Below are 72,089 nucleotides of genomic sequence, written 5' to 3'. Positions count from 1 at the left end.
TGGCTGAAATGGAGTAGCAAGTGCCAAAAGCCACAATTTCAGTTGTTTCTCAGCTATGTTGTACCCCTTCCTAAATACCTTTCTAAGAGGTACTGCATTACCAAAGTCATTAGCAAGTCATTTTATTTCCATTACATCCACATTTTCATCCAGAAATTGAGGAGAAAAGGTAATCAGATCTCTTGTTCACCTACATACACTGCACGTTAATGCAGCTGGAGGTTTGGTTTTTTCATTTAGTTGCTTTCTTAATGCTAGACAAAACACTCTGGCATTTATTAAACCCATATAAATTGTATGCACACAGAAGTAGAAATCTAACCCTGTCTTATACTAAACTTTCTCCTATGTTTTCAAAAGGCTGTGGGGGAAATCAGTATTGCTGATTAAGATCAAGCAGTCTATCCACCTGCTTACACTGTGTGAATCACAGAATCAGAATGTTAGGGGTTGGAAGGGACCTCCAGAGATTATCAAGTCCAACCTCCCTGCCAAAGCAGGATCACCTAGGGCAGGGCGCACAGGAATGCATCCAGGTGGATCTTAAAACTGGAGAAGGAGACCCCCACAACCTCTCTTGGAAGCCTGTTCCAGTGCCCTCTCACCTTTACAACTAAGAAATTTTTCTTCATGCATCCAGGTGGATCTTAAAACTGGAGAAGGAGACCCCCACAACCTCTCTTGGAAGCCTGTTCCAGTGCCCTCTCACCTTTACAACTAAGAAATTTTTCTTCATGTTAAAGTAGAACTTCCTGTGTCCCAGTTTGTGTCCATTGTCCCTTGTCCTACTATAGGGCACCATTGAAAAGAGGTTGGCCCCTTCTTCTTGGCACCCACCCTTCAGATATTTGTAAATATTAATAAAGTCCCCTCTCAGTCTTCTCTTTTCCAAACTCACCAGCCCCAGGTCTCTCAGCTTTCCTCACCACACAGATGTTCCAGTCCCTTAATGATCCTCATAGCCCTCTGTTGAACATTGTCTAGTACATCCCTGTCCCTTTTGGATTGGGGAGCCCAGAACTGGACGCAGTACTCTGGATGTGGTCTCACCAGGGCAGAGTGAAGAAAACACTCTTGTTATCCCAGAGCCATCACTTGCTTGGCCAGACCAGCTGGCAGCAATGAGAAATGAGGACGTTCACCCAAGGCCAGTTCCCAAAAGGAGGAAGCGGGTAAGTTGCACAAGTTGCTGAAGAGATTTGCTTTCTTAGGGCCAATGCAGTCTGGTGTCAGCTTGTAGTCTGCGGGGTCTACTCAGCTGCAACTGAAACTTTAAATCAAGGTTCCTTTTGCATGTCCTGATAGGTCAACAGGATTCTTGAAACAATATTTTCACATTCTCTCATCCTATTTATTTGTTTTGGCATACAATTTGACTTCAGCCCCATTAACATGCTCTTGGCTACATAATGTGGCTGGCACAGTTTAAACTGGCCAGCCCCTGGGGCAAGAGTGTGTTGAATGAATAATTCTCTCAAAGTGCTCCATGTCTGCTCAGTGCATTATGAACAATCAAGTTCATAACACAAACAAGTCAGGGTGGAGCCACTCCAAGCATTGGTCACCCCAGGCATATTTTGCTCATTCTCTTGATCAGATGCAGACTGTAACAGCTCGAATGCAGAGGTGCCATGAACACACATCACATGAATGCCAAATAGAGCCTCATAACAGCAAGGTAAAAGACATGTAATTAATTAACTTAGTGGTTGATTGACTGGCTCTGCCACACTGACACAAAGGATTAGCCATATGAACACTAATGAAACATCAACAGACAGGAGTAAAAATATTAGTTAAATGAATAGCTTCATCTGATGACAGAAACTAGATACTTACTTCCTCTATGTCTTTTCAGGTCTCTCTTTTTAGGCCCACACTAAGTAAATCCACAGTATCTGTGAAGTACAGTCACTCAGCAGCAGCATAAGAAGGACATCAAACTGCTGGAGTGGGTTCAGAGGAGGGTCATAAAGATGATCAAAGGGCTAGAGAACTTCCCCTGTAAAGATAGGCTGTGAGACTTTTTGCTGTTCAGCACAAAGAAGGGCCTGGTAAGACCTTATAATGGTGTTCCAGTACCTTGAAGGAGCCTACAAGAAAGCCAGGAAGGAACTTTTCACATGGGCATGTAGCGATAGGATTCCAGCATGGTTTCCGCAGGAGGTTGGCACCTTATGCCTTCAACCCCCTCTGTGTGCTGCACCATGAAAATACATCTTGCTAATGAAAGATGTGCCTGACAAACTCACACATTTCTTATCTTACCTAGCCTTCACTCCCCTTTCTAATGGTTTAAACTAATGCTTGAGGAGTCAAGCTGTAACTGAGCTGTAGTCAAATAAAGGTTAGTGTCTTTCTATTAGGAAGGAATAGCAGTACAGAAGTATGAAACATATATCATCACAAGTAGACACTTTTAAGTCTGACATTCTGTAAGGGCTCCTTTCCTAATAGGAATTTGAATGAGGAACATGTAGAAAATCCAAAAGTCACATAGAAAGCTGCCATAATCTGCTAAATGGTTCTAGCAGTGTTAGCACAGAAGTGAGCTGACATGGAGCAAATCAAGCTGTGCATTTGTAGTGCCAGCTAAATACTAACTGCCCTCTATGTGCACCTTCACAATCCACAGAATAAGTTGCTGCAATAACTGATGTTATCTACACTGTGGAGTGTAGCTTCTGACCAGACCCCAGCTCTAGACATCTGCCAGGGTCATTGTGTCGGTGTGAGCTGAAATTCCCCCCCCACCAACAATAACCAGGCTAGCTCAGTCTGGAAGCAAATGAAAAGCTGTATTTACAAGCAGAGTCTAAAATCTACAATGAAATGCAATGAATATATACAAATATACAAAATTCACGACATTCACAAATATATACAATCAACATAAAAAGCACAACCGATCTCCCTTTGCTTCCCCCCAAGGGGACCCTCCCAAAGGGGCCTCTCTCTCCCAGGAGCTTCCCCCCAGACCCCCCTGGACAGAGAAGCAGAGTTTAGTTAGAGCAGAAAGTTGTTAACTTAGCTGCCAAGGTCAGTACGTGTTATCTTCAGCCAGAAGAGAAGAAGAAACAGCAGCCAGACAGCCCAGCAACTGCCCCCACTGCCGAACGCAGAATGTGCCGAATGCCTACTTTGTTTTGGGTAATAGTTCTTAAACATTTCTATCTATCCAATGGAAGTGTTTAGAACAATCGTTATTTTGCTTTCTTACACCCAATAGTGACTTATTTACATTCTTTCACTTTCTCTGTTCTGAACTTTGCAAGGAAAAATTAAAAAGACAGCTTCAAACCATCACAGTCCACCCCTTCTAAACAATTCCATTGGCTGCTACTATTATCTATCTAATCTAAAATAATATCTACAACAATAAGTGAATAAAGACCATAGTCCATTCCGGCTATCTCAGATGTAGATGATTCAAAAGAGTCAAATCACAGGAAAAACAGCAAACAGCTTGTTTCCTCGCAGATGGAGCGAAGAAAGGAACAGGGACTCTCAGGTGACTCAGGGCTCTCAGGGTTCGTGCACCGTAGATCTCATGAACTCTCCTCTTGGGCGCGATGCTGTATCTGCGCAACACTCTGAATTTAACCTCTCTCAGCCAAAGCTAGATTTCTTTGTGGAATACACTGAATTTCACCATTTTCTTGCATCACCCAATAGGTGTGACCAGGACCTTCAGCAGAAACCACCCCTCGGACAGGTTTGGCCTCTCCTGAAGGAGAAAATACCCAAACAGTTTTGCCTAACAGATTCTTTTCTCTGATAACAGGAACTCTATCACCTTCTTCCTTTCGCAACAAATCTGATTGGGCAGGTCCAGCTCGATTCACTGAACCTCTACTATTCACCAACCACGTTGCTTGTGCTAAATGTTTCTCCCAGTTTTTCAAAGATCCACCCCCCATGGCTTTGAGAGTGGTTTTCAGCAAACCGTTGTAGCGTTCGATCTTCCCTGCAGCTGGTGCATAGTAGGGAATGTAGAATATCCACTCGATGCCGTGCTCTTTGGCCCAGTTTTTTACAAGATTGTTCTTGAAATGAGTTCCGTTGTCCGACTCAATCCTCTCTGGAGTTCCGTGTCTCCACAGGATTTGTCTTTCCAGACCAAGAATGGTGTTACGTGCAGTTGCATGAGGAACTGGATAAGTTTCCAGCCATCCAGTGCTTGCCTCTACCATAGTCAGCACATTCTGCTTACCAGATCGAGAACGAGGTAGAGTGATGTAGTCAATCTGCCAGGCTTCACCATACTTGTACTTGGACCATCGGTCACCGTACCACAAGGGCTTGATCCGCTTTGCCTGCTTAATAGCAGCACAAATGTCACAGTCATGGATGACTTGTGTGATAGCATCCATGGAAATGTCAATGGATCTGTCACGAGCCCATCGGTAGGTTGCATCTCTGCCTTGATGTCCTGACGAGTCATGGGCCCACCGAGCTAAGAACAGCTCACCTCGGTGTTTCCAGTCAAGATCAGGATCAGGATCAGAGTTTGTGTCCACCTGGGAAACTCTTGCAGCTAGATCTGCCTGATGGTTGTGTTGTTGTTCCTCTGTAGCTTTGCTCTTAGGAATGTGAGCATCGATGTGTCTCACTTTCACTGGGATTCTCTCAATGCGAGCAGCAATGTCTTTGCACAGATCTGCAGCCCAGATGGGCTTTCCTTTCCTCTGCCAGCCATTCTTCTTCCAGTCTTTCAGCCAACCCCACAAGGCATTGGCTACCATCCACGAGTCGGTGTAGAGATAAAGCTTTGGCCATCTCTCACGTTCAGCTATGTTAAGAGCTAGCTGGACAGCTTTTACCTCTGCGAATTGACTGGATTCTCCTTCTCCATCTCTCGCTTCTGCAACTCTGCGCGTTGGACTCCACACTGCAGATTTCCACCTTCACTTGTTCCCAACAAGACGACAGGAACCGTCTGTGAACAAAGCATATCTCTTGTCATCATCAGACAGATCACTGTAAGGAGGAGCTTCCTCAGCGCGAGTTACTCTCTCCTCTGGAGGTTTTGCACAGCTTGTGCCTTCTGGCCAGTTTGTGATCACCTCCACCAAACCAGGCCTTTCGAGATTTCCCATTCGAGCCCTCTGTGTTATCAGAGCCATCCACTTAGACCAGGTAGCATCTGTTGTATGATGTGGTGAAGAACCTTTGCCTTTGAACATCCAATTCAGAACTGGCAATCTAGGAGCTAGAAGAAGTTGTGACTCAGTTCCGATCACTTCAGAAGCAGCTTTCACTCCTTCATAAGCAGCTAAAATCTCTTTCTCTGTTGGAGTGTAGTTTGCCTCTGAGCCTCTGTAGCCACAACCCCAGAAACCAAGAGGACGTCCTCGTGTCTCCCCTGGAGCTCTTTGCCATAAGCACCAGGTTGGGCCATTGTCACTCGCGGCCGTGTACAGAATGTTCTTAATGTCTGGACCAGTTCGGACAGGTCCCAGACCCATCGCTTGGACTACCTCTCGCTTGATCTGGTCAAAGGCTGCTTGTTGCTCAGGACCCCATTGGAAACTGTTTTTCTTTCGAGTCACATCATAGAGAGGTTTCACAATCTGACTGTATCCAGGAATGTGCAGTCTCCAAAATCCCACTATGCCTAGGAAGCGCAGAGTTTCTTTCTTGTTGATGGGATTTGCCATGGTGGAGACTCTGTTTATCACATCCATTGGGATGTGATGGCGACCATCTTGCCACTGCACTCCCAGAAACTGGATTTCTCTGGCAGGTCCTTTCACCTTGTCTCGCTTGATAGCGAAACCAGCTTGCAAGAGAATGTCAATGATTTTATTACCTTTCTCGAAGACTTCTTCAGCAGTCTCACCCCAGACGATGATGTCATCGATGAACTGAATGTGTTCTGGAGGTCCACCTTTCTCCAAAGCATCATGGATCACTGCATGGCAGATGGTTGAACTGTGAATCCACCCCTGGGGAAACGATTGAATGTGTACTGAATGCCTCTCCAGGTGAAAGCAAACTGAGGCCTGCATTCCTCTGCTATGGGAATAGAGAAGAAAGCATTAGCAATGTCTATGGTAGCATACCATTTGGCCTGCTTGGATTCCAGCTCATATTGGAGTTCCATCATGTCTGGTACAGCTGCACTCATGGGTGGAGTTACTTCATTCAAGGCACGGAAATCAACTGTCAGACGCCACTCTCCATTCTGCTTTCTCACAGGCCAGATTGGACTGTTGAAAGGTGAATGAGTTTTGCTGATGACCTTCTGACTCTCCAACTGACGAATCAAGTTTTGAATGGGCACCAAAGAGTCACGGTTGGTTCTGTATTGTCTGTGATGCACAGTTTGAGAAGCAACCGGCAGCTTTACATCCTCTATCTCATGTTGTCCCACAACTGCAGATTCATCTGAAAGCTCAGGTCTGATAGACAACTTCAATTTTCCTCCATCAATTTCTACAGTTGCTATTCCAAAAGCCCATTTGTAACCCTTAGGGTCTTTAAAACGCCCTTCTCTCAGAAAGTCAATTCCCAAAATACAAGGTGCATTAGGACCTGTTACAATAGTATGTTTCTTCCACTGCTTCCCAGTTAAACTTATATCAACCTCTATCTTAAACAACTCTTGAGATCCACCAGTGACTCCCTGAATAGTTATAGATTCTCCCCCTTGATAATTTGATGGTATTATGGTGCATTGAGCTCCTGTGTCAACCAAGGCCCTGTACTTCTGAAATTTTGAAGTGCCAGGCCACTGGATGTACACATCCCAATAGATTCTGTTATCTCCATTATCCCTTACCTCCCCCTGGCGGAAGGCAGGGCACCCCTAATGGTGGGGATTACCTCCACATGTACAGCTGGCACAATGTCCAGCACCAGAATTAGGATCACTGTTGGAGCTATCAGAGTTGTTCTGGGAAACTGAGGAAGCGACAGCTACCCTCCTGGTATTGCTACCTCGGGATCTGCCCCTCTGCAGCTCCCGTAACCTCTTGAAAAGATCAGAAGTTGGTTGACCATCCCATCTGTTCATGTTCTCACCAAACTGATCACGCAGAGTTATCCAGATACTGCCACGTGATTGCCTCTGCTGTCTGTTTTGGTTTGACCTATTCTGGAATGGCCTTCTTGGAGCACGTCTGTTCCTAACAGCTGAAACTTGTATCCATCTGGAGGAAGAGGAATCAGAATCATCCCCCTTCATCAAGTTGGATATGGAGGTTTTAAGTTCCTCCTTCAGCTCTTTCATGCAATTCTTCATTTCTCCAGACAAAGTTTCAATGGCTGAAACCAAAGAAGTACGTGCAAGACTATCCTCCAACTGCCTCATTTGGTCAGTGAAATGGCCAACAGTGGGAGGCACTCCACCATAATTTCTTGCCACAATCCTGCTTGCCAGAATAGTGGCATAATTAGGAGGAGCAAGCTTAATGAGCTTTTTGGCAAGGCCTGTTCCAACAGGAATTTCATCAGGATTCAGAGTCTTATGATCTCCATACATTACTTCTCTCACAGCAAACTCTCTCAGACGCTTGATTCCCTCAGCTATTGTGGTCCAAGGCTTAGGGTTCCATGGTAAATCATCTCTGCTGGGGTACCTCAGCGAGACTGCCAGTAGGAGGCGTGCCCACAGAGAAACTTTACCAATGCACTTGCCTAGGTGCCTGTCTATGCCGGTATCCTTTGAGAGCATCCCCAACTGAGAGGCCGACTTGTCACCTACCACCAATGCTGGGGCTCCCATATCAAAACACCTGGCTAGCCAAGACAGGACTGGCTCATTATCTCCTCTGATGTAATCCTTCCTCACATGTCTAATTTCCTGTCTGGGTGCATTAGCTGACTGTATGTCATCCTCATCATCATCATCATCATCATCCTGAGGTTGCTGTCCCCATAATCCTATTTTAATCCTCCGTTGAATTTCTTTGAGTTCAGAGGCACTACCAGCAGTTGCTAATCTACTAGGGTCTACATCCTGACCTACATCTCCATCATCCATGTGGGGTCTCAAGAGGTCTACCAGAGTTTTAAGGCTAACCCTCTCTTCCTCATCAGAAGGATCTTTCTTAACAGAGGGACCCTGCGTAGAAGGACCCTCATCTCCATCTGCACCATCTCCTGCAGCATCTGCATCTCCTCCTGCAGCTCCTTTACGCTTTCTGGTTACAGTGGCCACCAAATTTACTGGCTTGGTTTTCACATTCACAGCAGAGTTGGAAGAGCAAGTAGCCTTATGTCTTTCCTGACACAGTGCTATCAGTAGCCATATGATTATTCCAAGAAGCAACAAAATTAAGGCAAGCACAAGATATCTAGGGTACCACTGGTTCCAAAGACCCTCCGTAGTTGTAAGAGGAGTAACAAACTCATATGTGTCTGCTAGCAGATCCATAGTTGAGTTACCATAGCTTCTTAGCCCAATAAGACCACAACAGAATTCACCAACATTCAGTAGCTTATTCTTAACCCAAAGAAACGACTTATATGCCACGTATCTCACAATCTTGCCTATCATGCAGGAAACAGCCCATCTGTAAACAATCACACCGATAATAGATGAAATAAAATTACTCAAAATCCAAAACAGCTTCATTTTGCTTCCTAATCTGAGCAGAAATAAATCACAAGCAATCGAGCCCCAAGTTCGAGCGCCAAAAATAAAAAGTGTGTCGGTGTGAGCTGAAATTCCCCCCCCACCAACAATAACCAGGCTAGCTCAGTCTGGAAGCAAATGAAAAGCTGTATTTACAAGCAGAGTCTAAAATCTACAATGAAATGCAATGAATATATACAAATATACAAAATTCACGACATTCACAAATATATACAATCAACATAAAAAGCACAACCGATCTCCCTTTGCTTCCCCCCAAGGGGACCCTCCCAAAGGGGCCTCTCTCTCCCAGGAGCTTCCCCCCAGACCCCCCTGGACAGAGAAGCAGAGTTTAGTTAGAGCAGAAAGTTGTTAACTTAGCTGCCAAGGTCAGTACGTGTTATCTTCAGCCAGAAGAGAAGAAGAAACAGCAGCCAGACAGCCCAGCAACTGCCCCCACTGCCGAACGCAGAATGTGCCGAATGCCTACTTTGTTTTGGGTAATAGTTCTTAAACATTTCTATCTATCCAATGGAAGTGTTTAGAACAATCGTTATTTTGCTTTCTTACACCCAATAGTGACTTATTTACATTCTTTCACTTTCTCTGTTCTGAACTTTGCAAGGAAAAATTAAAAAGACAGTTTCAAACCATCACAGTCATGTCCAAAGTTCAGTCCAAGATGAGACCCTCTCCCTCTTTCATGCCTTTCTTCCATGATAAGGAAGCTGGACAAATGGGTTGGTGCAAGTGCAGCATGCTCCAGCCTGGCCCCTGAGCATGCTTGTTTGGGAAAGCAGGAGATCACTTTTTGATGTAGCCTGATGAACCAGATTCTGATAGTCTTACTCTTTCCCTGATTCCATGCACTGTGTTCAGACTTCTCTCCCATGTACAAGTCTTTTACTTTGTATAGTAAAAGCTGTCTCAGGAGACTGTGGTAAAATCCCAGGTCCCAAGACAGCTGCAGAAGACCTGTGTTGCACTGTGTGATTTCATTAAAATTTTCAGGATCACAGCACTAGAAATAAAAATATCTGTAAATGTTCAAAGAGATTAACCTTTAGGGGGGTTGCTGCCTTTTATAGGAGGTTGACTAGATTGTGTTTACTTTTCCAGATTTCCCAGTAGAAAACCAGCAGGAGCCAGAAGTAAGCAAAACGCTGCTGTTCAGCTGATTTGTATTGTCTTGTATCAGCATAAGGCTGCAGATCCACAAACTCCCACTGGCCGAGTCTTTTCCCTCAATAACCCCCTAGAAAAGCCAATCAAATGTCACCTTACACTGCCTACAGATCTCGTGGACCTAGTTCCCAGCACTTCACTTGCCTCGCAGATTAAAGCCGTGTCTGCTTTCTGCCACCTCTCGTGAACTGCTGACCCTGCCGCTGTGTATTTGCAGAGTACTCTGTTTCACTGTATTAGTGAGCACTCACATTCCAGATCCCATGAGATTTCCCAACCTTGCTGCCTTCCCGGTCACGGCATAGCACACACATTTACCAACACAGCCCTGCAATAGATGCTTGCTTAATAACACCATCCCAAGGAGCCAGGACCTACAAGGATGACAGTAATTGGGTAGTCTAAACCAGTTGGACACCCTGGTTCTGAGTAACAAGTGAAGTGGGTACAAAACTTCTGGGACTGCTTTTGCTCTCAATCTGTCATTCTTTAAAAATTATTTCTGCTTTTTAAAAAAGTGCAGAATATTCAGGGGAAGCTGAATTCTAGTTCATTACCAAGGCATCAGGCATTCAACTGACAGTGATGCAGGCATGCCTAAATAAATAAAGGAGGTGCTTGGAAGACAAAAAAGTAGAAGACATTTTCCTTACTGCTCTTTACAGACTCCTCACGCAGACCTATTGTGCTCAATGGCATGGATAAAAGTAGAACAGTCCCTGGTTAGGTTTGCTGCAGCACGAAAATGTTCTAAAAAGTCTTCTGGGATAGCCAGAAGTGGCCATTTCTAACTCATTAATGGTCACAGTGCTACTCCAAAGACCACTACAGGCAATTGAAAGACTCTGACTGACTAATGGGAGCTGGAGCAGCCCTGAACACACTCATCCTCACAAAGACTTCTGCTGGGAAGTCAGGATGGATGTAAATGGGAGTATCTAGACAGCTCAGAGTCACTGTAATGAGCAAAGTCCTGCAGCTTAGGAGCTATTTTAGCTTTTATTGAAGGACAGATCCTGAGGTAAAGATAATGTGAGGTTCTTCATCTTTCGTTTGGAAGAAGATTTCAATTATGCTTTTAGTCTCTTTCCTCTCCACACTGTTTTCTTTCCTTATACAATCTGAGATTCTTCTACCACAGGATAGAAGCATACCAAGGATTAGTAGAAAGTAGCACATCGTAAGATTTCTGGTACAAGGTAAGAGCTGAGAAAAGTGCAGCCATCACTGATGAATCCTTGTGGGCATTCTTCGTCTTGCCCATTTGCATGGAGCAGGTACCAATGTCATAATATCCTTAACGTGCTTTACTGCTTGTGATTCCTCTTGAACAGCTGGCATCTGTCTCCTTCAGGCAGCTGGTACAACATAAATCTATGGAGTTAGAGATATTGCTCATTTAGATTTCCTTATTTAGCAGCTGAGTCCCATGCCTCTGTCATTTCTCCTGGCACATCGTATTTTTGAAGAGAGTCCTAATGACTCAGTCATTTAGTTTAACAAAGGAGAGAATAGACATAAACGGTCCATACCTGAGTTACTTCTAGCCCCTACCTCTGTAATTCCCTAGTTAAGTTTCTAATCTGAATTATGTAGATGCTTTCTAGAGCCCAAATTCTGCTGGGCTTTTTTGACAGAACAAAAAAGTCCCTAAACAAGTGAATATTATATTTCAGTACCATATTCAGTGCATGGTTATAAGCATAACTCCTTTAACAGCACTGGCAGTTGCAAATCTTCTGTGACACTTCACAACATTATTTCTCCCCAAATTAGTTTAATTCTGAATTTACAGCTGCAGGCACAAAGATGGGAATGTTTTGTGATGATTTCTTCTGTCCTCAGTTAATTAGCATGTGGGAAGACTGTCATCCCTGGAGCATGGATGGCTGGTGTCTGGAAGGCAATCAGATTTTTCTAAACAAGTCCAGCTGCAGATGGGCCAGATGAATTTTTGTTTAGAGTTCAAATAGGGGGGAAAAATACACAAGTCAAGGAGATGCTGTAGTTACAGATGGTCCAAATCCACAGTGCTCCCAATAAAGCTGGAACACACAGCTCATTTAGGGGTGACAGCATTTATTGCCTTCAAACTGTATGAATATCTACTGGCAGCATTATCAACAGGCATTTATTTGTTAATTCTGTAACAATATTACCAGGTAAGAGCAGAATGCAAATGTTACAGATCCACTTGTCTAGACTCAGGAAAGTAATACAGCAGTGCCCAAGGAGCATGCCTACCACCGCTGCCCTGAGGTCAGAAAATCCTATACTACATCACAGAACAGAAGGAAAGCTATAGCATGGCAAATCTTTCTCTCTATGAATATAAACACCTGAAAGGAAAGGAAAGTATTCCTGGAGAAAGGCTGCCTGGTAAAGGACTGTAAATTGGGCTTTTAGACCCAGGCTTTTGCAGGCCATGGAGATAGCCTTCAGCTTGTCCCGCATCCATTTAAGGTTTCTGTACCAGTGGTTCATACCCCCACTCCTGCCATTCCCTTAGCCGTAGCACCTGAAAGCCTAATCAGCTTACAGCTGACAAACAATTGCTGCTCAGAGAAACAACAACTTGCTGTGTGTCATGCGCCTTGCTGCCCTCTGAGGTGAACATTTTTGATGCACAGTCAGCACTGTTGGAGGCCAGGAACACATTTGAAACCATGTGTGTGTAACTGCATGTATAAACAACAAGGCCAGCCTTGGAAATTACAGATCCCAAACACAGCTGTTCTCAGGCACTTTGTTATATACATTGGAATTAGCTTTTACAGGCAAGGGTGAAGCTGTAGACCCCTGGCAGATATGTGATGTTGATGATGGAATTATCCAAGCTTGGGCTGGAAACTATACACACCTTGCAGTGCCAGGATTGTGCTCAAACCAGCTCAAGCTCCTTGACAGTTGGGTTGGACCTAGAGGGAATCTCAGGTCCCTCTTCTCCCCCCCTTCAAATCCCGCTGTGAAGGATATACCTGCACTATAAATATGAGCAGTACTTCAGTCCTACTACAAAGACTTCAGCAGCAAATTAACAAAAGTCCTAAAAAGTCTGTAACAGTCCACCCAGGATTTTGAACTTAGACACAAGGGCTGTGCTGTGAATTAGGTGCAAAATTCAATCATTGTTTTGCTCATTTAAAAAAATGGTAAAAGGAGGAAAGAATTAGTAACACTATAGCACTGACTCTGGTTTACAACAGTCCTACAGTTCCTTAAGTTCAGCAGAGCTGGTTGTGATTTACATCATTTAAGTGAAAACTACTGAAAATCTGTGTCTCCACAAGCAATGCAGCCATGGTGTTGGATAATCACCTCAGATTTCTACGGCAACAAGAAGGAAATTGTTTGGCCTGCTGGATGGCTGTTTTCACTCCCTGCATAGGAGAGTGTCACATCAGAGACAGGCAAAGAAGAGTATTTAACACATAATCAATTAAATTTCACCTTTGATCCAGTCAGCTGTTTAAAAACATTATCTTGGCATCAGTGAGTGATTTTTCTCAGGGGCTGACAAGGTGGCTGTTTATTTTGTGTAAGGGATGATTAAGTCAGACATTCCTTTTCTTCCCGTGAATGAATGATGACAAAGGGATTCGGTGGTGACCTGGCTCATCTAGCAACGCCCCTGGGTCTCTGTGCCTCTGCTCTTCAAGAACCCTTAGCCTTGGAGAGCATCATCATCATGCCTGACCTAACAAAACCTCTCTGTCGGGTATAACACCACATTTTGCTTGGCCCCCACGTGAGTGCTTAAAGAAGCAGCAGTAGGAGGGGTGTGAGGCTTTCACAGCTTCTAACAGCTCACATGAAGGAAGAAATGCTCTACCATAAGGGCACCAGTGCTGTCTCTTCTTGCCTCCCCTCAGCATCTCAGGAAGAGTCAGCAAATGACTACAGGTATGCAGCAGGTAAACTATTAACCCAGATGCCACTTGTTGTCATATAGAGGGAGCAGCAAACAACTTGCCCAAAGTGCAGCATTAGCACTTGTCTCTTCTGAGATCATACAGGCCTACAGCATGGTCAGAACTATGCCTCAGCTGGAAAGCTCTCTTAAACAGGGTGGATTCTCACCCAGATTACTGACGTGGGTCAAGAACCTCCTGATGAATTCTGTAGGGTTTGTGTCAGGCTCACAATGCTGACTAGGCTCTTACACAGCAGGAGTTTAAGGGCTGATTGACACCAGCCTGGGCTGGTGTGGCTCCAGATTTAATCAGTCTATGCTGAATTTACATACAACATACAGAACTACATCTTCCCGTTGGACAAACAGCAAATTTCATAGCATATGGAATTGAAGTTGTAACTTGTCTGTGTTGACAAGAAAAAAGAAGTGGTAATATCCAGATCTTTTCACAGTTCACAAAATGGAATAATTAAAATTCAAGCCCAGAGTCTTGTCAGCATGATGGAGTATTACTCGCTTACTGGAAAGGGAAAAGACTCTCTTATGATTAGATGCAATCAATAAATATGGCTTAATAGGGCTGCATTTGGTAATATTCCCTTGCAAAACTGCACACTGGTAAAAGCAAAGTCAGTAGTTTACACAGCTACTTTCCAACCTTGGCTTATGCAAAACATAAGATTTGGCATGTCTCTTGCATCTTGTTTTCCCGGGTAGTATCACCTGGACTGTGCAGGATCAGACTCATCAGAAGCAGCAGTGCAGAATTCATAGCCAGTCAGACCCCAAAATGTGTTAAAAACTTTACTTTTAGTGGCCATGCAATCAAGAGTGACAAAGACCCCCAAAAGCTCTAATGCCCCAAGAATAACATTGCAGTGCAATACAATCATGTACTTACCACTGCTAGCATCTATCCTGCCATATACGGTCTTAGGCGTCTTAATTACATGATGTAAATTACGTTCGTGTAAACTTGCAGTGCTTTACTAAGGATTTTCAATAAATACTAATAATGCTGCTGAAAATATTGATAGCCTGATGCTGAGACAGAACAAGCATCTTCCAGCCTTAGTTTTTCTCCTGATAAAGATGAGGTAACACATAGTTTCCCAATTATATATTACTGCCTGCTAAATGAGCTCTGCTTCTGTTAGCCCAGAATGTCCACTGGTCTAAATCAGAGGATTAAGAAACGACTATGAAATGACATCTACACAAGAGCTGCAGCAATGCACCCATTTCCAGGACTTCTCCAAATTATAAATCTTCTGCCCACTAGCAATGCCCTGGAGCAGAAGGAGCTGAGAGATGATTAAAGTGAATAAAGTGAACAAGCCAACATATATTTCATTCTAAATAATAATCAGGCAGCACGGTCTGACGATCTGAGCTGAATATGTGCCTGGAGTTAGAAATTCCCATGATTTAATTGCAGTCTCCTTGAACAGTTTCCTTTACCTTTCTTTGCCTTGGTTTTCAATTTCTCACTTTTATTTACTCACCCTAGTTAGGCCTTGTTTTGTATATTATTTTGAAGGTATAGCAGCAATTCAACACAGTGCCATTACTCTTCTGGAAGCTCTGTAAAGTACTGCCACATATGCACCTGGTTGCTCCTGGTGCAGCTTCCTTCATCTGTGTCTTCCCTCCATGTGCATCTATGCTGCGGTGAAACCTACACACACACAGAGAGTGCTCTGCTTCATGGCTCTGGTGCAGCTGCACTGGTGAGGCCACACCTCAAATACTGGGTTTAGGTTTGGGCCCCTCATTACCAGAAGGACATCGAGATGCTGGAGTATGTCCAAAGAAGGGCAAACAAAGATGGTGAGGCATCTAGAGCACAAGTCTTATGAGGAGCAGCCGAGGGAGCTAAGATTGCTTAGACTGGAGAAGAAGAGGCTCAGAAGAGACTTTATTGCTCTCTACAACTACCTGAAAGAAAGTCATAGAGCGATGTGGGACAGTTTCTTCCCCTAAGTAACAAACAGTAGGACTCAAGTTGCACCAGCAGAGGTTTAGGTTGATAATGGGAACATTTTCTTCACCAAAAGGGTTGCCAAGCACTGGAACAGGCTGCCCGGGGAAGTGGTGGAGTCACCATCCCTGGAGGTATTTAAAAGACATAGAGATGTGGTGCTTAGGGACATGGTTTAGTGGAGACCTAGCAGTGCTGGGTTAACGGTTGGCCTTGATTATCTTGAAGATTTCTTCCTACCAAAGTGATTCTACGGTGTCATGAGTAGCACCTGGACTACGCTGGCACAGTCACTATCAAGGATCAGGTTTTCACCACATGAGGCAATTACACATTCCCAGGCAGTCCACCACTGAGGTCATGTGGTGGAGAAAGGTAAGTAAGCTATGGTAGAAAGGAAAGATCCCTGTTTACAATTTGTTCAGCCAACACCAGCAGCTGGAAGTGGTAAGCACTGGTGCAAATGCAACAGTTTTACAAGAAAGCAATAACTGTGGCAAGTATCAGCACTCACAGAAGTCTGGAAGCTGGCACTGGCTGGTGAGGGAGGAGGAAATGTGGTGTCACCAGCATTTGTCCTACCTCCTACAATGAAAACAGAGAAATCAGAATTGTGCTTTAAAATTCTTCTTGGAGAGTCCCTGAACAGTGCTACCTAGGGGTGCTGAGGGAAAGGAGGCTGCTTACTGATTGCTGCTCTTTTCCTTACCAACTGTACAGAAATTATGAGATCTAACCAGACTGAGATTGCAGGCTGTAATTCAGACACTTGCAGCCTTCATGAAGAGAACTCACTCACTGTGAAGCTGTAACCACAACATCGGAACACATTGAGCTCTGGTGCTGAATGAGGTACACAAAGTGCTACCCACAGTAAGTACATTTTCTTGATTTATTCCAGGACAGATCTCAGGCCAAGATTTTCAAAACTGACCCCTGAACCAGCACCTATTTAACCAATTTCATTTTCAGAATTGTCCAGTATTCAGTACCCCTGACTGATCCCAAGGAATATGAAAATAGTATGGATGCCCAGTAGCTCTGAAAGAATCACAATACTCACTACGGGCTAGACAGAATGTGAATTTATATAACCAGCTTGCAAATATTAATTTTGCAATGTCACAGGCATGTTTAAGGTGCTTCTATTTCAGCTAGTTATTACTACTTCACATGATATCCAACAGCACCATCTTTAAATGCCAAGTGAGAATACATTTCCTCATCCATAAGACAAGAGAAAGATCTTTGAAGAATATCATTATTGTGCTGCACCTTGGATGCTTTCTGAGCACCTGAGCATAATAAGAGCTCAGATTCTAAAAAGCCTTCTCCCTTTATTTTAGAGAGCACAAGAAATGCACAGATTTATTAAAATAAATAAAAGAGAGAAATCTCATCACTTTTTTGTTATTAGCAGCTGAACAAATCCCATGCAAGTGAGTTTAGCACAGTCCACATTGCTTGCACACAGCTGCCTCTCTGCTGACAACGCTCCAACTGTTTCACTCATGTGGTGGCTTGGAATTTACTTGCATTTCAAATTGCTTTTGGACAAATAAGACCCTGGAGCAAGAAGAGATTCTCTGGTGTATGGCTTCGCACTGTCAGTTTGGTACAACAAAGACTGAGCATACTGAGGCTGAGCCTGCAAAGTGCTTGACATAAAAAATGTGTTTTACTTAGCACATCAGAGGGGCAAGCCCCATTTATAGTCACCTTCTGTGGCAGTGACGAGTGCTAGCTCTTACTTACTCTGCAAGAGAGCATTTCCCACTGAAACCAATGCTAGCTCCACTTCCCCCACAGGTACCAGGAGCGGAAGGTCAGGATCGATGAATAGCACAGGCAGTAACATCCTCTTGAGGGCTGAGAATTTCAAATCAGTGGTAGCCTTAATATTTGTGTCTCAGTCTTACAGGCAAAGAGCTTGACCCCAGGAACACGATCACACAAGCAGCCCTATTCACTGTAAATGAGCTTCTGCCTAACTGGGGTACCACCAAGGCAGCTCTAAAGTGCCAGCACAAACACAAAGGGCCCCTACAGCTTTTTTTCCCCATTAGTGAGAAAGTTTATTACAGCATCTAGTACACACTCATGTGAAAGAAAGATCACCCTCTACAGTCCACTCCAGATTTTAATAAGTTCTGTGATTCATTGTTTATTGGGTTTTTTTTCCTACAGTCATCATCTGACTAGCCTTGTTTTCTTTGTGCTGCCACACACTTTGCTTTGGTTGGCAGCATCCTGTGGCCCTGCACTGAGGGCCAGAATGTGGAATAACTCCTCCTGAAAAGAAAGGACCTCACAATCTGCATTTCTAACAAGCCCAGCACATTGATTCACCAGATATCCTGCATGCTAGTTTTCTAGAGTAATTTCTTGGTCCTGTTGCCATTAAAACACCTCCAAAAGCTTTAATCCAGCTGCCAGAAATTAAATACAAGCAACTTTCCTTCCAGTGTAAAGCAAAATTCTTATGAGCTGGTGCTAATATGCATCCATACATCTGCATGAGTCCAAACGTCATCATCAGTATTGTTAGATTCCTTTATATCACAAAGCGTGCTGACTATCCAAATTCTAAAACATTCACTTATATCCTAGCCTTAAGTTGCTGATGCCACTGAGCAGTGTAATTATCCAACAACAAAAACTGACTTGCTTTCTTTGAAAACTGAGTGGGGTGAGAAATCATTGAAAAGAAAAAATCAGTAATTTAAGGCACACAATGCAGGCAAAACAAGACTGTCTGCTTGTAGCATAAACAATTTTTATAGCTGCATTAGTATACTTGGAACAGGAATAAAATATCCTGTTCTTCCTTCTTTCTAGTTTGAATCTTCTCTCTTTTAGTTTAAAGCCATCACAAAAAAGATTGGCCCTATCTCATGGACTTTACTGCAGCTAACCTGACAGTAATGCCATGGTCACGACTGTGGATGCTGCTGCTGCCTCAAGCCCATGGTGCTGAACTGCTGTTCAAAACTGTGCCTTTCTGCAAGAGCCACTTTGTAGCTTAAGCACTCTGCTTTGGCTGGTTCATCACCTAGCCACTTCTCAAGGGTTTAACCCCCCTGCCTGAAGCAATCAGACAAAAATCAAGGGAAAAACAAAGTAAGGTGAATCAGCCCTTGTGGGAAGCAGAAGAGGCAGCCCCAGTGGCCACCTTTGTGTTTGACTTTCGTTAGTGTTTCATTTACTGATTATATTTGCAGAGAAAAAAGGCACTGAATTCATGGTCGTCAGGCTCAGCCTTTTGAGATGCATCCTTTGGCCCATGAGGAGAAACTCACAGGATGAAACAGTTGAGAGGAAATTCTTGTGTCTTCTCAGGGAAAAGGAAGAGGGATACTTTTCAAATCAGAACTGCTTTTATAATTAATTTAGGAGACTTTTCCCCCCCTTCCTCTTCCTCCCAACAGTAGTTAGTTGCTATTTTCACCACCTCCTAATTACTTAGTACTGGTTCGTGGGAGGATTCAGCTTCACATAGCATCCCACACGAGTTGTCATTTTGTCAAGAATTCCTTCATTAACAAGCTGTCAATACCCTGCCAACAGCCACCATTTGGTTTGTTAAGGGAATGGGGGCTCTGGAGTGAAGAGTTGGCTTTCTACCCTTTCCTTTTTAAAAAAAAAGAAATAAATAAATAAGGCAAGAGGCAGATGTCTGCCAGTCTGTTCCTTGTGACACATTGCAGCCTTTTCCCCTCCCCCCTTTTTTTCCCTTCCCTCGTGCTGAAAGAGCAAGGCAGAAGAGGAGGGAGAGAAAAATCACTCAGACTGTGTAGGTTGTAGCTGAAGTCACTCTCTCCCTGTCTCACTGCTTCCTCCTCAAGCCAGGCTGACTGAATGCTCTTTGCCCCAAGCTGCCTCCCAACCTCTGGTATGCCCCAGCTTTAGCACAGCAGTAAGGGAAAGATCTAAAGCACACAGGCACGGGTTTGCCTGCAATCTTTAAAGCTATCATCCTAATGAAATATGAAGAGAGCCTGCCTGCCACACAGGTGCTCCCAGAGGCATTCGTCCTTTCCTGCTAATTATCTGGATTAACACAGATGCTGGCAAGTTTCACCAGGTCCTCCCATCACTACTGTGTTGAAATGCTGATGATTAGGAATCGTTTTGTGCTTCTCTCCTCTTGAAAGCCATACCATATCTGTACAGTCATCCTTTTTTTTCTTCTATTAGCTCCAAGATCAAATCCCAGCTTGATTTCACTGATTAGTTTTTGATTGCACTGTGCCTACCAGGTAGGGTTCTGAGGTTAGGACAGATGCTGAGAGAATTGGGGCAATTGTCCATCATCTAGGGCATTTCTGAGAATCTGCTGTTGCAACTGAGTTTCAGCTATGTCAAGCAGGAATTTAGCTGGCACTGGTGACTGGTAATGAAAAGGCAGACAGGAGGACAGAGAGAAACAGAAATCTATGTTGTATCCAGAAACTACAAAAATAAAGGATTGTTCAGATTGACAGGGGATGAAGCAAGGGATGTCTCTGGAGGTATCTCTGGCATGGTTTTTGTTCTTACCTGCCAGTGAGGCTATCATTATGTCCAGGAGACACTCAAAGGAACTCAGAGAAATATTTTTTTTTCCTTCTTTTTACTCCTGTCGATTCATTATCACTTAAATGTCAGGCAGACCCCCTCTTAGCTGGAATATCATCTGTGTAAGGGGGATATCCGGACACAGAACACTGCTACCAGTCTCATGGGCATACAGCTTCTCACAAACACAGGTTTACAGTGACCCTAGCTACTCCTTGCAGCTTGTGTTAAACATTCAGTTCCAGCCTTTGTTTTGAAGAAGCACAAAAGTGTTTAAGCCCCTATAACTCTCAGTTGCAGACAAAAGGATCTCTGCTGTCAGAATGTAAGGGTGCCTAATTTTCTCCCTAGCACACAGACATCTTCTGCACAAGAGTGGCTGACTGAATGATGAAGGAGGCAGCAAAGACCACTTGAGATTCCAGTATGAAAAGCAGGTTCCAGCTATGTCAGATGCAGCCCTGGAATTGCTTTAACATATTCAAGGGTAATGTAAACACTTCTAGCTGGATACAAAAATGTCTCCCTTTACCAAAGCAAATTGCCACGGAGCTCACATGAGTGGAGTCATGGAATAAGCAGCAATAAACAAACCAAGCTGAAAGGCAGCAAGTGCCAGTTATCCTCTCTGGCAATGTATTGTACCTCACCCTTTCCACCCATCTCCTTGTCTTTCTCTTGTTCTTTGCTTATCTGAAGATCTTCCTTTGGTACATGCAACACTGGACAGTATAGAAGTAGGAGAGGAGAACCAGCAGGAAAATGCTTTGAAAGACAGAGCATATACACCTTGAAAGACACAAGTATGTGTGTGTCTCTATATATATATGTGTGCACATGCACCTCTGTAAACTTTCTGCCCTCCTTGGGCTCCTTTAAGCTGCCACCACTGCCAGCTCACCCCAAAGCTGGGCAGTGGCCATCCCACTGCCCTCCCTGGCCACAGCATTCAGCCAGGGGACTCTACACAGTGACTGCCCCAGAGGCCTCCCGAGGCAGATGTTGCAGGGGCCTCACTAGAGCTCTGCAAACCTGCAGGAAGTATTCACTATGTACTCAATTATCAAAACCCGAGGCTTCCATTCTCCCTGGGCACTTCTTTTGTGCTTGTTCCCACATTTGAGAAAACAGACATAGGATCATCCCCTGACATAAGCAGGTGCAAGAGGCCTTTGCCCTCACACCTCTCATTAGCCTTTCCAAAGCTTTTTAAGTAGTTCTGAAAGAAAAGCTTTAAACAATACACTGTAGTCAGAAACCTAGAGGGAAACCAGGAGGCTTGCATTTCAGAATTCTCAGCGTGCAAATGAGAAAGATTCCTCATCTCTTAAATATTTACCTGCCGCACCTCTTCAAGGGGAGCGTAAATGAATCCAAGAGATCTAATAAATAATATTTAGAACAGAGCCAGGCTACATGTTCCCAATGCCCCAAATGGTAGGTTGTTAGAGCCTCTTCAGAAGACTTGTCTGCACAGTCACTAGTGGGAACAGCAGAGCGGTGGGAAGCAGGATGTGACCCAGAATCCAGCCTCCAGGATGATTCTTTCTCTACAGCTCTTTCCCTGAGTTAAATGAAGAAAATAAAAACCTGAGACAGGCTCAAAAGGAGAAGCACTGAACAGCACTTTCAAAATCCTGTGCTTTGTTACAGACAGAATCACCTACTCTTTCAAAGTGGTACTTGGGGATCTGGCCATATGGTTCCCATATACCTTAATGGGACTCAAACAGCCAAATCTCTTATGCAACTCTTCAACAATGTGAAAAAGTATGCCAGGCTCTATAATCATGCTGCAGAGTATTAAAAAACTTCAGCTGGATTTAAAACGTTCCTATTGTAAAAGTGTTTCCCTACACAAAAGAGAAAATAAGGACCAAGCCAGAGAAATTACTAGCAAGAGTGAAACCCTTGGCAGACCATGATACTGCTGCCCAGCAAGAGTGAAACCCTTGGCAGACCATGATACTGCTGCCCAGCAAGAGTGAAACCCTTGACAGACCATGATACTGCTGCCCAGCAAGAGTGAAACCCTTGACAGACCATGATACTGCTGCCCAGCAAGAGTGAAACCCTTGACAGACCATGATACTGCTGCCCAGCAAGAGTGAAACCCTTGACAGACCATGATACTGCTGCCCAGCAAGAGTGAAACTCTTGACAGACCATGATACTGCTGCCCAGCAAGAGTGAAACCCTTGACAGACCATGATACTGCTGCCCAGCAAGTATTAACATCACCATTAACTCAACATTAAGCATGGGCAGAACTGGAGATAACAAAGTGAAACGAGTTCATAGCTTTCAGTTTAGTCTTAAGAAGGAGTAATGAGCCAATTCTTCTGATAGTGAAAGCTGTAGCATTATTGCTACAGAAAAAAAAAACTGTCATAACATCCTGAATTGTTTCAGTCTGAAATATTATTATTTTCACATAGGATTTCTCTGTCTGGTTATTTATGTCTCAGAACAGGTGTGCTTCTAAAATGTGTGTGTGGACACTGAATGGCAACCTGTCTAGAACACCTCTCCAAAACATTGAGCATCCAGTGCCCATGGACACCTCTGATTTTATGTGCAGAAAAAAAATCCCTAAGTATTAGCACACACACTTGAATTGGGTAAGTGCTTACTTCTCTTGCAGGCACTCAGGTTTAGCCAGCACCAATCCTCCAGTTTTCTGGCTGGGATGCTGAGCATGTTGAATCGCATTCTCAAAATGAGACAAAAGCAAACTCCTCCTCTACTAAGGCAAATCTGCCCCCATGAGCATCAATAAAGCAATGCCAGTCAATGCTGATTTTAATTGCAGAGTCATTTATATTAGTAGAACATCTGTCTGAATAGCAATACAACACAGTCCTCATAGCAAACAGCCCACGACAAAGAAAGTGAATACTCTTTGAAGTTTACACATTTACTGCATTTAAAATGATTTAAAAATAAACGATAGATATGAAATGTTTCAAGGATCAGCCTGATTTCTGGGTGGAACAGTTAAACACTGATCCTGATGAGACCTGAAGCCTACATTGTTGGTTTGTATACATAGCCTGAAGTTATTTTTTTATGCATCATATTGTTTCTGCAGAGTGTTTCATTTTTTATTGGTTAGCTGTGATCTTTTATCTGCACTTTTTTCTTGTTCACACAATAACAAAGCACCTCTGCCTCTGACAAGCAGTTAACATAAGGCCCTGCCATGGCATTGGTTCTGAAGCAACTGTTCCAGACCCACTCACACCTCTCTACTTCCTAACATAAATATGGCCATAACCAAAGAGTATCTTGATTCAAGAAATAAAATTCTTTCCTGGGTCTCTCACACTTGACACAGCTTCTCTTTCTCTGTAAGCATTTGACAAGTCACCCTCTGTCTAGGTCCCTACTATGAATTTGCAGAACCAGTTCAGGTATTGTGACATGGTTTATCCCAAGGAAAATTGGTCAATTGACCAACTATCTTTCAAGGTCCCTTCCAACCCCTAACATTCTTGATTCTGTGATATATTCACCCTCATTATTTTGAACCATAGGTCAGCTGTGGAAGTTAGGTAGAAGAGCAACATAATTTCTAAATCAGCCAAAGTTGTTTCCAGAGGCTAAAAGAAGAGCTAAACCTGATTCCCCTTATCACCATAATCAAAGATATCATGCTGAATTTTTGTGCTAAACTGCTTGGTTCCCATTAAAGGCCATTAAAATCCTAATGGTAAAAAGAAAAAAAAAAAAAAAGCTATTTTTTTTTTTTAATGGATCCTACAGAATATTCTCCAATTATACAATTGAAAGAGGTGAACTTTCAGCACTTATTCCTTTTTTCTACACAATTCTCTACTATTTCTTTTGGAAAATATTCACACACACAATGTACTCTATGCATTTTCAAATACTGTCTTCCATGGACCTCAGAAATTTAACTGTTTTACTCAGTGCACTCCATTTGGTATGAATGGATTTAAAAGAGATAATTCTCAACCAAGTAGAGCATGTCCAATACCTTTTTTGGTTTTTTCTCCTGTGGTCTGTGCTCAGAGTTCCCTCTTTGGCAGCCTCAAGGTTTGCTATTCTGCTGTTGTGTAGAAACAGAAAAATCTATGATGTGTATTTGAAGCCAAGATGGTAAACACAAGTCAATATTCCTAATGATAAAAGCAGATTCTAGTGTCTGTTAAAAGCCAGGGAAACCAACCAATAACAACTGCTCTATGCCAGTGTCTCTGCCATTCAGGCTGGGCTGAAGGTGACCCAGTTTCAGAATGGAATGTAATAGGTACAGTTATCAAAGCAAACATGGGCTAAGGGAAGCCATGATGGCAATTCTTGGATGTAGTTCCATGCAGAGCATCTCTTAAACCAAGACAGCACATTATCAGAAGCAACAACTCAGGCTAAAAATATTGGTTTTTATCTAAATAACACTGCCAATAGCTTTCCTCACGAGCTCCTAGGGCCCCCATGGTATCTCTTACAGTATCTGAAAGATAATCCACGAAGTGCAGAGGAAGATATTTGTGCTCCCTCTGATTTATAAAGACACCTTGAAAAGTTTTATATTTGTTGTTAACAAATACTTCCCTCCATTAGTGGTTTTAATATTCGGATGCAAGTCTTGGATACAAGCCAAACCATCCACAGTACAAATCCTCACAGGTATGTAGGCACTCACATAAGGGTTGGTGTTAGATCATCAAAATATACAAGAACTAAAATGCCCTAAGAGTTTCAGAGAGCGATTTACAAGATCAGCTTCTGCCTGGCAAGGGAAGGAAGGTTTCCTCAGTTCTCTCCAGAGGACAGAGATTGGCTTCATTGGGAGCAGCACAGGTCAGCTAAATCTGTCTCTCAGTTGCCTTAAGTCTTTTAGAGGTTTCAGTATCTAGAACACTATCAAATCTAAGTAGCTTAGGGACAAATTTAGTCTCATATCTTCCAAAAAAAAAAAAAAAAAAAAAAAAAGAGAGAGAGAGAAGTGGCTTAGAAGATTGTTAAATGTCTCTGATCAGGTTAGTGTCTCCCTCCCATCAATCCCTCTCTTAGTGTATTCATGTACCAGACTTTCTTTTCAGTCTTTTTCAGAACAGAAGCTTTATAGTACAACCTGGAGAAATAAATACCTTGGACCACAAGTCATATACCAGGTTTCTTACACTTGAAACAATTAACAGTGAAATAAGAGTTCAATTAAGTTAGGAATTGGAGCGTTAGGTAACTAGCTTTGTACTTCTACAACAAATCTTACTCATGACAAATCTTTGTCTTTACTTTGCATAAATACTTTAAAATACTGACCCTAATGAAAAAAAAAACCACAACTGACAGTGTGTGATACTTAGACTGCAGTATGTAGAAAGCATTATCCAAAGAGAAAACCCAGACAGAGGGAAAACACTTTTTTAGCCTGCCTGCTTTTTGCTGAATTGGTTGGGTTGTTCATGCTGCTATTGCTGCTAACAACTCTTTTGACAGCTGTAGGAAATCCAAATGCTAAAAATTCAGTACTCGAGCAGTGCTTCAACTACTAAACTGAGAGAACAAGACTTGAGATTCCAGATCATTCTTCCTTTGAACTAACAGAAAGAAGACTTTAAAAATTATCATATTTATCTTCCATTCATTTAGTTATTGTACAAAAGCTTAGAGACCCTAAAGCCTACTACTGGGCCACATCTTTCTGACTGCAAGTCAGTTATAACAGTTTGGTTCCCACTTTATCTATCCCCCTCAAATCCTGGTGAGACAGCCACCTGCTCAGCACTCCTCTCTTGAGCCAACACCACCACTGGTGTGCCCACAGAATGATGTGAGATCTCACATGTGGGAAACAGAGGGCGACCACAGCAGTTTCAGACCAGATTTTAGTATCTAGAGGTACAAACCAGTGTGTGGCAGGAATTTTACAAGCCTAGCTTGTGAAACTACATCAAATGCTCACTGGCAATTCAGAATTTAGGGTGATTTTAAATGCCATAAGACGTCCATTAGCCTCTTTAGGCACTTAGGTCTCGTTGTGATGTTAGCTTGCTTTTGAAACAAGAATTTCAGAGATGAACACAGCTTAATCACTATTTATTTAGGTTGCCTGGGCATTAGCATAAATCACACAGAATCCCAGGTTGGAAAGGACCTCAAGGATCATCTGGTCCAACCTTTCTTGGGAAAAGCACAATCTGGATAAGATGGTCCAGTACCCTGACCAGCTGAATCCTAGAAGTGTCCAGTATTGGGGAATTCATTACTTCCCTGGGTACATTATCCCAGTGGCTGATTGTTTTGGTAAAAAACTTCCCTCTTGTGTCCAACCAGAATCTCCCCAGGAGATACTTGTACCCATTATGCCGAGTCCTCTCTGTGTGACCCCTTGTTAAAAGGGAATCTCCACCTTCTTTGTAGCCACCCTTTAACTACACACGGTATTTTATGAACACACATATGGACACATGGGCACACAGAGGCTTGCAAGCCACCAGGCAGCATTTTCAATGGTCCTAAGGCTACAGACACATAAGGGGAAGGGGAGGAGCAGATCACAAGGTGGCAAATATCCACACACCAGCTGCATGGACAGGCTGAGAGAGGAGATGATGGCAGAACACAGAACAGGAGTTTGAACTGTGAGAATTCAGCCCCAGTTCAGCTGAGGAAGGCTCACAGGTTGCAGTGCAGGGCCAGCATGCTGGCAGGAGCTGCATCATTGATCTGCCACTTTCTGAAGCCAGGGTATCTTGGCTTATCAAAGAAATCCATGCCATGTGTAATTTAATGCTTTTGGGCTCACAAAGATGGAATGGAATGTGGAAAGGTTCCCTAGTGAGAAGCTTTTGAATTCCCATGCTTTGTACTGGAAACCTAATCATGACTCTAGGATTATAAACTCCACCAAATTTGGCTGCTACGTACTGAGCCAGTCTCTCTTCAGAAGTCTACAGCTTAGATGGCTTTCATCTCAAGGTTAGTTTTTACCTTCATGATGAAAACCTTTCCCTAGCATTAGCAAATAGATCCCATCCCCTCAGCCACCAAACTGACGGTGCTTTCCTGTTCAGGTAATATTATCGCCGATTAATTATTTAATCCAATCTGATTGTCACGCCCCATGACTGTTTACTAACAAAGGTAGCTTTCATTTCTCTCTTTAGATGGCAGAACACTGCCTGAGAACCTGCAGTCTGCAGACACTGATATGTATATACACGTGGCAATAGAGATTTTGAAACACAACAGACTCCTCTCAGCTCCCTGTTGAATAGCACTAACTGTGACCTGCTGTGGACTGTCCACTTCTTGTACATCACACAAACACCCCGTTAGGTAAACTCAGCAAAAATATGTGCAAAATTGCTGATGGTACAGAACTGTGTAGCCATTTATCCTGTCTGGTAGTATTTTCTACTTAGCCTCCATATTTGCAAATGACTTCAGGAGACTTGAGAATCAAGCCATTTATCATGATGATTAATGTCAGTGAAGAAAAAATGATATTTTAGTCATCTGCTAAAAAAACTCTTCACCCTTGGTTAAGTGGGTGAATGCATTTTTTCAAGGCTACCCCAAGGAAAAGAACAATGGTTTAAAGCTCCTCTGCTCCAATTGTTCTGTCATTCCTACAACTAGAAACTGATGCAGTTGAAAACTGTCATCTGGAAATTTCTCTAAAAAATGAGATTGTGTCAAGACTGAGATTTAGCTAAAAAATGCTATTTTAGGTGCTTTTCTTTTTTGGGAGGAGATGTCTTATATAAAATTGAATAACCAGTCTAGTTTCAGTGGGTTTCAAGGTTCTCAAGACTTTTAGTTCTATTTTCTTCTTTTGTAACTATGAGCATTTGAGTGAACAAAACTATTTTTTCTCATCTTCTGAATCATCAGAGTTCAATAAGACTGGAAAGACAAAGTAACAAAGGGAGAAAGAAATTTTGAAAACCCAGCCAACAATCTAATTTTAAAAGTTGAATCCCATAGCTGAAAAGAGTAAACATTTTTTTTAAAAAGAGAAAAGAGATAAAAAGCAAAAAACCTCAGATGATACTCATATTGTTAGTCTCAGTGACAGGAAAATACCAAAACAAATTCTGAATAATATACTCCAATTACAAATTTTTTAAGGAAGAAAGTATTCTATTCCAAAACCTGAATATGAGACACTTAATAAGCATACAACATCTACATAAATTTAGTCTCCCCATGAACTCTAACATTTACCAATGGCATTAAAACTTGTCCATACTTACCTTACAGTTGTATTGTTCAAGTACTCAGATATGTTAACACTCCAATAAAACAAGGAATAATGGTTTCCTGTCTATCAGCAGGGGAAATGATGGCAGTAACAGCTGTGTGTGAATCAGGACTGCAGAATACGTCTTAAAATTAGAAAAGGATGTATTGTAGCTCAGTTTTCAAAAGAACTATTAGTATGTTTCCTCCTTGGAGAACTATTTATACCTAAGATTTCTTCAGACACTTTGGCACATCAGTTCAATTCTGTTGAGAGCTGATTCTTCCCATACAAGGATAAACACACACTCAAGCATCACATTGTTTGCCTTGTACTCCCAAATCCTTTTACAAACTGGGACTCTGCCCATGGTAGGGGGCTTGGAACTAGATAATCATTAAGGCCCCTTCCAACCCAAGCTATTCCATGATTCTGTGACTCACCACTGTACCATCAGTGATATTTTACTATTCTAGGTAGAGCAAATTCTATTTCTCTGATTACATTTTCCAGTTCTGATAGACTTTGGTCATGTAAGACATTACCACCTTGTTTCTGGTAATGCTAATGGCACACAGAAGTGTTTTGGGTTGTTTTTTGTTTTTTTTTTGTGGTGAAAGTAGCTCTTATCTGTAATCATTTATGAAAACTGTGCAGTTCAACTGCTGACTGTATGACTATAGTGGCTAAACAGAACTGCAGGCTGTTGTATGCTTCCTAAACATACAATGAAAACTGTTTCAGAGACTCTCCTAAGCATCCTACTGCATTTATTGTGGACAGCTGGTCCCATCTGAAAGCTTAAGTCAAAGGGCTTTGTCTAATGTTATCTGCATGGATAACATTAGCTTTGTAGAGAGGAGACTGTCAGATTCACGGAGATAAAGCACTTGATGGAGAGCAAGCAAGAAGACCTTTTTGAACAGTTTGAAGAAGGCAGTCTTTGCTTCTGCCTCTTTTCCCAGTGAATGGCTTCAAGCGAGGAGGATCTAGCTGAATTTTTCTCTTACCTTGCAACCCCATCTTCTTAAATGAAGATTTCATAAAGGCTTGCTTCAGTTTATCTAGGAAATCTGTCTTGTCACCATTAACAAACATCATTTGTTGTCTTAGGAAGGAGAAACATCTCAGAAAGACAAGGGGTCAGGCCCCACTGGTGAGGCTAAGACTGAAGCTTGGGTGCACTAACTGGGCCCCAGTCTGATGCTGGGAGGGTATTGGGGAAAAGAAGAAACACGAGATCTGTGGAAACAGAAAGGAAGGGAAGAAACAATAAAAAATACAGGATATGGATCACCCACTGACTGGAACAAAAGCAGAAGGGTTTGCTCCACTGTGTTCGAGCCAAACCCAGGAACAAACCAAACCAAAACAACAAAACCCCCCAGTCATTTCCTTTGGGAGGGTTGGGGGTTTATTCCCAGCTCATTTAACAAATAGCACACCGCTAAAATTCGTTTAACTCTCAGCTACTCTAAGATTGACGTGAGATATAAATGAGACCTTCACTTCAACAGCCCTGAGAGAGACACCAGCCTCAGCTTCTGGTGACCATTACTCCCGGTCACTTATCACCTCCTTTTCAGCAGGAATTACTGTGGATATAAGGACAGTGAACTATTTCTCCTTGCCTGGAGGGGTTTTGGCATGTTAATATTTCATATCCACTTTTTCCCAAGGAATAAGAAGTTGTAGTTGGAAAAGCTTTTCTCTTGGACTAGGTGCAGTTGGCAATGCCAGACATAGTGAGACTTTGAGATTAACAACATTTTTCAAAGAATGAATCAGATGCCCATTATCTTCATTTAATAACCTCTGTCAGCTACTTCTGCTTGGGAGAGGACACCATTTCCCTCTCTCTCGTTTTATTTCTGGGATGTTGAGCAGTCCAAGGATGGTCCCTTAGGATCACAAAGCAAATTTGGAAGCTAGAGATGCAGGAGGATTTCTTAAAAAGTATGTAATTGTAAGTGCCAGCATTTCTATAAAAAGGAAGCTGAGAAGCAGGCTATGAATGTTCATTTGCAAAGTCTCAAGCTGTGACTGTGGAGCTGTGAATCTCATTCCATTATTGTCAAGGCACCACGTTGGTAATTGGCAAGAGCGGATGGCGAGCCACACACAAAGCAACAAAAGTTACACCAGCAGCAGCAGCTAAATATACTTGCTGCTTCTGCAAAGGGTGGCATCTGCTTTTGTTCTTTTTCCTCTGAGAGCTGCACGATAGGTGATGAAGCATAAAGCTGGGGAATAAGGCAGAAGTGCAATTCCCATGACTGAAGGCTGGGATCCTAGCTCTCTGCTTTGCCCTTCTTTCGGCTCTCTGGCAGCCTGTGGCACAGCAAGAGGGGCAGGAGCGGTGGCAGCAGCCAGCCCACGTTCAGCAGTCTGTCACTCAGCAAACCCTTCTGGGGCCACCATGGGTCCGGGTGTTTTGAATCACACAGTGCTGTCTGCAGCTGATTCTCCCCAGGGGAAGGGCATCACCACCTGGGCAGGGGAACGTGGAAGTTCATTCTCAATAACACCCTGTGGAGCAGTACGGCGTGACGTGATGTGACACTCAAGTGATGGACCACAGCTTGCTGTAACAGCAGCGCTCTGCGGGTAGGGAGTTCACCTCAGCAGCCACCCAGATTGCAAAATGTCTGCTATAAATTCCTACAATGTAGGAAGGATGCTGCAAGGAAAAGATTGTACCTTTTTTACTCTTGCCACATCTGTGAATCATTTGACATTTAGGCAATAGTGTAATAAAAATAATAAATAATAATATACCCAGAGCCTGTTGGATCCTTTAATAAATGCAGCACTTCAGCTGCTGGTGTCTCTTGGGCATTTCTGAAATGTTATCAGAAAACACAGGTAAAAGAAGATCCCACTGGCAGGTCTGAATGTTCTCTAATGATTCCCTATGCAGGTAATTTGCTTAGACTCATCACCTTTACTATCATAAATCAAACCTTGATGTGATTTTAAGTCCCTTAGCTACCCACACAGAAAAGATATTGTATTAGGCTGTTTTATGTTGTGTTTTAGCCCTTCCCATTCCAAGAAGTTCAGCAGAAATCAAAGCAAGTTTTGAAATTAGAGGGAATGTCAAAGTGAGGGTTTGTTTCAGACATTATAAAAGCTCATTTTTTGTCCTTTGTTTTGGTGGAGTGCCTAAGGGGACATTATTGACTGTCTGAGATACAGGTTGTGCCATTCCATCTGTGGTTCTTTAACAGTGAATTGGCTTAGGACTGAAAAGGGGGAAACAACTGGTTGTAGGACTATGACTGAGTGAGAACAAAGGCACAACAAAAAGGAATGCACCAGCATATCTAGGAATCTTCCAGCCTAAAAAAAGGTGCCTCTAGAAGAAGTAAAAAGCAAGAGTACTCAGACTATGAAAGAAGTTTCACTATGCAAGGAAATGAGCATATTTCAAACCCTGTTTAGTTCTGTACATGCCAAAATCAAAACTGGTTTAAGCCACCAGCGAGTGAAAATTACATAAACCAAAAAAGCTTCATTTTGGTTCAAAACCAAAAGCCTGTATCTCAATTTTAACCCTTCTATCTAAACTTTCAGATCTCTCACACAAATGTAGCACAAACCCAAAACACAGTTTTCATGTGATCATTTTTATTTCTGATAAACCCTCAAAATAAAATGCCAGTGCAAATGGCTCAGGCTATAAAGTGCTCCCTTTTAACATCAGAACCTCTTCTCCTAAAGCTTTATTCTCATGTCCAAGACCTCTTGACAAGCAGTATTGGTCTGGCGTTATGGATGGTGATGTGGAAGGAACAAGGACTCAGGAAAGAGGCCAAGAGGTATTTTGAGAGGGATTGCAGGGAACAAGAAGACATGCAGTGATCTGTGCAAAAAACTACAGAGGCCCTAATGACAAGGATTGTCATGGAGAAGAACAGAAATTGATTGCTGTCAGTAGACTGGAAGGGATGTGAAAGAGAAGCAGCAGATGTAAAAGCTGGGAAAGGTGCGGGATTTAAAGAACGGAGGTATGGCATGATCCTGACAGGGGAATATTTGCCACAAAGAGAAATGTCAAGATCAAAACAATTAATTACTAGAGTGGTCTTAAAACTCAGTTCTCATAAGTGCAGTGAATGTCAGAACATGGTGAAATACTTTCATTTTCAAATGGTTTGATTCAACAGCCTGCATTTTTCATAAGGGGAGTGGGTGAAACTCTTGCCTGAGGATGAAAGGCAAGGGGATCTACAAGGGGAAGAGAAGGGGGACATTTACCTTCCCTCATCTCCTCTGGAGATGAATGAATCACATGGAGCTTAGCAGAGAAAGGCATCAAGGAACAGCTTCTTTTAGAAAGTGGAAACGTCTTCATTGAGCATTGCTTTCCAAACGGGACACCTACCCTGGCCAGAGTGGTCCTGTGAGGATACCAGCACACGAGGCAGAGGTATGATGGGTAAGGGAGAGTGAGAGAGACATTGACAGATGTTTTCCAGGTCTGAGAAAGCAAGCGTGAGCAGATGTGCTGCTCTCTTCCCGACAAGGATGCTGCAGGGCAGAGCTCCAACCTTAGAGATGATCTTAAAGATCTTCTCCAGCCTAAATGGTTGTCTGTGATACTCATCCAGCCGACCAAGAAATGCTGGTTTTAGAAAGACTGTCTTGCTTTGCAAAAATGATTGTTGTCTGTCTCTGCTCCCCATGGAGCAGGGTCCTCATTTCAGAGCAGCTGGAGGCAGCTCTGCAAGGGTGAGCAAGGGGGCAAGGAGACAAGGGAGCCCAGAAGCAGTCTGTACTCATGGTTGCTGCCCCTAGACCCCACCCCGAGGAGTTGAGCCAGCCCAGCTCCATCTGAAATACCAGGTATGTTTGAGCGCTCGGGAGTTTGTGCCTCTGACTTGAGGTGTCTTGAGTGTCCAGACCAGGGAGCTGCCTCCTCTCCACTCTGAACACAGAGGCATCCTCCCCAAGGTCAGTCAGGATAGAGATAGATGCAAACCTGTCCCTTACCCTGCACACATCTGGGTATGCAGCTGGGGTGTGCAGCATGATTCAAGCAGTCTGAAGGGCTCCCAATCAATCCTGCTGAAACACATTCCTCTAATTCCATGCAGACTTCTATGTCCCACATGCTCCATACTCATGTAGGTTTGTATATCCTGCATAGAGCAGACAGCCCTCATTCATCCTCTCCAAAAGTCTGTTTTAACCAGCTAATGACCTTCTGGTAGCACTGTCAGTCTTGGCAGTGGCTTTAGAGGAGGCCCTGGGAGTACCACCTACATTGACAACTCAGCCACTACTTCATCATTGGTGTCTGCTTCCTCCTTTCTTCCCCACCAACCAAACATTCTTTCTTCAAGCCTTTCTAGTTTGGTTTTCCAACAATCCTTCCTTCCTTCCTTCCTTATTGCACTGAAGGTATTTGCTCATTACTCTTTTGCATGTGTCTGTGCTAATCAGCATTTGGAACTCTGTTTTGGAAACCGTATTGAGCAGGACAAGGCAGAGGAACTGACAAACAGACAAGGCAGAACTAACAAACTGGTGAGCACACAATAATGCACCCCTCTACCAGCAGCTGCTCTGCCTACCGCAGGCACCTTTGCCAGCACAGCCCCACAGTGACGCTGCACTGTGCACCACACACAGGTTAAGATGGTTGGGCTGACTTACCTCAGACATCGGGCTCCACCAAACCCATGGCAAAACCAACACACATCTTTTAGCCTGGAGAAGAGGAGGCTCAGAGGTGACCTCATTGCTGTCTACAACTACCTGAAGGGAGGTTGTAGCCAGGTGGGGGTTGGTCTCTTCTCCCAGGCAACGAGCAGCAGAACAAGAGGACACAGTCTCAAGCTGTGCCAGGGGAGGTCTAGGCTGGATGTTAGGAGGAAGTTCTTCACAGAGAGGGTGATTGCCCGTTGGAATGGGCTGCCCAGGGAGGTGGTAGAGTCGCCGTCCTCAAGAGAAGCCTGGATGAGGCACTTAGTGCCACGGTCTAGGTGATTGCTTAGGGCCGGATGATCAGTTGGACTGGATGATCTTGGAGGTCTCTTCCAACCTGGTTGATTCTATGATTCTATGATTCCCTCACTTCCTTTCCCTTTACTAAGTATACATACATGCTGTTAAAAATGTTTCCTTGGTCATTTTTCTCTTTCATCTCACCATATTTTTCTACCAAGATTTTGGGTTTTGGGTTTTTTTCTTCCCTTTGAGGAGAGAAAAGAAATACTACTGGAGTTGCTTTGAGTTTCAGAGAAATGAAGCATAGTCCAGAAAGGATAAGCTGTTGGCCTCATGTGGCTGTAACTGCACACACAGAGACAGACCATTTCTCCTGGAAACTGGAACACTTTTACATGTGTTGGGTGGCAAAACACCGTTGGTATATTCCTTATATAGACATGCCATGTCCCACTGTGCTTTAAGCATAATTAGGAAGAAACATTATAACATGAGCTCCAGGAATATGGACTAGGATGAGTGAGCATTGATCATTCCTAAGGAAAGGACTGAGATGAGATTTGGCTTCTATGTTTTGTTCTAGCAGAGACGTAGCAAAGCAGCTTGTTTTGGCTTTGGGAAGCCTGGCACGTTCCACTCCATTGCAGCTGCCTTGCTGGAAACACACAATGCACCCTGCACAGACACCCAGGAACTGGTACTTATTGAAAGCAGGACTGCATGTGCATGCACACAGAAACAAAGGGATGACAACAGAGGCAGGACTGCAACTGCACTTAAAATCAGTCATCAGGTGAATGCTGAGACAAATTACCTGTGCTGTCTGTCTCACTAGAAGCAATCTTCACCCCCTAAATTGACATGTCTAGATCCTCTAACCTAATGGCATAAAAAAGATGTTTCCTGTCTTATAGAGCAGTGGCTGCATATTGCCACTTGACAAGCAGATGCCTTGTGGTCACACACACACTTCTGGTAACCACCACATTCTTTTACAGCTCTGAGACAGAAGACTCAAAGATAGACTTTGAGTGTTTGGCTTGGTGGGTTTATTTTTCTTTTTTCACCTTTGGATCAGCCACAAATAAAGAGTAATATTTCTAGTACCTCTCATTACAATGAAAAGCTAAGTGCATTGGGCTCTTGGGCCCAATCCTGCAAAAGGCTCTTAGAGAGCACCTCAGTTTATCTGCAGAAAGCCTTATCTAAACCCAGGATAACAGCATTACCAAAAGGGAGAGCTGGGCACTAGGCAGGTCAGCAGCTCAAGGAAATTGTGCCAGGAACCTGCCATTTGTAAAGCTTGACCTGCCCTAGCACAGCATCCTGTGTGAAGTGATGAGGCTTGTGAAGGCTGTTAAATCTCTCTTCAAGTAATAGCACTAGTATCAATCCTTCCAGCTCTGCAATAACCAGACATGAAAGACTTAGTAGCTTAATAACTTGCTTATGAGTCAGTCTGGGCTGCTATGCCCTGTACAGGTGGCCTAGAACTAGAGGCCCACAGGGACAAAGAACATTCTTTCTACAGTTTCTTTTCCTGCCCATCACAGAGTCTTCTGGAGAGGCTTCAAAAAATATAGCAGCAGCAGCAACAAGCAGAACAATTTTTGGACTCACCTTTCTAGAAATGCCTTTCCCTGCTACCCATATTCCTGCTTTGAGAGCAAAGCCATTCTGGAACCGCTAATGTATTCTTGGATTCCGGGCATAAAACCCAGGACAGGGATGTGCATCAGGCATTTCCATTTTCATCTCTCCAGCTCTCTGTAGTGCAGAAGCTTCTTTCTTCTTCACTGCTTTAAGTGAAGAGAGAAACTCCTTAGCTATTTCTCTTGACATTTGAGTTTTAAAGGTAGTTTTCTTAAACATCTTTTGCTATACATGCCTTGCTCTTCTATTCTCTCCCCTTTCCCCAGTCATTTTGAAAAGAATTGCCATGACCACAGACATTTAATATTTCTGGTATTTGGGGATGGCAGACTTTAAAATGTAAGTCTCAAATACCAGCATGAGCTTCAGACAAAGAAATCATTAGCCTGAAAGCAAGAGCTTAAGCTGTCCATCAGCAGTAATGTTTGCTACATCACAGAATGCACGGAGCCAGGTACACAGGAAAGAATTGTCTTTTTCAATGCAGATAGTTACCACAATGACATTTAATGCAAAGTTAAGAAAAGGAATAAATAAAATGTACTTGTTGGAGCATTCTGAGCAGAGTGATAGCCTGGTGAAATACTTTCTGACCAAGAATACTAGAATGTGGTCAGGGTGCACAGGTAACCCAGCTCAAGGCGTGTTTGTCCAAGAAAGCATTTTGTTTGGTGGTACTATTTCTGAATGACTGCTTGGTGTTATCACTGCTTCAAGCTTCTAATTCTTTTATAGCTTAAGTGAAATTACTTCTGCAGCAGAATATATTGGTTTCTTCTACATCTGTACCATGGTGTGATTTAAGAACAGGTAGAACTGAGTTCCACATGAAAATTGAACACAATTATTTTACTAAATATGTTCTGATGAATTATTTCCTGCAATGAACATTCATAGCTTTGGTTCTATCAGTAGGACTAGAGAATTTAGGGAGAGTACAGCTTTTTGCAACAGAATCGGACTGATTCTGTTTTCTCTCCTCCTACTATCAGGTCTTTAAAGTCCTGATTCCCAGCAGTATTGAAGCCTAGCTTTGAGTAATTTCATTGTCTCCATTGGCAGCACTGTCTAGACTAGATTCTTCATGCACCCACAACCATACACTGCTATTCCACATCAAAATAGACAATTAATATCACATTAAGAAAAAGGAAAATGTTTGATTTTAATGCAACTAAAGTATGTAAATCTGAAATAATAAAAATACTCCTAAGTCTTCTCTGGATGTGAATCTACACGACTGCTGTGGCATATGGCATATGAGAGCATCTCTATCTGTGTTGCTGTAGCAAAGAGCTCTAGGAGCAATGCTTGACTTTCTTGTTGAAGGTTAGAGACAATTCTCCTTTCACCCAGTTATAATTCTCCTTCAGGAGAAGAAACAAGGAAGGCTGACATACTTGTTCCTCAGCACTGACAGATGTCTCTGCTATTAATACAAGCTTAAGCAGAATTCAGTTGCTTGCAGTATGTTACTGTGTCTTATGCTGGATCTAAGGAAGCTGTAGATACATGCAAAGAAAGCAGGAAAAAATATCAGCTCTGTTTTGCAGATCAGTTGGTGTCAATAAATAGCCAGATTATTTTATATATATGTCTGAGCAGACTTAATTCATGTGCTTGTGAATGCCAGAAGCAGAGGAAGTTCTGAGTGCCAGGTACTGCAGGCTGGCTAAAAAGGCACCTGGTGCCTGGACTGCATGTCTAGTCTCCTCAGACTCCTAGTTATTACCTCTGTGCACCTCGTCACCTTTCCTGAGCCTCTCCCAAGCAGAGATGAGACTACGACAGGAGGTCAGACGTTCTCTTATCACTCTCAGCCTCAACTCACTTGTTTTCAGCTGCAGTGAGTCAGTTTGGGAAGACTGTTTCTTTATGTTTGAAAGCAATCATTAAGGAAAAATTAGGTAGGTTACACAGTTGTGTAGAGTATAATGATCTGGATTAATATAGTAAGGTCTCTTGATAGCTGAGATAGTGAAGTTGCTTTCAGGGTTTGCCTGCTGCAGATTTAAAGCTGCAGCTACAAAGCCTCCGGTGTGGGAGACCAGAGGGTGCCCCACAGGGAGCTAATGATGCTTTGAGAAACAGACTGAGGGGATGCAGCCCCCTCTAAAACACTTTTTCCCAACATATGGTCACACAACAGATGCCATGACCCCACTATTTCGGGCACTACTCTGCAGGGTGGAAAACTCTGCTTTATAGTCATAACACAAAGATACACAAAGACGGCAGGTGGGCTCTGGCTGGCTCAGAGCACTGCCCTCCTTCCTGACCAGCAGTGCCAGCCCTCCTCTACAGTGTGAGTCAATGCAAAGCCTTTCCTTTTCCCTATCTGATGGGAACAGATCCACAGCTGTGGTGCGACCATCCATAGGTCTGACCTGCTGAAATGCTGAAGGGTGGATAAATTATTTCAAGTCAAAAGAGGAAGACATTGCAGATTCCTTGGGAAAAGATGTGACTTGGATGAAGCCACTGGCTTTGCAAACTGCATAAGGTCCACAGGCTGGAGGTTATATCCTCCTGACACTAGACAGTCATGTAGAGAGCCTGAAAGCAGCACAGTGACAACACCCTCTGTCTTTTAAATAAATCTTAAAATTTATCTCAAGCACCTTGTTATTTTGTGCATTAGTAGCCAAAGTGAGTGAAGGTATTGCTACAAATCCTGCCCTTGCCTTTTCTTCCTGCATTCACCTTTTTCTATCCTTTTTTTTTTAAATTTTAACAGGACCACCTCTTCCTGTTAAAATGGGAATGAGATAGCAATTGACAAAGAATTTAGTAGGCACTCAGAAAGGACTTTGGAGCAAGAAGTGAGATTAGGATTTTGAAAGAAGTGCGAACAAATTTAGGCTGGCACATCATTCAAACTGCTTTCCACTGAGAAATGGTCACCTTCCCACAGTCCTACTTGTACTATTCAAGGTAATACATGGGAAGGATAAATGCTAAATTCACCTCAACCTCATAAAGCTCACCTATGTGCCTTGGTACTCCTCCTCACAAAAAGTCTGTGTGATAGCTTTATACTGCCTATGAAAGGAAAAGTCACTTAAGGCAAACTGGGTAGGGAGCAGCAGAATAAACTGCGCATGTGTGGCTCAGCTGTATTTGTTACCACCATCAGCTCTGGTTGCTATGGAGCTTGATGTACATGCCAGCAAAACAGGACCAGGCAGTGTCAAGCTACCAGCCACTGCAGAGATTCAAAGATGAGTGGCAGAAGTTTCACTGCTAAATGAGGGGGTTGGAGGGACACAGGGCATTTATCTCTGTTTGTCAGTTAACTGTTTGCTCAGCCATTTGAAATTGCTGGATCTTTGGCACACCTGACATGATGAGCTCCACCTGGAGTAGCCATAATGAAGTCAACACAACACAGAATTCTCAAGTTTATGACATAATGTAGGTATTGGGGTGCTAATTATTTTTTAATTTGATAATATATTCTAGCAGATGCCATGTATTAAAGCTCTTCTTTTTTCTCTCTTGACATTGTCTAACAAAACAAAACAAACAAAAAAAAAGGGCAAAAAGCAACACAGAAGACTGACAGGAAAACAAAGAGAAAAGAAGTAAAAACCACCTAAGAAAAGTTATCAGTACACCGCCACAGTGGATACAGAGCATTTCAATGCCACAGATCATACCCTCTATCTCGTGAAATTTTATGTGGGTTTTCTTAAAATGTGGTTTTCAAGTTCATATTTTCAAGCTTCCTTCATACATTTAGAATAGATGAGGCATTTTTTTTTTTTTTTGGGGGGGGGGGGGGGGTAGAGGGGAAATAAATCCTCAAAGTGATACCAAGATGCAGAATTTAACCACACAACAAAAAACAAAAAATACCCTACTACTAGCAGCCCCTCAAGAGCTGTGGTAGCTGGCAGCCCTTCGACAGCAGACGTTGAAGACGAAGCATCCAGCAAGTCCCATTGCCTGCAAACAAAACGTGTTGTTAATGCAAAGCCAGTGTCAAGTATTCCCTGGATGCCAGGCAGCTGGCAAGAAGTGGACTCAGGTGCACTGGAGCTTGTGGAGAAAAGGGAGTGGAACAAGCACCCAAGGCTGTTTTGTAGGCAGTGTTAATTTACAACATGTTAGCAGAAACACAGGAGCACATCCTACCTAGTTCTCTGCTTGACCTGAGAAATGCAGATTGATTCTTATCCACATTTTCCTTTATCAATGAACTTCTGATTTGGGGTGGGGTAGGTCACTGCCTTTAACAACAGGCACAAGGAACGTGGGTCAGCATTTCAGCAAACAGCAGGGTGGTCTATACTCCTGCCAGAGTCCTACTCTAACACAACCAGTAAGTTCACAACTTCCAACGTCCTGGTAGCCAGCCTACTGTCAGACTGAGCCGTGACACAATTTGCTAAATTAACACTTGTGCTGGCTGAGTGCAAGTACCTAGAGCTGTCTACAATGCAAAAGAGATCCTACCAAGAGTGTAATGTTATTGCTTTAAACACAGAGTTCAGCTACCTGCATGCCGTCTACTGAGGTTCCACTGAGCTCTTTGGAGGGCTGAGCATCTGGGGTGGAGCTGCTGCTGCTACAGAAGGGCAGTTGAAATATCCACAGCAGTTACTCGCTTATCAGAAGTAAAATTCACTTTTTTTCCCCCCCAATGACTTCATTTTGCTCCTCTGCTCAATTTCTCCTCAGCCAACAACTCTCCCAGAGAGGAAGTGGCTTTGCTAGAAGAAAGCAGGGAGCTACTGACAGCAAAGGCCTCTGAGCTCACTCCTGTTTTCCAGGAAAGGTGGCAAGTAATGCTTTGATTAATACCAAGGCTGAACCAGGACATCTAAATATAACATCCTGACTTGGAACAACAACAGAAATAAACGCAGATCTGGGAGCCCAATGTATGCTAAAGAGAGTGATCAGATTAAAGAAGTATATTTTCCTTATCTGTTTATCCAGCTGGGTAGAGAGTTAAATACACCTGTTGATTTCTGACATCTCTGTGAGCTGTCATCTCGGGCATGTGTTTCAGCTGGATTACCAGTTCAATATTCAGAGCTGCTTTACTATAGTGTGCATCTGAATGTATGCCTGAATTCTAAATAAGTAAGCATCTCATTAAAAAAAAAAAATAACACCTCCACTATAAGAAATAGAATAACAGTAAACAGAAAACAAGAACTAAACCTCAGAGCTGTCCTCAGAAATCTCCTCAAACTCCATAATGACCTGGTGGGCAGTTGATGGCTGTGATGTACATTTGACAGCTCAATCCTGTTCCTGCTGGACTAGTAGAGTTTCACTCCCTTCCAGCTTTGGCTCCCAATCTCCAGCATCAATTCCTGCATTCCCCACCCCATATTGAAATGTCCCTCCAGCTCTCTGCACCACAGCTCAGAGGTCCTCCCACTCTCAGCCCCACATCATGATCCAATGATGTGACTACCTGAAGGGAGGGGAAGAGGGCATTGCAGCTGCTCTCCACTGAAGGGACATCCCTAGCACACGAGACGATTTCATGGTGGGAAAGAAATCACTAATGCAGGGCATAGAGAAAACATGACCTAACTCAGGCAGAAGTTGTGGACTCGATGGAGGAATTAGTGGGTGAAATTCTGTTCTGCATTATGCAGGAGCTCAGACAAGATAAAGGCTTCCTTCTGGCCTTTGTATCCATGAAGCTGCAAATGGGCACTCTGCTAGTGGTACAGCACACTGCTGTAGGAAAGATCTCTTTTAAGTGAAGGTCTTGTGCAAAGAAGTCCAGTTCAAGTGCAAAGGCATCCTAAGATTACCAGAAGATATATTTTCCCACTTAAAGAGAAGACTCTAAATCAAGATGAGTAACACGCTTGGTGCTTCCAGTGAGGATTCCCCTTCCCATCCCCTACTTCCACCAAGTTTATGCAAGATAAAATTAAAGGAAGTGATATATATATATATATATATATTTATTAAATCTGTGGCTCTGTGGGAACTGAATGACTCTGAAGCTCATTTCTGCTGATGGGAAATGGAGACTTTCCCTGTTTCTACTTATCCCAGACAACGCCGTAACTTGCTTTCATTAGAGAGCTTGTGAGTGATCTGGAGCGCTTATCTCCAGCTGTTTGGAGCTGCACTTCATGTCACTTACCACCCTTCCTCTAACTGATCTCCCAGGTCACTTCAACCTTCTGCCTTACCACAAAGGACTTCTGCCTTATCATTGTGTGATCATTATATGAGCACATCTATCTGGTCCCATGTTGCAGGTACGAGCAGGGCCACAAAGCATGAGAAAGAGGCATGTGAGCATTGGTGCTATTTCTTTGTGTGACAGGGCAAGAAATACCAGATACCAGGAAAGAAAGACAGTCACGTAGAAAGGTGGCAAGATTTGCTTCCAGCCCAGCAAAAAGTCATTCATCTTGCAGCCCACTTACAGATGTCCAGCCTTTCTGTCACAGGGCTAGACACCCTGATATGCAGCCAGCAGCTGGGCTGTAGTATGGAGACCCCCTGGGCTGCAAAGCACTTACAACACAGCTCCAGCAAGCCCAAGTGAGCACAACATGCCCAGTTAGCTTTCTCTGACAGGAAGGTCTGCTGAATACTTAGGATGAGAAAAGGGAATATATCACAGCTGAAGTTCTTACCTGCAGGCCTCATTAGCACCTCAACAACACACAAATCAGCTCTACTACTGCTCTGTGAGCAAGTCAGGAGCGTGGCCGTATCTCTTTATTTGGTCTTGGCTCACTCCTAGCCACCAGGTTCACAGAAGAGAGATGTTGCTAGAGGAAGAAGGCAGGAGATCTGTAATGATGAGGAGCCAGCTGCAGCTTTCCACTGTCAGGGAAGGCAGTGCAAGTGTGGAGCTCTGGAAAGAAGGACTTTTGGTCTGCCTCACTCCCAAATAAATTCTCGGGCATGACTCGGGCATCACGTGGAAGCCACATCCTGAAACCATGCAAGATAAAGGAGGAATTACAATTGTTGGGGCCGTTAAAATATGTCTCTTTCTCTCAGACACACAATTAATATCATGTAATTAACTATGAATAATACTGACATACACCACATAAGCCTGACTAATGCTTCTTCAGAAAACTCAGAAGATCCCCTGGGGAGCTCTCACACCCTCTGACCTCAGGCATGGTCAAACTGCTTGACCCTTCTCTACACAAAAGAAATTGCAGCTTCACAAGACCTACAAAACTATGCTGAGATCAGGATCAGCCCAGAGCTTACTGAAAGCAGACCTTTATGCAAGATGTGCTTAAAAAACATTAGCTACCACAGGTGACAAAAACACAGGAATATTTCGGTAATTTTCTGCAGTATCTCTTGACTTGGGCACTTGCACTGCTGTCTTCAGTGTGAATTCAGCACCTTGCCACTGAGGCAATGCTACATTATTCAGCAACCACCAAGCAGAGGGAGAAAACAATCTCATTGCTTCCAAGTTTGGGTCAAGTCACCACTTAAAAAATCACCACTGCATTACCAGCAGTGCAGGCAGCACAAAACCTCTGCCCAAATTTATAGCAGAAAGAGCAACCTGGCCCAATAGAAAGCACTCAGGAACAGCTCAGAAGCCTCCATTGTCACTCAGGTACATTTCAGAGTATGAATTAATTAGCAGAAGGCCCTCAGAAAAGAACTGAATCCTTTGCAGGCAGTTGGCAATGCAAAAGCCTTGGCTGAGAAAGTGGCTCAGAAATGAAAATGAGAGACAGGGAGAACTGACACAACATCCAACTCCCCCTCCAATACCAACCCACCAAGCCAGTCAGCCAGCAAATCCTGCTTTTAAATGTTCTTGGTCACATACCGTTATGTAATTAGTATGATGTCAGATTACTCCAAACTGCAGCTTGTTGTATGCCCGAGTGACAGAACACCTCTTAACGTCCTGTGGAATAAAAGATACTGACTTAGGGGTTGCATGCCTGCTACCTATTTGCAGAGTGATTACCCAAACTTATTCAGAGTTTTGTTTTTAATACAATTATATTTCTTGCTACCTCCTCTACATTCTTCCCTACAGCTCAGATGACTTTTTTTATTTAGTAATTCACTAAACAGCTGCAAAAGTTGGTATTTCTCTGCCCACATTTCTCTTGCAAAACCCCTGCTACCTTGTGCTTAATGAGAAGGAGTTTTAATAGAAAGATGGAGAGGTTAAATTGGCTAACAGATTAAAAAAAGAACTGGATAAGAAAAAAAGCAGGTTTCCATGGAAACAGAGCCACAGTCAATAATACTCTTGACTTTCTACATTTATTTATTTATTTTGCCTACATCCCTTTCTAAGCAATAGGTTAAAAAAATGTCCAGGAATTCAGAGTTGAGACAAATCTGGTTTTAAATAGGGGTCCAGACCTTTACTTGCTATAAATCAGCCTAGCTTTGGCTCAGGTGTCCCACAGAGAAATTAAACTTATGAATATGAACCATGAGAGGAGAGATTAGGCAGCACCATAAAATGTACCATAAAAAATGTACCAGAAACTGCCACATGGGATGATGTGGAGGTGGCAGATAACTTCCTTCCCTTCGGGTGGTTCTTCAGAAACAATAGGGTTTACGTAGGTCCTCTAAGGAGGGTAAGGAAAGGTGCAGACCTCAGACATTCAAGTACAAGGGCAGCAGATTGGCCTGGGTAGCCATGTAAGATAGCACAGGGTTAAGCTGGCTTACAGCTTCGTCATCCATCCTATCCCTAAAGGGAAGGAAGAAGAAGGAGAGATTATGTTTTATTATTTTAAAGATATGTTGATGGAGTTGACTTGCAGTTCCCCACGAATCAGTCAGCTCCATAGGTATTTCTCCCTTAGCATTTTTTGGCATGACGTGGTGTTTCGGTTTTACCTGGCAGCCAGTGCAGTGCTGAGCTGGGCAGATGCACTCAGAAGGGACCTTGGAAACTCCAGCACCAGCCCAATGAGCTCAGCAGGGTTTAAATTTCCTTCTGCAGAAACAAAATAAAAACATAATCCAGTTTCACTAGAACTGAACATTGCCAAAATCTGACACTAGAACTCTTTCCCATCACCAATGTTTGAAGCCATGAAAGATCTCACACCCCATGTGGAGCTTTTACAGCTGAGCTTTCTTTTCCCATTGAGCTCAAACTTAAGCCCAGATTTGCTGAGAAAGTTTATTTTTGGAACCTTTGAGCCTAGCCTTAGATCTGCATCTGCTGACTCTGGCCTGTCTCCTGTGTTTGTGTGAACTGTTTGACCATCTAAAGGTAGGAGGGAATGATGTAGTGTAAGGGGCTCTGACCTTCAGGAATATTTCTCTTCACATTCAGACTTGTCTATCCTTCTGTGCACATAGAGCATGGCAAGGTCAGGAGCCTGTTTAAGTCTTTTTTCACCCCGTTTCATGTGGAAAAACTTGGAGAATTAGTTTGACCTGGAGGAAAAAAAAAAAAAAAGGAATATAAAAGGCACTTGACTTATCTGCTCATAAAGGAGGAAAGGTGGTTTCTTGCAGCTCCATAAAACAGAAACATACAACCAGGGAAGGATATACATCCTTATGCCGTCACTTCAGGGCTCTGTTTTCTCAAGCACTCACTCTGCTACAGTGATGGATGCCTGTCAAGGACGTTAGTGGTGCTGCAGAGAAGAAAGTATTTGGTGGGACAGGTGGGAGGTGGGACCTGGCCACATTCCCTTTGCTGCCCAGAAAGCTAGCTCTCAGTACCCTGCATTTAAACAAGCCCCTCCACAGATCTCAAGCACATTCACTGCAGCGTTGCCTTCTGACAAGAAAGCGAAGCATCTCTAATGCGCAGCAAGGAAGGTGGTGTCCACCAGGGAGGTTGGAGGCAATCATCAGAAGGAAGCTCAACAGGGGGGACACCTCGCCCTAGAAATCAAAGGGCTGGTAGGAACATCTGCAAACCACCACCTCAGCCACATATAGGCAGGACTCCACTTTTTTTCTGCCTGCTTCCTCCCTATGATCAAAGGCAGCAAAGAATTCCCTTTAGCAGAAGAGCTGTGTGAAGAGTTTCCTATCGACTGTCTGCCTCAGCTACTGCCTCCTGTTCTGTGTTTCATCACTTCAGGAGGAAGAAAGGAAGACAAGGAGAGAGAAAAAGTCCTACCCCTGTCCTTCTCTCATTAAAACTTTGGATTTTCACAGGAAAACTGCATTCTTTTTCTTAAAAGCAACAACATTTAGCAATAGCTATGTTTTTAATAAATTAATAAAATGTTTCATCCCAAGCTGTACAAAACATTTCTGGTTGCACAAGGCAATATTTATTTTATGGGTTTTTTTAAATCAAGTTCTTATTCGGCTTCTATTTTAGTTCAACTCTAGCTAATAATTGCTTTCCAATTTCCTAAAAACTCACCCAGCTCTATCTATCCTGTAACAGTCTGCCACCAATGTCTTACAATAAGCCATGAGAACTTGCTGGAGTATCCCAAGTTCTGTTCAAAGTCAAGGAACCGTGGAAAGAAATATGCTATTGGAGTCACCTGAGATTTGTTACCCTTGCTTTCATTTTGCAGATCTCTCTATCCATAGGCTTTCATTAATGATAATATTCTTTGCTCACCAGTAGCTTAGTAGATGTGATTATATTCTTAATAGCAATACCCTCCTAAATCCTGGCAAAAAATTTCACATGATGTCACTTTTCACATATATTATTGTAGTGGTTTAACCCAGCAGGCAGGTAAATACCACACAGCTGCTCACCCACTTCCCCAGTAGGATGGGAGGGAGAATTGTTGGGGGGAGAGAGGGGGAATAAAATTTGTGTATTGAGATAATGACATTTTAATAGGACAAAAAAGGAGAAGAATAATAATGGTAATAATGATAAATTAATTAAGTATACAAAACAAGTGCTGCACAATGCAATTGCTCACCACCTGCCAAATGATGCCCAGCCAGTTTCAAGGAGCAGCAGCCCTCAGCTACCTTCCTCCCTAGTTTATATAGTTTATACACTGATTGTGGCATCTTGTGGTATGGAAAATCCACGTGTTGGCCAGTTGGGGTCAGCTGTCCCAGCTGTGTCACCATCCAGCTTCTTGTGTCCTCCAGCTTGCTTGCTGGTGCCTTGAGAAGCTGAGCAGTCCTTGACTGGGTGTAAACACTACTGAGCAACAACTAAAACATCAGCATGTTATCAACATTATCCTCATTCTAAATTTAAAAGACAGCATTGTACCAGCTACTGGGAAGAAAATTAACTCCATCCCAGGTGAGACCAGGACAATCTTCAAACAAAGATTCCTACAGCTAGAACTAGAAGCAAAAATAATTACTCAAGTGTTAGCAAGAGCAGTGCCTTCTTTTCATTAAAAGAAGCATGTTAGATTTGCTGTAAGCCTCTTTGAAGCAACTATTGTGCCTCAAATTCTGAATCTCTGTTGTGATGACACTGCACATCATTCTCCTCATAATTAATTCTGGGTTGGTTCAGATTAGTGGCTTGCCTGCCTCTGGGCACTTAAGACCATTCCTGGTGCACATGCTGTTGCTGTTTCAGTGGGGAATAGACACAATGGAATTCTAGATGCCCAAACTGCTTTGGTTGATAGATGCCTCAGTTATCCAGCAATGACTTCACAGACCCAGAACAGGAGGAGAAATTCACATAGCAGAGTTTACCCTAATACCTTCTTGACACTTTTCACAGAGAACATGAAAGAACAAGTAGGATTTCTGTGGCACAAGCTGGGAGGATTATTTCACTCCTGTGGGACTAGGATGATTAGTATGGAAGCATTTGCCAAAGGCAATGTTTGCACTACGTTTGCCAAGCTTGGAAAAGGGCAGGTGACAGCTGCGTTGTCTTTGCCTAAACCTTAGGGTTACTTGCTTTCAAGAGCTTTCAAGTACAGCATTGCCAGGAGGACTCTTTACTTTTATACAGCCTATTACATTAACCTTGTCTTCATTAGCACTGTTCCAGCTTTTTTGAGATACTGAGCAAGACATGAATGCAGGAAAAGCTCAAGGATATATGTGTGAGTTATGACTGCTTTGCAGCTATCTTCTGAGTCACTAAACATATGCAAAAGAATGCATGGATCTTCTTGCTTCTGAGATAACTTCAGTTCAGTTTCCACACACTGACCTTTGGTCAGCATGTTGCACAGAAACTCTGGTACAGCATCCACAAATTTTCTCTGTAATGTGAGTAGTTTTCTCTTATTCTTTGATCAAGGATCTATTTAGGCTCGACTTTGTTGACATGCTGAAAACAAAAAATGTTCTTTGGTGTGGGACTTGCTGCTAGGCTCTTGAAAACACTGCCTTGAACCTACTTTGCATCCTTTGCATCCTTCAGCAGTTTCTATTGATATCTCCTGGTAAACTTTAAGAGCTACATCAGTTCTGCAGGATTTCCTACATCTTCACACAGTGCTGACATCCACAGTCCATAAGCTGTGGCAAAGCTCTGTCACTCCCATTTATTCTCTAGAGCAGGCTCATCATACCCAGGTGGCAAAAGGACAACGTCAGCATCACTTGCAGTCTGTACTATGCCTCTGTTGTCTTGTGTCATTTTTATATGCACTCACTGAATCACGCTGGTGCCCAGAGGACAGAGCCTACTGAGCACATTACTTTACTCATGTCCACCTTCAGACAACAATTAGCATGATGAGCAAAACAATTGCACTGTGTTTTGTATAAGTTCATTTCCTGCGACCCTACAGCAGCTGTTTCTGCTACCACGATGGCCATCCGGACATATATCACTGGGGAAGGGGCACTTTCAAAAGCATTTCTTCCTTTTTCCTGAAATTAAGAGGGATTGAGGGATTTGTTTCCTTAACTTTGTTGCTGTCAGTAGGTGATCAGTATCTCCTCACAGGACTTGCTAGTTAGCAGTCAGGCCAGTGAATTACATCTATTCAACTCTTGCAAGGTCTATCCTTGGAAGACTCCCCAACTGCTTTCAAGTGGTTCCAATGGAAGTTCAAAACGTGGTTGGTATTTCTGAATCCTAGAGAGCTAGAGGTCCTCTGGAGATAGAAATTATTCATTTTACCATGTCTATTGTATCATACAACGCTTCACCACTCAAGAGCTAAGTGCCACCTACTGACAATCCTAGTTCAAGAAAAAATCCACTTGCATCACTTAAAATATGTCTTTTTGTGGCCCTTCTCCAGTATTAATCTCTCTTTTACTGAGAACACTTCCATTTGAACAGAATGTCTCCCATTTTTGTGATGCATGTGGACATTGGGAAGATTTCTAGGAAAGATATGGCCTCCTTATGGAGCAGAAGTTCAATTTATCACTTGCAAAAGGGACTCACAGAACAGAATTTTGTCTCATCTCCCTGCCTGAGTGTCCAACACAATCCCTTCATAATGCAGACCATGCCAACATCAGAAATAAAATATTCTGGCAGGTTCCACTCCCAGCCTTTTCCAAGTAGCCATGCTTACAGGTGACAGAGTTACATTCCAAGCACATTAATCATCTGTGAAAACCAGTTCTTACTGAAAGCTCCACTGAAATGTGCTTAGCATGTATCATCACAAGCATCATAGATATATTTAAGTGCTTCTCTTCCCAGTGGACAGCTTTCAAAACTGTAAGGCAACAATAGCTCTGAGCAGACTTCAGAAGGATTTCAGTAAGTTTCTGCACATTCGTGCTCTGCAGTGACAGTGCATTGGCACATGGATCTTCTGAAGTTGTGCAAATCATTTATGTCTTCCTTGTTAATTTGGAAGAATGTCCACTGCCTCCTTCCTCTTTTCTGCTTATCTCCATAGATATTTTTTCTCCAGATTTCTGTTTATTCTCCAAATCTCCAATACACTTCATGGATTGTAAACTGCACAACAATTCTGCAGCTCAAGTAAATAAAAACATTAGTAGCAGATGTCCAAATGAAATGGCATCCAATTTTGTTCCACCAACCATCCTGGGAAAGCAGCTCATTGTGAAAGGTTATTACATACAAAAAGACTGAGTTAGATAAATCTGTTTGACTTAAAATTAGCAATAGTCATCAAGATATTCAAACACCACCAGGTAAACACAGTTGGTTAAGTGCCTAGAGCTGTCACTTTTCCCACTGTGCTCAGTGGGACCAAGCCAGAAAACCAAAATGGAAAGGCAATAATAGACTCTTCTCACCCAAAAGTGTGTGCCTACTCTTTTCTATTTCTCCTGAGATGTTTGAAAAATACTACAGAGGGGCAAGCTCTCACATTTTGAATCTGCGAGGAGACATTGTCTGGTTTCTTTATACAGAATATAAAATCCTTCTCAAGAAAATACTCCCTGTGGAATTTTTTCCTAAGTGCTTTTTAGTGTCTTCCTGGATAGAAATGAAGCTCCCTCTTTTCTAGTCTCTGTTTTGGAACTGGAATAAAGACACTAAATAAAGCCTCTTTAATTTGGCATAAAACCACCTTCTTCAATGCTTAATGCAGTGTAGCAGATCCAGATGTAAGATGGGGTGAGGCCATAGACATGGGTGCCAGGACAATTCCCACCCCATCTCCTTCTTTCTCAGGCAGGGCAGGAGTGAGCAGATTCCACCCTCACATCACCGCCACCAGAGAGACTGCCAGTTCCTGTGGAGAAGACAGGGCACATAATTGAAAAGCAGCATTTTATGTCAACGAGAACTTATGGACTTAGGAGGCAAAGGAAGAAGACAAAAAGCTTGGAGAGAGAAATGACCTTCCAAGAACACACCACAGGCCAGTGCAAAACCAGGAGAGGCAGCTCCAGCCCGAAGCTATTCAAGAGTCATTTTTGTTGCCCAACCTGATCAGAACCAAATAAAATATTAGGCAAATTTGACTACCTACTTATTCTAAAAGCAATAACTCAGGCTGGTAAATAGCAAAAGATTTCTATACAGAAATTGCTTTTCTGGCTTTGCCTCCCAGATCTCCAGTCTGAGTCACCCAGAATCGAGCTCTACCCTCATGCCCTGATAGACCAAGGATTGCCTAGCATGTGCCAAAACCACAGACCTCAAAAACCAATGGAAACTTTGCCTATAGCCAACAGGAATGAGGTGAGCAAATTTAAGAAAAACTACAGTGATAAATATTTGAGATATTATTTTCTTTTCATGTTCTGGTCTTTGGGGTTTATTCTTTTTCATCTCCCACTTCTCTCATCCCCTGCCTATCCTCCCCCACCCTGGCATACTTAGCAAAGCTTTTGTGCCAAGAAACTTAGAGCAGAACCACGGCAAAATTTCACCACATGCTAGAGCCAAGGAAACATCTCCATTCCAAGCTGTGTGCATGTGTAGGCAAGCTCAAGGTGTCATATTGGGCTGCTGAATAAAGCACAAGCACGCAGCAGTGGATCAAAGCCTTTTAAAGGCATTGGTTCACTTTTGCTCACTGTCTGGAAGGTGCACCTATGCTCCCTTCTTAGCTCCACATGATGTAAAACTTTGCTTTCCTATTTAATATTCAGCATTTGAGACACAGGCAGAAAAACAGAAATACAAAGGAGGAAAGCAGGAAGAGAAAATAGGTGGGGTTTTTTTCTAAGTCACTTAAAAATTAAATCTTAAGCATAGGGTCCTGCCCACCGGAGCCTGGAAAGGCTAGGAAGTCACCCATGAGGTGTGCACAGTGGGTGAAATGAGGGGGCAGGAGATGGGGGCGCCAGAGCAGGGGAATGGGGTTGCACAGCAAGCACTGGCGGTTTGGCTCCAGGTGTCCACAGCACAAGCAGATGCTCTTCTTTGACTCTAATGAGGTACAGGAGCCTGGTTGGTGTTTCTTGTGACTATAATGCATTTCTCTTATGGTGCAGCTGGAAATTATTGTAGCTTCTGTAGTCCTGATGCACGTGAACGTGCATAAAACCCCATCAAAACAGTCAGCTATCCCACAGGCTTCTTGTTAATACAAGATGCCACCATCTAGAGTGAAAGCAGTAAAAATTGGAGAGGGAGAGGGATGGGTTTCTGCAAAGACAGACTCCCCCACAGCCACTAAATTCTTTTTCCCCCTCTTTTCTTTTGCTTCTGTGCAGTGTCAGGAATCCAAATGAATTGTCTTTTTGACAGTGGCTCCTGCTGGATGTGAGCAGTGAACTTGCCCTTCCTTCCAAGATAAAAGTTTTAAAACCTGAAATGGAAGCTGCCCCTAAGAGCACAAGCTGTTAGAGCAAACCAAACTGGAGATGCTGTGCTTGTTTTGCCCTTTAGGATACCACTAGAATATTTTGCAGTGATGACTTCATACCCTGAGGTCCTTGAACTGATCAGAGGGAGGAATCCAAAGTTTCTGTATTGACTTTAGGAAAGCCTTCTGAATAAAATCCAGGAGTTTAGCTGGCTTCCTGAAGTGGTTAGAAAACCATCTACAGTATTGTTAGTATTTAGGTGAAAGATCCTTTAAAAGCCTTATATAAGAACAAGATTTTCACACTTCTGTTCCCTCTGTCATACTGAAAGCCAAAGTCTAACAGGGCAAGTGTAGGTGACAGTGGCACATGTACAGGAACCAAGGAAAAAACTGACTACAGTAACAAGTCTTTGTTTCAATGCATGCTCAGATCTAAGTTAGTTGAGCTAGAACAGAAGTAGTTCAGTGTTGTTACTTTTCAGCTCAGTCTCTTCAGAGTGATAGCACTTTCTGCAGCTAACAGCATATTTTCACAGGCAGTGTCTGCTTCTAGAAGTGAAAAGGCTCAGTGTTTATAGTTTCGTTATCTATCATACTCAATATAAAGCTGAGGGATTGTGAGGGTCAGGCCTCTTCTTCAGTGCCTATTGTCCAGGGAGGAGTCTCTCCATTCTTTTGCCTTCCTTACTGATCCTCTAGTTCCTGAATACAGTTCGAGAATGCAGCTCCTGCATCTGTTTTCTGCTTGCTGATAAATCCAATCTGGGACTTCCCCATCTCCCCCAGCATCTAATGACATTTCATGTGCTCACATTTCAAGCAGAGGACTGGGTGAAACCCACCAAACTACCTAAGCTCTCTGCAGACAGCTGGCATTAGAGCTAGTTGTGCCCCTCCCCCACCCACCCCACCCCCCCCCCCAAAAAAAATTGGAGTACAGTAACAAAATATGGGGTCAGAGATGAGAGAGTGCAGAGCAAGGATTTTCTCAGTAACAAAATGAAAGCTTCAATATTTCACTTCAGAGAGCACAGGCCAACAGAACTACATCCTCTCTTTATCATTTCAGTAAGCAGAGGCATTATTAAGGTCACTGAGGTGTAAGGACGGGAAGCTGGAGGCCTGAGACTGCACCTCTGTGTACTTTAAAAGTGGGCTTTTAAGGGAGTATCAGCAGGTAGCAGGTGTTTTAAATTACATCAATACCAAAGGCAGAACTGAAGAGCAATTATTTAAAGAGAGATGTAAGATGAGCACAAAACAGGAAAGCCCCTTCCACCTTGAAGATGCATTTCAAGTTTCCCCAAGACTGTTCATGCCGTTACCTGATAGTTTGTAAGGGAATCCAGAAATAATTGCTTTGGCTTTTGGTGCTGCTTTTGGTGAGATTGCCTCCATACTCTTCTTCTTTCTTGCTGTCTCTGGAACTTTGGTTTTGTTGTTTCCACACTTGTCCTGTGGTGCCTGTATTTTTGAATCTCACAGTATTAACAAGAACACATACAACACTCAAAAAGAAACAACCTTCAAATCCTGTTGAAAGGCCTTCCTTAATATTGTATCAGTATCTGTTTGTCTCACACTGTGAATAAATTGTTAACACTCCATGTTCTTCTAAACAAAGCCAAAAATAAAGCACTTGACACATACAAGAACAGACAAGTTCTTGATGGAGCAGGCTACACTTTCACTAAGGGCTCTGCTATTGAATATTCTGGCAGCTTAAGATGTTCCTCTAAACAATAAATGCTGTGATAATGGATGTGACATTTCACAATTCCGTTGGAGATCTGCCTAGTGAGAAGCAGATACTGAGAAAAGGAGGACAGATGGAGAAAACAAACTAGTTCCTCAGGCCCCCGACTTTCACCAGCTACTGCATATCTCCATAACCCTTGCAGTGAGATCATGAAAGTTCCAGAGAGGTTGAAAAAGACTCCCAATTTTGTAAACTTCTGTGTTTGAAAGCTTTCTTCTTTCTCGGTTCCAGGCAGCACAACTTCTGCCCCTGGACTAGAGTACGAAGGGAAACCAAGTGGAATTTTCTAGCACCCTGCCACGTGTCTTTACAATTTTGCAGAAGAACAGGAAAACTTTTGCAAATGAAGTACATAGTGGTTTCTTTGAAAAGGCCAATGGAAACAGGACAAACTGAACACTGGCCAGGTGCCTCTGGAGTTTTCTCTTTCACCTCAAAGTTCTTCATGGAAGTCTGTCTGTAGCTTAAGGGAGTTTCCCTGAAGTTTTAGCAGTTCAAGAAACGAACACAACTTTCCAATCCAGAGAAGTGTTGCTCAGCCGGCCAAAATTGGAATAACTTGGTCTTAGCTAAAAGACAAAGGGCTTCCCCTTACTGTTTTCCAACTTTTTCACATCTCAAATTGAGAGCTGCAGAAACAACAGGCACACAATAACTGAAAAAAGTGTCATTGTGCCACTAGAGATGACAGCATTAACACCACTGCTAGGTGTATCTTTGAACTAGGGAACTAATCAAACAATTCTCTCCATCTTGTGAAACCTGAGCACAGAGAGGAATGCTGTGAATCACTCCAAGCACCTTCAGTACATCTGATGGCACAGAGCCAAGCCAAAGAGATGGCCATTAGAAGAAACCCACTCATTAAGTTTTCTCACTCATATAATGACTTAACTCTAGAACCTTTCAAGACAAGCATTTCAGCACATTATATTCTCACACATCTCCAGCAGGTCCAGCACATTCCTTCTTTTCATTCTTGCAAACACTAAAAAGGGAACACAACCAATATTTTCTACTCTCCAGTTTGTTTATTCTTAGTGTTTATGATTCCTCATGTAAAGCCTGGAAATATCATTTCTTCCTCAACAGATTTTGTCTTTTTTCACTTGGCCAGTAATATTTTTGCTGTCACATGGCAGGAGCAAAGACAGCCTTGTTTTGTTTCTTGTTTATGCACTGGTATCCCTGATCTGCCTTTCCTGCAATTATCAATCAGCTGAGAGCCACTAGCATCTCTAGTGCAGGACACTGCAAAGTTGTGTCCTCAGCCTGCATTGCCTCTACTCAGGGAAACGTGAACATTTTCTCATTTACTCTAATGGTTTCCTTCCAACAGCAGACAAAGGAGAGGGATTCATCTCACCTAATCTTCACAGACAACAGAAAGAAAAAGGCACCTGCATGTCACGCTCCATCTTTTCCTGCAACAACACGTACAGAACACCCATGCTACTTAAAACTGTCTCTCTTCACTCACAGCAGCAGTCCAGGCTGGCTGCTCAGATGTACATGCCTATTTTGTACTCTCAGAGTTGTGTGGGGTGAAGTCCAGCCATCCTGATCCCCTCACTAACATGGAGCAACAGAAAGAAAATACAGGTACCCGGGTGAAGTCTGTGTCTTCTGAAACATTAGCAAGATGACAAGGTCTGTAGAGAAGGAGACTCCACAGCCTCTCTCGGCAGCCTCTCTGTTCCAGTGCTCCATCACCCTCACTGTAAAGAATTTTCTCCTCATGTTGAGGTGAAATCTTCTATGTTCCAGTTTGTATCCATTGTTCCTTGTCTTATTACTGCACACCACCCAAAAGAGCTTGACCCCCTCCATTGACACCCACCCCTCAGCTATTGATAGACATTGATCAGATCCCCTCTCAGCCTTCTCTTCTCCAGACTAAACAGCCCCAGGGCTCTCAGCCGCTCTTCAAAGGGGAGATGCTAAGGCAGCAAGGAGGACCCAAGCTCTGGAGTCAAAAATCTCTGCTGTTTTTTCGGCAATGAGTCTGAACCAGCACCTGAGATGACGGTGGTGTAGTCATGGAAGTGCCCTGAATTTCTGCAGGCCTCATCCTCTCAGACACCCTCTTGCAGGTGTGTGCTCAGCCAAGGAAGAGATAGCACAGATTTCTTTGTGCCTTTTCTTCCTTTTTTTTTTGTTTTTTTTTTTTTTTTTTTTTTTGGTGTTACTTCCATATCAGTTGAGTCAATTTTTCTGTTTATTCACCTTGATTGTATTCTGTTCAGTGCAGAAGGAATCATTCTGGGTTCAGATAACTGATGTAAATGCCTAGCTTACATTTTTATTTTCAGGATGGACAGCTCATGTCTCTGTAAAATACTGATGACTGCTGCGTGCTGGAGGATGCTGGCGTCTTGTAGTGACTTGCCTGAGAGAAAGAGATTCATTTCCCGTTTAGTGAATTGAAAGGATCAGGCTGCACAGATGCAAGCCAAGGAGAGAGAAGGGGGTTGAAGACCTCGTTTCCTTTCTTTCAGTAGAACTGCATCTATGCTGTTCCACAAAACAGTGCGAATGTAAACGAGGTGTGAACTGCTTTCACATCTCATTTAGGTAACAGATGAGGCGTGAAACGCATTCCACAGGCACGTGTACAGGAGCAGGATGCTAAGGCCTGTGACAGTGAGGAGCTCACAAGCACTGCTCTCAGAGCACTGGCTCAGCTCTGAAAATATGTGCAAGGAGAAGAAATATCGTCAAGAAATGGCATGTTGGCTGTCCTAGCGCCCTCTGCCTTTGCAAACATTGACTCTTTTTTTCTCTTCCCACAAAGTAAGTCACTTCCAGATGACTTGTACCAGGCAAGGAAAATAAGTAAATATATAAAGTCTCTGCTCCTAGGAATGAGCTCCTGAAACACAAGGATCTAAAGAGTCAGAGAAGAAAAAAAAAAAAACGGCCTCAGTCATTTTTCCAAAAATACAGATTGCAATGATGTCCTTGCCGGTCACACAGTAGATGTAACATCAGAGGGCTGCTTTAATTTCTAAAACATGTACAGATAAGATACAGGAGACTTTACTCAGGTTTAAGGTAGATGAGTACAGGTACAAAAAAGTTGGTAAAATGAGGAAAAAAAGCTGAAGTCTTCACTGAAAAAAAAAAAAAGGTAGAGGTAACAAGGTATTCTAAATTAGAGAGATTCTAGGGTGAACTGTACTACCTATGGAGAGATATTCAGCTCCTTGATATCAGATGAGCACAGAAGAGAGTCAGAGGAAAATCTGAAACATATTTCAATGCCAGTGGCACAGTTGAAAAGTTCAGCACGGGACACAGTTGTGAGGAGAACTTCAGATGCTAAGGGCAGCAAGAGAAGAGGAAAGCAAAGCAAAGCAAAGCAAAAGTTCTTTCGCATCACAACGATAAAGCAGTTCAAAAGGTGTTCTGATTTTTTTAAAACTTTGCCAAAAGTCACTTCAGATGTCTTCAGCATTTATACCTTTTATCACAGGAAAAGTTTGAATGTAAGTGGTCACAATTTGAAGTACTTTTAAAATTTTCTATCAATTGGGAAACTACTAAAGAACCCCAAACCAAGACCACTTTGCTCAGTTTGGTTCGCTGAGATGTCAGTACTTTTACAAACATCAGAAATGAATTTCAAATTAATTACACTTTATCACCAGAAGGTATTCCTTAGAAAGCATTGTGCACTTGCAGTGCCCAAACCCCCTAAGAAGCAGACCTTTCTGTACAGCTCTGTAGGCTTTGGCTTAAAGTTTCTTACAGTGTGTCCTTTTTTACCTCAGGTAGGGCACAAGGTTGGTACACGCAGAAATTGACTACTGATGAATAATGCTTTCACAATACTTAAAATAATAGCTTGAAGGACTAGGCAGTTGAGCCAATACTCATGTAAAACCTCCACTAATTTAAGACTGAAAGGGAAATTTACCTGAATAAAAACTGCATGCTCTGACCATAAATTGCTAAGAAATTAAAACACTGGGGAGAGAAAACAGTAAAGGGATCAGAGTTTTGAACAGTGCAGAAATGACCTGGAGGAATGCTGCTAATGATTCGGATAAGTCATTGCAAACATTTTTCTTCTTGTGCATCTCCCTCCAATTCAGAGTGCATCTGAGTGCTGTTCTCAAACACTCTCTTCTTCCCTCCGTTCAATCTAATTGGTAAATGTCAGCCCTCCCGGCCCACTGTCATTCCCTCAGTTAAATGATTGTGAACCTCTTGGCTGGCTCTCATGTCCAAGGCTGCAGGCATCTGCCTTTTCTGCTGCCTGCATGCTAAGTTAGCCCTGCTCCCACCTCCCTCCTCAACCCAAACTGACAATTCCCAGATTTCTCTTCCTCCATGCCTTCCACTCCTCGTTCACCCTTTGTTGCCAGCTTAGTTTGCATCTTTCCAACATTTCTCCCTTCACCTTTCCTCCCTACTTTTTCTTTAGCTTCCCTGCCTCACCCCATCCTTCTCTCTGAATGTCTTCCCCTATTTTTATTAGAGTTGGGCTTGTTTTTCAGACTCAGAAGTGCATCTACAAGAGGTACCTACAAGTCTGTCACCTACCGACTCCTGATTCTTACTGCAGCCAGAAAGATCCCTTCAAAGTAAAACTGCTGCCAATTAATCTCACTTTCAAGGGTGACTGCGATGACACAACATGCCAGCACTTCTCTGGCATCCATCCTCTTTTGATCTCTGCATAGAAATATATTCACAGGACTGTGGGTCCTTGTCTGACTCTTGAAGTCCTTTTTCTCTAGATCTATCTAGTGTTTGACTCACCTGAACAGATGAGCATCTCATGGACATCAGGGACTCTGAGCTTTCCACTATACTTCAGACCACACAGCAGAAACAACAGCCTTTGCATTTCTGCCTCTCCTCTTCCTGTAAATGACTTCATCTGTCTAGATAAGTGGCAGCCAACTGCAGATCCTCTCAGAAGCTTCCCTGTTTCAAAGATAAAAGGTACAGTAAATGGGTTGCTTGGAGATAACCCTTGTCTCGATTCCATTTGACTGGCTCTCAGCTTATTGCCCATTAAACTTATTTGTTAAGGTACTGAAAAGATAAGAGGGTCCTTTAAGCCTTCCAGGAGGTACTCAAGGGGCATTTCAAAAGATCATTTCTCCCAACAATTTCTTTTTCCTTTTTTTTCTTTATCTACATTTTCTACCAGTGCTGCTTTTTTGTTGTTGTTGTTGTGTTGCATCTTTTTGCAAGGTCATCACCTGGGAGGTTCAAATTGGCTGGCCTGTTGGCAGAAGCAATTAAGGGTCTCTCTGAAAGGTCAGCAGCAACCTAGGCATGAGCACTGCAAACATCAGCTTCCTAATTCAAGGCAATAACCACTAAAAAATGCTTGGAACAGATAGCTTTTAGATTGGATAGAATCAAACAGAGCAACTCAAACACTGGAATATGATGAAGATCCCCTAAGATTCACCCCTCCTTCTCTCACTATAACCTGCACATATTTTCAGCCTGATCAATTCACCAATACTGTTTCAGGTATCAGGCAAAGATCAACACTAATGCAGTCATCTCTGTCTTTCTTCAGTGATCAAACAGATCCTGATACAGTTCTTTTAGCACACACAAACCCTGAGCAGGGACGCAGTGAGGCTTGTGCTTTAATCTGAGGCAGTAATGTCAGGATGGCACCTCCTTGCCAATGGAATGTGGGACTGAATGGCTTTTCATTAGATATTCAAAGCTTTTCAAAGGTTCACTTTTTAGTGGGGTATTTTCAGGTGGTTTGTTTGTTTGTTTGTTTGTTTTCCTGTTTTTTTTGGGGGGTTGGTTTGGTTTGGTTTGTAATGGCCTAGAAATTATCCTTTTTGGTGTATAAGGCTGCAAAATTGATGTTTAAGGACTACATTATTGTCACAACTTCATGCACTAGCAAGGTAGATCACCTTCCTGGAACACTGAACAAATATCATTGCAAAAGAGAGCCACTTATCCTCTATTACAGTAAGAGCAAAATATTGTGATAATGTCCTGATACTTGCATTTTATCAAATGCATAGGCAGTCATCCTATCTAATAAACCTATTGGTGCAGTAGAGTGCCAGTTTTTCAGTGCACCATCACTTACCTGATGCTTTTTGATCATTGGGGATGTGTTGTGTGAGGTGCTGAATCAGGGAGTCAATGAGTACTCTGCAAACCTCAGAATAATGAGATTTTAGCAGGCGCCCCTGTTCTGTGTTTCAGTCATTCAGACACTGCTTTACCCAGAACAAAGGCAATGACTGAGAAGCATCAAGTCCTTCAGTTTTGAAAATATCTCTTTCAGAAACCCTGATTTGCCTTGTAAAATATTATCTGCGGATGCCAGTCAGGAATCCTGCCATTGGATAGGTGGCTGATTTTCTCAGCATTAAAACTGAAACTAACAAACAATCAAAAAAGACAGATTCTTTTGACTCCAAAGCCTTTAATTCCTGATCAAACACAAAACTTAAATGAGAAACACTCATGTTAATCTCATTTTATGATCTGTCCATGATACAGAGTTTTCAGTTTTGCCTTTCATCACTTCTTCCAACCCCACATACCCTTTTTTTCACTTACCCTACTTTTCTCCCTTCTGAATCTCTGAGGTCCTGTTTCACCTTTAAAACTAATAAAACTTTAATCTTTGAGCTGTAAATTCAAATATTTCTTTTTTTTGCCAGTGTGGAGAATGAAGATTTTCTTTGCTTTCCTGAAAGGGATTTGCAACAAGCATCTACTAATCAAGGTAAATAGAAGGGAAACGGCAGACTCCCCAAGGCCAAGCATTTCATACTTAGCTGCTTAACGACAAGTACATAAATCCATACAGAAGTAACCAAATAAACAACCCAATTAAGCAAAAAATACAGAACTTCTAGCAGCCCCCATTGTTTTCCTAGTCACTTTGTTTCCTCCATTGCTAGTGAAAAATTGAGTAATTATACAGTGCCTAATGCTAGGTATTCGCATTTAAAAAGTTCACTTCAGAAACAATATTGTGAGAAAATTCTGCTCCTATACAAGAAATTAAAAATACCAAAAATTGAACTTTGTGTTAACAACTGTAAATGATGAGATTAAGAAGCTAACTTCTTCTTATCTCATAATGGAATATCAAACCTGATGCATGGCGTCACTGAGTTATGCAGATTGATCTGAGGGACTTCAAATAACTAGGGAATGAAATTGTTCCTAATGACAAGTAAATCAAGGCACACAGGTCTGCAAAGTCTAAGCCACTGCTTGACTTCACTTCTGCTTCACTGTTACTCTACTAAACCCCTTAACTTCGACTCAGACTATGAAGCCCTCAGTGCCATCTATCAACAGGCCTGACCCTACAGCCCCTATTCAACCGATCCTACATGAGGGGAATTTTTAAACCCACAACCCCTGGATTTTTGCAGGCAGAAAATCTGGGAATGGGCCAGGGAGCAGGGTAAGACTTGGAAAGTATAGGAGAGTGCTGGTCTGCATGCACCTGTATCAGTGCTCTTGTCTACCTGAAATCAGGTTCATTGACACTACAGTAAAACTTCCATAACCATAGGATTATGGAATGGTTTGAGTTGGAAGGGACCTTTAAATGTCATCCAGTCCAGGCCACCCACAGTGAGCAGCGACATCTTCTGCTAGATCAGGTTGCTTAGAACCTCATCTAATCTGACCTTGAATGTATCCAGGGATAGGGCTTCCACAGCATTGAGAATGCAAATCTCCAGAGCCTAAAAACAAAGCCTAAAAACAAAGCTGTAAAGAAAATAAAAACATAACAAAGAATGAGCAGTTGCCAGGTGGTTTGGCTACTTTTGGACTACCAGCCACGTTCCTTCAGACATTTCCCAGGTGGCTCCAGAATCTTCCAGCTGAGACCTTGGTGAAAATGTGGCAATACTGATGCATGGAAGAAGTACCAGTGCCCAACCAGTCTTTGTGAGACTGCAAATATAGGAGGCTGTTTACTCAGGAGCATTATTAGACACAGGATCTCTGAGCTCCATTTGTTAGAAAACATTCATTACCAGAATCTCCTATGAAAATCAGGTGAAGGCAACAATTTTTCTTATACAACCGTCCCTGGGGACTAATTAGAGTTGCTTTTGTAATTCACAAGCTTTAAATTCCTTCAGATGCTTTTGGAAGCAGCCTATGATCTCCTCGGTGAGCTCCTGCTTTGTGCTGATGGGGCAAGTCAGCTTGGAGCATGGTCTAAGATGGAGCAGTCTAAGAGCGGAGAGCAAAGGCAACTGGTTTGTTAATTTGCTGTTTCCCTTCCTAACTCACCTGAGGTTAATTGTACATCCTGCAGAAGTCTGCACTCTGTTCTCCTGCTAGACTTTTTTTTAATTAGCTTAATAACACCATCTTATTTAATGACTGACTACAGTGATACTGGAGCTAGCTTTGCCTGTATGGTGAGGAGAGCAAGAGAACAGTAAGAATTGATACAGAAATCATAGAATGGTTTGGGTCAGAAGGAACCTTTAAAGGTCATCTTCTACTCTTCCTGCTCTGCAGTGAGCAGGGACATCATCAACCAGACCAGGTTGCTCAGAGCCCCATCCAACCTGACCTGATAAGTTTTGAGAGACTGGGGCTTCTACCACCTCCCTAGGCAACCTGTGCCAGCATTTCACCACCCTCAGAGTAAAAACCATCTTCTTTGCATCTAGTCTAAATCTCCCCTCCTTTAGTTTAAAACCATCACCCCTTACCACGTCACAGCATGCATAAAAACCCATCCCCATCTTTCTCACAGGCCACCTTTAAGCCCTGAAAGGATGCAATAATGTCTCCCTGGAGCCTTGCAGGTTAAGATTGGATATCAAAGTGTAGGTCATTTCTACTTTTGAAGGAAGAAACAAAAGCACAGCCATAGATTTAAGTCCCACTTGCAGTGTCTCCTTCCTTGTGGGTAAGTAGGACCCATCCCCATGCACACTAAGTGTGGACCAGAGTGCTCTGCAGACATCTCCCAGGCACAGATTGGGCAGGACATGACCTTGTTACAGTTACCCCTATAGGCAAGAGCAGGCTGGCAGTAAGGTAAATTTGGTGTGTAAGTCTAGACAACCAAAAGGACATTTCATCTTGCTCCTGGTACAGGTCAGAGACAAAATAACAGAGAAGGTGGTGGACAAGCAGACCACCAACAGAAAAGGTATTTTTTGCTGACACTGGGGAAAAGAAAGAGGAAAATAACTGTGAGGAAAGCAAGAGAAGGCAGTAGCAGCAACAGAAAGCATCTTGCAGAGCTATTGGTGGCCACCCATGCAGCTGGCCAAAGTCCAGCTGCCGATGGAAGGAGTAGGCTCTGGAAGAGAATGACCAGATCTAGGCTTAGCTGAATATAATGGAAAAGATGGAGGGACATGACAGTCTGCACCAACAGTATCTTAACAAGACTTTTTCATGGAGGAAAGTCTATGATGTAAAAGAGTTAAGGTTTGAGGTAAGAAACAATACCTTTTATTAGACAAGACTGATACAGCCAGGAAGAAACAAGCAAGATCTCATAGCTGCTTCTCAATTTTTTTCCAATTACAGCAGCTGACCTAATAAAAGATATTCTTAGTGCTTCCAAACCATCTCGCTCTCCTATCTTGAGAGAATCACAAACACAATAACTTTTTACCATCATGCTGATTTTAAAGTATTATATTTAAACTTGTCTGTAAAGCTATCTGCAATATATGGAGAGTTGATGGATATTAAAGTTGTGCTCTTACACCAACACTCTACTGTGTTATTGAAGACAGAACTAATCAGATCGGGATTGTTTATATTTTTTTAATCAGCTCCTTTGGTTACAAAGGCTTCCTGTCTTGTTTAAAATAGAAAAATAAAATTTTGAGTAGGAAGAAGTAATATAAACGGATAATGAAAACAAATTATTATAAAACTGTTTCCCGCTTCACTGTTGCAATAACAACAAATCGCATTATGCTAACAAAGCCAAATCGTCAAATACAGAGCCACAATTTGGCTTAATATACCATCGCACTCTGCACACTCAGAATGTCCCAATGTGTCTTGTAATAGTAAAAACACAACCTTATTACCATGTGTCTGCTTTTGTTACCAACCAAGCACTAAATTGAACAATTAACCAGCTAATACATTTATGAAAGCTTTCTGGGTTTTCTTCTTCCCTCAGCTGTATACAGGGCTGTAATCCGATTTATTTTTGCTTGTTTGTTTTTTGTTTAGTCTGGGAATTCACACAGGCACTGGGAAACAATTGCTTTTTGGCCTTCCACATGCTCTCAAGAGAGTCCCCAAACCTGGCTTGTGGCACTGGTCGCTTCCACCAGGGAAGCAGTACATAGCCACACTATTCTGGAGTCTGTGACACTCCAGAGTCCACAGACTCTGGACTCTGTAAGACTTTGCCAGCGATATATTAAGCATTGAACAAGTTTGCTTTGTTTACAGAAAGCGCTATAAACTCATTGCATTTGAAATATATATTTAAAGACAAATTTTTCAGAAGAGACCTACTGTCATGTAAAGATCAAAATATTCAGCCAGATCTGCAGGGAGTTTACTCTGAGGCTATCCATCAATTCAAGAGCAAGCTTTTGTCTTTCCATCTCAGCCCTTTAAGAGGGAAAGATTGTTACAAATCTGACCCTCTAGTACACTACTTCATGCTTCAACTGAAACAAAGAATTCAGCCAAGGCTAACTGTAACATATCCAATATCTAACCAAGTTTCATCTGAATTATTTAAACCCTGCCTCACTCAGTCCAAAACAGAGTTCAGAAATCTCTGAGAAAAAGGATCTCAACCATGTCTCCTTTCTAATGCATCAATGTTTTTTAGCTGCCTGATCACAGTCCTTGCCAAAGTGTTCTCTCAGTTCTAGTTTGGGCATGAAGTGGACTTTTTTTTTTCCCCCCCAGTCATCAAACCAAACTCCAAGGCAAATAAGGAAACAAATAGTTTGAGTCACACTGAATTTTTGAAAGAAAGACTTTGAATGTTAAACTCTAATCCACTCTAATTCACCCCTGTAAACTAAATCCTGCTTTTCACTCACAGTTAATCTTACAAGATATTCTCCTGTGCCTCTGCCTTTAGGAGCTCTGTTCACACCTGCAGTATGACTCTTTCAGCTGTCTCTTTTATCACACACCATTTAGTACTTTTGTGAATCACGGGCATCTCCCTGATAAAAAAGCAGAGGCTGACACCTGTGTGTTATCTTGCCTCTTCCACACAGCTACCTCTAGTACTCTGGAAGTTATTTCCAGCTGCTGGTACCTTCCATCAGCAATGCCATTTTCAGTTATCATTTTATCTTCAGTTCACTGAGGTCTTGGCAACACAGACTGCAGATGCTTGATCACATTCAGCTATGGATCTTTTATTGGACTGGGTTATCTCAGCAAGGTACTCTACGGCTTTTCTTGCTGGTAGCTTATATATGCTGCTACCTTCTAAATAGCCTCCTTCCACAGCAGTGCCATATACTCACCTTTTTCTTACCTGGTGCCTCTGCTTATCAGTACTGCCAGGCTGACACTAAAGCTAGGCCACAGGCCAGATGAAATCCATCTGATCACTGATTTAATGCTGCATATAATGGCTGTTGGCCCCTCCTTCCGCCAGTAGCTCCACTAAGAAACTTTAGACATACCAGAGACATAGGTTGTCTAAACATATCAAAGATATCTTCCATGGATGTCACCGTGCTATTTAAGGAGTACAGGTTGGAGATATAGGACACCTGCAGCTCAGGTGACACGTTAGAGGCATTCCATGGCTGCCCACCAGTGCTGTCTTGTCTCAACAAATACAACAGAATGCCTTCTAGGGGAACTTCTGTGGCAAATTTACCAACTCCATATTGGCCACCTGCTGTCACATGAAAGGTAGATAACCTACTTCTCAACTGAACTTCAGTCAAGAAAAACACAGCAGCTCATACACTTCAGTTCATAGCAAGAAATAATCTGAAGCTTTCTCTCCAGCCATGTTACACAATTCACTCAAAGTTTAAACCTGAGCACAAATTAGCATCTAGACAACTTTTATACAAGGGGAGTTTCAGCTTGAGCACAGCTTCAGGGCCACAATGATTAGCATCAATACTTTCTGCACTCTACTTCCTTTTTCTTCCTGGGGCAGCAGTAGCCACAGTTCATAAAGCTGTCCTGTTTCCCACTTTATGGACTCCTGGGTGGCTGCCAAGCCTGAAGCGTTCCATCGCTTCCCCTAGCACCCACACTCACAAGCAAGACATCTTCCTTCTCAGACTCTCTGTCTTATTACTGTTAAGCTTTAATCTTAAACCCTTATACTTGTTTTCCACTACTTGCCTGTCTCATTCAATCCTTTTTTCTTCTGGACAGTTGAGCTCCTCTTGTTATTTGCCTGCCTTCCTTTAAGGCTAAATAAGGTTTTCAACAATCTGTAAGCTGATGTCAGCAGTCATACAAATTATTTTCTTTGGCTCTAATTCATCAATGTATTATGCTTCCAGAGTTATATAAAGAGGGCAGAGACCACAGCTCAGTGACATACACATCTATTCATGCTGGGGCCGTGGGATGAGGCAGGTGAGCCTGGTCCACAGGGACAGCACTCTAAATCTTGACGTGTCAGATAATTCCTTTCACAAACCTAGCACACTTCCTATTTAAACCTTGGGGAAAGGATTTTCTGCACTGCCCTAATAGCTGAAAAACATTGGTTTTATTCCTGTCTCTGCTTAACAGCCAGCTTAGACCCTTTTTTCATGTCATCATTGTTTCTTGTATTAATGTGTTTTTATTCCTCTGTAGTGTTCATTCTCCTAACGCATGTGTAGCCAGCAATCCTCCCTGCTCAGCTGCAATACTGCTAACCTAAAGAATGCATGTCCCTTTAATCTCTGTTTAGAGGATAAGGCTCTCCATTCTCTCAGCTACTCTATAGAAGCTTTTCTCTGTATCTTTTCCAATTTCAATTTATCTTTCTTGAGTAGGGCTGATCATAAGAACACACAGACTCCCACATCCCTTGTAGAGAAGCATTAATGCTTCCTTTTCTGCACTGGAAATTTCTTTTCCAGCACAAGGCAGGACCTCTGGTGTCTCACTGTCCTTCTGAAGGGAATTGCACACTTGGTTTCTGCTTTTTCTAGTTCAAGGAATTTTTCTACTTCTTGGTTTCCAATTTGGAGCTTGTTACAGCCTTGTTATCTGGGATTACTAGTGTCGAATGACTCCCACTAGCTCTTCTCTTTCTCTGGTTCTCAGTATTATTCCAGGTAAGAGTAAGTTGAATTTTATCCTGGTTGTTTTTTTTTTTTACCAACAGAAACATTAAAAGAGTATTTCAGCTTCCCTTTTTTTCCCTCCCACCTCTTTCGTCAGTTGGGTATGAGGACTTGGTCCTTACACCTTCCTCTTCCCTACAGCCGCCAGGAAATGCAGTATCTTCACAGAGCTGCAATCAGTAACGCTACCAGATGATTCACTTGTGTTTTGCTTATTTACTAAATGTGCTCTCATTAGACCAACTACTGGCAATAGACTTCTCTTTCAGACCTCTAGCAGAGGATCAGTGCAAAAAGACCTGGTCCTAGCCATCCTTTCTCAATTCTTCATTCTTTCGTCTGTGATCTTCCACCTCCAAACCCCTTGCTCACAACAACAATCAAAAGAAGGATGCAGTCCTGGCTGGAAACAGGGGACAACTCAACCAAAATGTTACGATGCACATACAAAGGCACTTTGGCTTTTCAAGCCTCAACTTGCACTTCAGGAGGCCAAGGGAAGTTCCTTTACCATAACTGAATAGCAAGAATCTTAACATTGTATTGTCAAAAATGAAAATACAGCACTGATTTTTTTCAGCTATTTTTTCAGAGAGCAAAGTATAAAGTTAAAAAGGTAACACCGTGCCTAACAAACGGATTGGTTATACACCAAATTGTTCTGCACTGTGCTTTCTGACTGGAGCTAGAGGGTCAAATTCTTAGTTACATTTGAGGACTTCAGAGAGCAATTTGTGAGGAAAATGAGGAGAAAATAATTTGCACAATTTTACCCATGCCTCTGGTTTGAAAAGTGCCTCAGTTAGTCCTCTAGCATATGTACAGTTGTCTTAAAACTGCTCTTCTGTCACCTGCAAGGTAGCACAGCACGGAAAGTAAAAGGAGAGGCACAGTAGGACTCCAGACATGCCAGAGGTAAACAACACAGTTCATCCAATGATGATCACAGAATCACAGAATACATCTGGTTGGAAGCGACCTCAAAGATCATCCAGTCCAACCTCTGACCCATCACTGAAGGGTCAACACTAAGCCTGTGGACCCAAGAGCCAGGGTCCACAGGCTGCTTGAACACCCCCAGGGATGGTGACTCCACCACTGCTGTGGGCAGATCATTCCCTTTCAGGGAAGAAATATTTCCTAATATCCAGCCTAAACTTCCCCTAGTGCAGCTTGCAACCATTTGCTCTGCTCTTATTGTTTGACACCACAAAGAAGAGGCTGCATCCTCCTCACTCCAACCTCCCATCAGGTAGCTGCAGAGACCAAAGAGGTCTCCCCTCAGCCTCCTCTTCTCCAGCCTGAACACCCCCAGCTCCCTCAGATGCTCCTTGTAGGCCATGTGCTCCAGGCCCTTCACCAGCCTCATTGTCCTTCTCTGGACTTGCTCCAGTATCTCAATGTCTTCCTGTGGTGAGGGGCTCCTAGTTCTGCACTGTCTTTCCAGAAGGATCATATTGGGTATGCAGAGAGTAGATATTTTGGTACAGAAACAACTAGGGCAAATTTCTTTCTCTATTCTTGCTTCATTTCTAGATATAGAGATGAAGAAAGGTATGTGTCTGCATAAGGTTGGATATCTCTCAAATATATGTTTAAACTGTGAAACTTTTTAAGTCTCTATAAACCTGGTGTGCATCTGTGAGGGTATCTGTGTTATGCAGCCTTTTGACAGAGGCTGTGCAGCTAAGTGGGGGGGTCACTATCCCAGGAGGTGTTTAAAAGATGTATAAAAGAGCTGAGGGACATGGCTTAGTAGCAGACTTGGCAGAGCTGGGTCAATGGCTGGACTCAACGATCTTAAAGGTCCTCTCCAGTCTAAATGATTCTATGGTTCTAAAAGAAGGATCAAAACTAGCACAAGAGCAGGGCTCCCAGATTGAAGAGAAGTACTTGGTTGTTATAGTGACTCGACTTTTGCAAAGCTCTTTTTGTGACAAAACAGAGGTCTTTTGAGTTAGCTGAGAACCTTCTGAAAAAAGATCTTAAATTGTATATGCAAGATATATAATTTGAGAAGTTTAAAAAATTTCTCCTTTGTCTTTCTAATCAAATTAAGGCAGAAGACACTTTCAGAGTCAGCAACAAAAGCAACAAAACACATTAGTCTAAAAACTTTTTTAAGCTCCTCATAGGTACAAACGGAGGAGAGAATTCTGCTGGCTTCTCAGCAACAGAAGTAGTTTAGCTGTTGGGGTGTTACAGTCTCACAGACATTCAGATTCAACACTCTGCCAAGTTCACTCTTCCGTTAACAGACAGGGCAGCAGGGGGAGGATTAAGCATGTATCAAAAAAGACTGATAACAAGGTCTCTTTGGTTGATTTCCAAATGTCCCCTTTAAGGGATCACATGCTTCTTTCCCCACTCCATAATTTCCTTCTGCAAAAGGGATGTGCAATACACCTAGGGAGACATAAGCATGCGTGAAAGTCTTGTCAACTGCTAATGAGGTGTCTCGATGCAGGCATTCATTTGTACAGTGTATTTGGCTTTCTGGGGAAGATCAGGGTTTCACACATGTCCTGCTTATTTTGCTTTGACCTGGGAGGGCTAATTCAAAACGTATACTTGATTAATTTGTGTCTGAGCATCTGTAATGAGCCAGCTTTTCACTGCTGTATTCCTAGAGTGCGTACATAATAAGGTACATAATGCTTTGCTAATGTGATAGAAATTGTATGGGGGTTTTCAGCTGTCAATCTGATTTGCTGTTACTCTGTTCTTTTTGCAAATTGATCCACTCTCTGTCTCTCAACACCCAATAAATGTAACCTTTCCAAGCAGCATCCTTCCCATCCACATCTAGCTCCCATATAACATTTCCATGTAGCACCCTCAGAAAATACATATGCACAAACAGACCCACAGCATATGTCTAATAAACAATTTCCTCTCAGTATGCTTCCCTGATGCCATCTTTGGGTGCTAACGTCAAGTAAAGACCCATAGGCCAAACGTTATTCTCCAGCTGAGATTTGCATACTTGCCATCAACTGAGTGGTCAGGCAACACCCAGTCTCTCACCTTATCCATATGAAACCTGTTCTGGTTCCTGGACACATGTCTCAGTTTCGCAGTTACTTGCGCATATACAAACCAATAGACAACAAATGTCAATTTGCCCATAGTGGCTAATGCAGATTTCTCTCACATGAGCTGCAGGAACAAAATTCTCTGGTTTGGCAAAAGAAAGAATTCAGTTTGATCTGCTCAGCAGACACAATGCAGAGGGACCATGTGTCCTGGCCCAGATCTTCACTGTACATTGAGCTTGGGATTAAAACCCTGATGGAGAATTGTGGACAGCAGTGATGTGTTTTCTACAGCCTGCTCATGCATAGAGATGATAGTCCTCTTTTTAACAGCTTCACAACAGTCTTTCCTAAAACACGACTTCCTTAAGACTCAGAAGAAAACAACTTGGATATCACCATTACTGCAGCTCCATCATGCTTAACGAATCTCCACAACAATCCTTAAGCTCTTAGTATTAGGATCAAATGACAACCCTCTCACCAGAATAACGAGCACTTATGCAAACAAAAGGCCAATCTATTTTCTTCTCCAAACCCCCTCTAGTAAAAGCCTGTTCCTTTCACAGATCTACCTCCTCACAAAAGCCAGGCAGATACAACAACCTTCAGCTACACATTTGCCCAACAGTCCATAGACAGTCCAGGACAACACTAGGAGCAAGAAATGAGACCACCTGTTTCACAGGCTCATGCTCCAGTCCAAAGATCATATAAGCAAATATATTTTCAATGTGCTTGGGAAGAAATATTAGTTCAGTTCTCTCTCTGTTTTTCTCTGGACTGTAAATAAGCAGTGCAATTGATACATCTTTCTGGCCTGTTTCTCCCTGCCCCATGCCAGGGACAGGAAAAGGGTGGGAAGAAGCAGAGAAAATCCAGCCACAAGGTAAGACAGGACAGCTGAGAAGCCTAATACAGATGATGCTGAATTTTTGTGCAGCTGGTGTCTTCAGGAACTAGATAAGGACAAACATTTTCTTTTGTCAATCCCTGCAAATGTGATTTCACTGTCAGAAGCAAGCTGTTGTCTTTGGCACACTAAGAACTGGGGTGGGAGGGGAAACAAAGAAAAAAAACATCTAGGAGAAACACCAGCAAAGAGGTAAAGCATCCAGGAAGTGGGGAGAAGAACATTAGCTCTGCCTTTTACTACATGACATATCACGAAACCAGATCAAGAAGAGATTGTTATTGCTAGCTCCCAAGTCAAACCCATATATGATCTTCAGGGGAGAAATATATCCAGGATTTTTAAGTAGCACTGCAGGAACTGGGCATACAGTGTGACTTCCAAGAGGTTAACTTTTCTGCTACCCAAGAGTGAATACATGAGGATAAAAAACAAATGCATCTGTGCAGCTATACGCTGAACAGCAATGACTGGCAGACTGAGGCATCTGTAACCTGGATTACATGGTCTGGGAACATGCAGATTTTGTTGGGTTCCTGATGGCATTGTACCTATGGAAGCTGGGGGATAGGTACACAACTCTTCTGATACTAGAGCATACATCCCCTCAAAGGGACTTTTCAAACCTACTCTTCAAGGCTGTTTGGACGCCTCTCCCTGTTGCATTGTATCAGCACTAGGCAGCTCTTGCCTGGATGCCTCCTTTCTCTCAAAATACAACATTGTTTGGACACATTAGCCACCTGTTTGAAAAAAAAAAATAATTGGGAAACAAGAAGGGATACCCAAGGTCCCTTTATTAATTTTAGAGAATGTTCTATTTAGCACCAAAGAAAATTATCAGTCAGACCTAGCAGTCCGAAACAGTAGTGACCAGGTCATTTTCAAAGAGGAAAAAATATATTCTTAGCCACAGGTCACCAAACATTTATTTGCATACACAAGATCAGCAAGTATTAAGCCAGTTCACCTAGTATTAAGCACTAGAGGCCCAACTCTTTTGC

Source organism: Indicator indicator, chromosome 11 (genome assembly GCF_027791375.1).
Source record: "Indicator indicator isolate 239-I01 chromosome 11, UM_Iind_1.1, whole genome shotgun sequence".
Classification (NCBI taxonomy): Eukaryota; Metazoa; Chordata; class Aves; order Piciformes; family Indicatoridae; genus Indicator; species Indicator indicator.
This window is presented reverse-complemented; position numbering follows the sequence as displayed.